This window comes from Lactuca saligna, chromosome 3 (genome assembly GCF_052625555.1).
Source record: "Lactuca saligna cultivar CGN05327 chromosome 3, ASM5262555v1, whole genome shotgun sequence".
In the NCBI taxonomy this organism is placed as follows: domain Eukaryota; kingdom Viridiplantae; phylum Streptophyta; class Magnoliopsida; order Asterales; family Asteraceae; genus Lactuca; species Lactuca saligna.
The window spans coordinates 32,511,233-32,583,321 of NC_136419.1; the positions used below are offsets into that span (position 1 = coordinate 32,511,233).

The 72,089-nt window shown below is 35.1% G+C and overlaps 5 protein-coding genes across 7 annotated transcripts; 3 read left to right on the forward strand and 2 right to left on the reverse strand.

Moving 5' to 3' along the window:
• The first annotated feature begins 9,261 nt into the window (after positions 1-9,261).
• Positions 9,262-11,342, forward strand: LOC145035045 (DHHC-type zinc finger family protein). Its single transcript, XM_078983617.1, has 4 exons — positions 9,262-9,547; positions 10,056-10,281; positions 10,353-10,651; positions 10,752-11,342. Exons 1-4 carry the CDS (start codon positions 9,476-9,478, stop codon positions 11,229-11,231), a joined length of 1,077 nt encoding a protein of 358 aa, XP_078839743.1. The 5' UTR covers positions 9,262-9,475; the 3' UTR covers positions 11,232-11,342.
• A 7,112-nt stretch (positions 11,343-18,454) lies between these two features.
• LOC145035047 (E3 ubiquitin-protein ligase, putative (DUF177)) lies at positions 18,455-20,237 on the forward strand. The gene is made up of 8 exons (XM_078983621.1): positions 18,455-18,603; positions 18,717-18,890; positions 18,986-19,075; positions 19,161-19,250; positions 19,411-19,491; positions 19,609-19,654; positions 19,788-19,876; positions 20,022-20,237. Exons 1-7 carry the CDS (start codon positions 18,484-18,486, stop codon positions 19,862-19,864), a joined length of 678 nt encoding a protein of 225 aa, XP_078839747.1. The 5' UTR covers positions 18,455-18,483; the 3' UTR covers positions 19,865-19,876; positions 20,022-20,237.
• An 83-nt stretch (positions 20,238-20,320) lies between these two features.
• Positions 20,321-26,802, reverse strand: LOC145035046 (uncharacterized). 2 transcript variants are annotated; one of them, XM_078983619.1, is made up of 8 exons: positions 26,522-26,802; positions 24,566-24,964; positions 23,611-23,681; positions 23,125-23,514; positions 22,002-23,043; positions 21,800-21,894; positions 21,384-21,525; positions 20,321-21,176 (listed from the first exon to the last, which is right to left on the reverse strand). In XM_078983619.1, the coding sequence occupies exons 1-8, from the start codon at positions 26,757-26,759 to the stop codon at positions 20,491-20,493; spliced, it is 3,063 nt and encodes a 1,020-aa protein (XP_078839745.1). In that variant the 5' UTR covers positions 26,760-26,802; the 3' UTR covers positions 20,321-20,490. The 2 variants fall into 2 exon arrangements, with proteins under 2 accessions (XP_078839745.1, XP_078839746.1); XM_078983620.1 differs by lacking the exon at positions 26,522-26,802 and having other exon boundaries at positions 23,604-23,681; positions 24,566-24,709.
• Positions 26,803-37,538: 10,736 nt separating this feature from the next.
• LOC145035048 (MAP3K epsilon protein kinase 1-like) lies at positions 37,539-44,816 on the forward strand. 2 transcript variants are annotated; one of them, XM_078983622.1, is made up of 20 exons: positions 37,539-37,849; positions 38,559-38,693; positions 38,866-38,886; positions 38,982-39,055; positions 39,150-39,240; positions 39,318-39,401; positions 39,489-39,590; positions 39,673-39,804; positions 39,874-39,945; positions 40,043-40,149; positions 40,232-40,322; positions 40,428-41,351; positions 41,450-41,539; positions 41,704-41,795; positions 41,891-41,974; positions 42,078-42,844; positions 43,083-43,618; positions 43,708-44,114; positions 44,204-44,318; positions 44,399-44,816. In XM_078983622.1, the coding sequence occupies exons 1-20, from the start codon at positions 37,790-37,792 to the stop codon at positions 44,573-44,575; spliced, it is 4,161 nt and encodes a 1,386-aa protein (XP_078839748.1). In that variant the 5' UTR covers positions 37,539-37,789; the 3' UTR covers positions 44,576-44,816. The 2 variants fall into 2 exon arrangements, with proteins under 2 accessions (XP_078839748.1, XP_078839749.1); XM_078983623.1 differs by having other exon boundaries at positions 41,456-41,539.
• Positions 44,817-55,830: 11,014 nt separating this feature from the next.
• EIF4A-III (eukaryotic initiation factor 4A-III) lies at positions 55,831-58,449 on the reverse strand. Its single transcript, XM_078983624.1, has 7 exons — positions 58,031-58,449; positions 57,193-57,433; positions 56,884-57,072; positions 56,676-56,795; positions 56,421-56,588; positions 56,251-56,337; positions 55,831-56,170 (listed from the first exon to the last, which is right to left on the reverse strand). The coding sequence occupies exons 1-7, from the start codon at positions 58,336-58,338 to the stop codon at positions 56,057-56,059; spliced, it is 1,227 nt and encodes a 408-aa protein (XP_078839750.1). The 5' UTR covers positions 58,339-58,449; the 3' UTR covers positions 55,831-56,056.
• Between the last annotated feature and the right edge of the window lie 13,640 nt (positions 58,450-72,089).

Genomic DNA, 72,089 nt, shown 5'->3' on the forward strand with positions numbered 1-72,089 from the left:
AGTGTATAGTGGTAAAGGGATCGAATCCACGGAGACTGGTTCAATTTGATAACTCTATGAAAAATCTCTTTGTAAAATACTTGGAATATGACAATAAATTAAAAATGGGGGTTTTGATGTTTTGAAATACTTGAAACAAACTAGAATTAACTATGATTTAAATAGACAATTGCAACAAAAATAAGAATTTGATGTAAAATCAATAAGGGAAAGATGGTTGACTTAAAGTTTTCTCACTTTGACTTTTGATGAACATATCATTAGAATTCAATGGTGCAATACTTGTTTTAAATCCTCAATTTGGCTATAGTAATCCAAGGAGCTTGAGATTACCTAGACTTTTCTTAATTGTTGAAATGGCTAGAGAAGCTCATAACAATTTCCTTAGTCAAAGTCACTAATTCCAAATAGCATGTAATTAGTGAAAGTCAACTAGCATTAAGAACCAAAAAGTCACCAAATCCAAGAGGGGTCAAATGCATAACACATATAACAACAAATCCAAGCATAACACATATAACAACAAATCAGGCCACTCTAGTCCTAAGATATGAAATACCTAGCCTATCTCTAGCATGCAATAATATCTCATAACGTGCATCATAAATATCTCATAACACTAAAGTAAGGGTATTTTAGGAAATCACCATTCGGGCTCTGGCTGATTGTACACACTGCTCTTTCTCGCTTTCTCCTTGAACTCTTATTTGCTTTTAAAAAATTATTTCTTTGAAAACTTTTCTTACTTCCTCAGTTTGAGTCCAGATTTACCCGAAGGCACATCTGAATCCCTCAAACCAAGGCTCTGATACCAACTTGTAACACCGTAATTTTCAAAACAATTTTTCATTTAAAATAATCGTTTAATTCTTAGAAACACTTGTTTAAAATCTCATTCATAATCGAATTACAAAACATAACTCCATTTTCACTTGCATGTTAAACCAGGATTCTCAAAACATGACTCTTTCTCTGGTGTGTACAATCAAGCCGGTGCCGTCCCGTGATCCTGAAAGAAACCTGAAACATAACACAAAACACTGTAAGCACGAAGCTTAGTGAGTTCCCCAATATACCACACATAACACATATTAGCCACTCGAGGCTATAACTCTATGGGTCCGTGCACCCAAACTCTGTGAACCCTCAGGTTCTAACTCTGGGAACCTTCCGGTTCCAACTCTATAAACATGCACTGCATAAATCACATAGAAATAATGCAGTACAACACATCACGTACATATAGCATACAAATACTCTGATCACATAACTCTGGTTACCTACTCAAGGTAAAGTATAGTGAGAAGACTCAACTGGCAAACAGAAAGCAGATATCCCCACGCTTGAATCTCGAACTCGCCACCGCCTAACACGTAAGGCAAATACTCTCATGAATATAACTCTCGAGACTAGAATCAACCCTCTCATGGCACCCTCTTAAGGGTAAAAGACTATTTTACCCCTTTCTTGGCCCAAAGGCCACATCGCTGACCAAGCCCTAGAAGTCAACGGTCAACTCTGGTCCAAGTCAAAGTCCTCCGTCAAAGTCAACCCTCCTGGTTGACCCTGCTCGCCGAGTCAACCCGTCGACTCGTCGAGTCCCCATGCTCAGAACTTCCCCAATTCGTGACTCAACTCGCCGAGACTCGCCGAGTCCCACAACTCTGAGTCCACTCGCACACAACTCACCGAGTCATCCCTTGACTCGCTGATTCTCGACTCAACCAGAAAATATGTGGGACTCTTCGACAAGACTCGTCGAGTCCAAGAACAAAATCACCGAGTCTACGGCTATCTTCAACCTACTCGCCGAGTTGTTCATACAACTCGCCGAGTTCCAGGCCATCTTCATCCAACTCGTCGAGTCCACCCATGTGACTCGTCGAGTACCACCGGTCTGAATCCATTCAGAAGCACTCCAGGCCATGAAATTGATCCAAAACATAGATCTAGCCTCCTACAACCCATCCATTACGTAAAGTGGCAAACTTTATGTGAATCCAAAGAGATCTATGCGTTTTCACTCTAGGGTTTGGGTTTGGGTTTGGGACAAGATGGCTCCATCAACCACTCACAAACAGGGACTTTCATGCACTCTAGACCTTCTCCCTTCCAGATTAGAGGTAGCAACCTCAGATCTAACCTCTAAACTCCAATACATCCAAAGATATGATCTCTAACACCCCCAAAATGATGCATCTAAGAAATAGCAGCTCAAAAACGAGATATTACCTCAAAGGAATGCCCCAACTGAAATGAAACTCGAATCCAAGTAAAGCCCATTGCTCCAATCCTCTTACCCTTCAAGATTTCCTCAACAATTGCTTCTCCAAGCTTCCAAATGCACTTGATCCACTCACACACAAGGGTTAGGGTTTCTGGTCTTGAAGATGAGTAAGGAGACTGAGGAAATGGATGTTATGTTCTTTATATAGGGCTCAACCCCGAGAATTAGGGTTTTCTCCACTCAGCGCCTACTCCACGAGTCCATTACACTGACTCGCCGAGTCGGCCACTTAATACGCGACCAAGTCACGACTCTACTCGTCGAGTCCGCACATGGACTCGCCGAGTCACTCTTTCCTAATTTACTCTTTTAGCCCTTCAACTCTACTCTTGATATTTCGGGATGTTACATGCTTGCCCCCAAATCCTAACCCTAAGTCGCATCCCAGCTGCCACCCTTATCCCTCCAACCTCCATTCGTCGCTGTCATCCCTCTTGTCGTTCCCTTGCACCACCGAGCTCCACCGTTGATGTGTCGCTGCCATTGGAGACGAAGGATGCCATTGGACATCGTGGCAGTGGACGATCGAAAGAAGCACATACGTGGTTGTCGTTGCTGTTATTTCTGGTAAGGTTCATCCACTTTCTCTCTTCTATATCTCTTTCTATTATCACGATGATGTCATTACCACCGCTCCAAGCGGCTATCGTGCGTTGCTGCCAATTACTCTGTCCGCCACCCGCCACCGTGAAAGAGTGGTTATGTGCATGTTTCAGTACATGAGTGGGTGTCCTGTTGGTCGTGATACTTGAAGAACCACCATGGCAGCCAACCATGGTGGTTGCTGCCCATGCTACTCTTTTCTGTTGCGACCAACCACCGTGTGTGGTGGTTGTGTGTGTACATTGTGTGTATGTGTGTGTTTTAATGTTGTAAGGTTGTAAGAATGAATCGTGACCAGAGAATTGAAGAAAAACCACCACCACCGTGAAGTGGTGGTTGCCACCTCATGTCGTCGTTCTTCCGCCACCTTGGGTGGTTGTGTGCATATGTGTGTGTGTGCTTGGGCTGATGTTTGGAATGATTTTGTCATTATTTTGGCCTAAAATCATAACCACCATGAACCACCGTTAACACCACCGCCTGGGGCGGTGGTGGGTGGTGCCCAGCTTATTAAACAAATTAACCTAAAACCCTAACATGGAACCTAGTTGGCACTTATTTGGGTTGGAAACCCTAATTAGGTATTAGAAAACCCTAATGTTAAGAAACCCTAGTTCTGGAGTTGGTCGGGACCCGCGTTAAAGCTGTTAATTAAACTTGAAATAATACTTAATAATTCTCTACAATTAACCTAATGCAATATTAGACTTAATGGATTAAGTACTTAAGGGGTTAAGTGTGGAACACGAACCCTATTTATCATTTTATGTGAAAAGCCCTAGAACCGGGGAGCCTTATTTGGACAATGATTGGGCGCGTATTCGAGTTGTTGATTGGATTGTTATTCGCCTGAGAAATGACTAAGTCAAACCTTAATCATTCATACCCTTATGTAATTAAGTCCTTAATGGGTTAAGTGTTCTTACCTAACCCTAATCGTCATTTAATGTGAAACCCTTATCGTCATTTCATGTGATGTGGCCACTGTTGCAAGTGACTATGATTTGTGATTGGGTATTGACTCAAGTATCTTCATGTAGGTGATTAGAAGTGAGTTAAAGCTGGTAGATTACTTTGTTGCTACAGTGGTTATCTACGTGCATATCGAGGTGAGTTTCGTCTCACTGTACCCGTGGGTCGAAGGCACAATGTCGGCCCGCTAGTTTTAGTTATCTAGTTAGTAGAGGGATGGCCTAGGGACTGTGTATAGTCATGTAGGATAGACTGAGGACTCTTGATCTAAGCTCTCTTACATGTTCCTTGTTTTGTTGTGGTTTTAGAGTAGGATGACATGTCCGGGTGACTATCTCACCTCTGAGTATATATGGTCATGCATCCTTGGATTGTGGATATTTAGTATGTTGTTATGTTGTAGTGGTCTATTAGATCGGTGTTCTAGTATTAAGTTTGTTGCTATGTTGTATTGATCTGTTAGATCTGTGTTCTGGTATTGAGTATATCGCTATGTTGTAATGATCAGTTAGATATGTCTCCTGGTATTGAGTATGTTGCTTTACAGTAATAACCTGTAGAATTGTATGTTATATGTGCTTAATGGTTATCATCTATGGATTCCCCTTAGGGACTGTCGGTGGTCATGTAGGATAGCCTGAAAACTCTTGGTCTAGGCTTTCTTGCTTGTTCCTTGTTTGGTTGTGGCTCTAAAGTGGGACCATCTGTTCGGGTGGCTATCTCACCTCCGGTTACTTATGCTTACGCATTCTATGGGGACTAGCCGATAGTGGGACTGTATGTTGTGAGAGGATTAGTAGGCAGTAGTAAGATGTATGATTGTTGTTTGCCTGTATTTTGTGCCTACTTGATCCTAATTTTTTATATGTCAACATATTGTGTTTGGTTTGGGTTGAGGCGGTCCCGCTTTGTGCGGTAGGTCAAGATACCCGGTGCGAGTCGGTTGTAAGTTGTAGGCACAGAGGCTCGGGAAGAACAGTGGGGTTGAGGCAATAGGCCAACAAACCCTGGGTATTCTAGCCCAATAGCTGATTGGACCTGTTGTAAATTGGCATTCCAACCTAGGGTATTCCATCCTGAGGATGACTGGACCTAGAGGTTGACTAGGCCTAGGGTATTCCAACTCGATGGTTGACTGGACCCAACATGTTTGATTGTATTTGTGATCTGTTTCTATGGGGGTATTTTGGGGGAAACTCACTAAGTTTTATGCTTACCCAATTGTTTATGGTTTCAGGTATTATCGATTATTGTTGGAAGGTGAAGGCGGGACTTTACACACTCATCAGCAACATTAAAGATTCCTTGTTTTTACAATACTCTGATTTTTAATAAATATAACACGGAATAAATGGTTTTATTAATTAATGGACTAATAAATTAGGAAGTTTTATCTTAATAAAAATGAAATTTTTTTGTAGTGAAAACGGGATGTTACAGGTGGACCAACTATATGCGGAAGGCCAAGGTGCAAACCATCTATAAGTTGAAGGCCATAATGTGTATGCATTGTATATATGTTGTGGTATTAGGTATTTTGAGGGAATTCACTAAGCCTCGGCTTACAGTTGTTGAATAACTGCTTTTCAGGTTGTTCTTCAGATCGAGGAAAGGCTCTCGCATGACTATACTTGCATCGAAGGCAATAAATAATAATTTAAGAATTTTGCTAATACTCTCTTTTATAATTGTATTTGTAATATGACGTGTGTAAGACTTATTTTCAAATAAATAAAAGAATAAAATTTTGTCTTGAAAATCGGGACGTTACTAGTTGGTATCAGAGCCCTAGTTTTAAAGAATTTGATGAACACTCATGGGGTTCCAGACTCAAACTAAGGATTTGACTATCTTAATAAATTAAGAAATGATACGAAAGGAATATATGTAATGTGTACAGTCGGGTAGAGCTCAAAAAGGAAAGTGATTCCTAAAATATTCATAATATTATTATATGTTGATATATTATCTAATTTATGACTTTTTAAATTAATTTAACTAATTTATCCACATCTATTTAAATGTTCTATAAAACTCCCTCATTTAACAATCATTTTTTAAAACATTGAATTTTAATACAAAACATTTTAATAAATATTATTGCTAAACGTTTGATATTTTCATAATACTATCCTTTAACATTAATATTTAAATAATGATTATAATACAGTATTGCTTTAATAAATACTAACACTAAATGATGGAGATAAAATGAAACATTATTAAAGATAAAAGAGTTAAATGTTCATCCTATCAAACTATATTAACCGCTCAATATATATTGATAACGCATCAGACCATTTATCTAAATAGGGAAAAAGGATAATGACTTAAAAGGGTAATATATTTTGTGATTTGTACATATTTGGTCATTGAGTTTCTTTTTTCGTCCACAATTACCCATTTAACTTGTTAAACTGTACACATTCAGTCTTATGACCAGCTACTCCAGGTTAATCGGTAAAAATAACTTAATAGGGTAATATATTTCTCACTTTGAACACATTTAGTCCTTAATATTTTTGTATATATTTAGTCCTTAATATATATATATATATATATATATATATATATATATATATATATATATATATATATATATATATATATATATATTATTGCAAAATAAGTTGTTTTTGTTTTTTGTACATATTTAGTACTTATGAATGATTTATTTAGGTTTTTCTCACGACATCTTATGTAGAACAATCATTAATGAGGTGTTTGAGGCTTTTGATGCTTATGTCCATCAGAATCTTAACTACTTGGTTGCTTAGGTCACGTGTTATAAACGTCATAACTTCTTCATACGATCTCATATTTTAATGATCTTTATATACATGTGTTCGTATTTTAGTCTGCTACAACTTTCGTTTAGATTACTCCCATAAAAAATAATATATTTTTACTTAAGATCTTTATATTCATAAGTTTGTTATGAATGCATGTATGAATGCTTTTCTTTATAAAATCGTAAGTAAAAATATAGTACATTTTTAACGGGAATAATTTTAACGAAAATTATAGTTGTAGTAGACTCAAAAACCGAACATATGGACATAAAGACCGTTAAAATCTGATACCGTATGAAAAAGTTATGATGTTTAGAACAAAAGATATAAGCCAAATCACAAGACCTACACAACCAAATAGACGAGATTACGATGGACATAAGCATCAACAACCTCAAACACCTCAATTTGTCCTGCTTAAAATATGGCGAGAAAGAATAAATTGTGGCTGTCAATATAATAAATGAGATTAACGTATTTAATCCTTTTTTTATTTATTTTCTATTAACAAAATTTCATAATTGGTCCTTGTGGTTTACATAATATCGCACTTTGAGGATTTCCTAGCAAAAAGTCACGCGATTGCTCCCTGTGGTTTGTAAAATTACATGAAAGGTCCTCCTGCCGTTAAATCTAACTTTTCAGCCGTTAGATTTTAAGGAAAAAGACTATTTTGCCCTTGTACCAATATTGCAACACACTACAAACCTCAAACCTCAATGACCATTTCTGTAATTTTATAAATTTGAAATTTTGTATATATATTCAACAACTTGATAACTTTTTTTATCTTTTTAACATTTTGTTTTCTATTTTTATTTTATAATTTTAGTTGTTTATGGTTTTTTAATGTTTTTATTTATTTTGATTCAAATAAATAAACTTAAATTCGATAAACCATATTGAAACCTTTTTTTCTATGAATAAAACGTTAATGTTTTTTTTTTAATTTTATGTTGTTACAGTTTATTTTTTTTTATTTTGATGCTCCATAGTTAATATCATTAGCAACTTTATGTTTGCATTTATCATTATCATTATTTTACCTTTTGTTGTTTTTTTATATTTATTTGGTTATTTATTATTATTCTATTGTTTTTATTTATTTTGATTAAAGTAATGAAAAATAGAAAAACAAAAACTCAAACACCAAACTTGTAAAATAGTATAATATATTAATATATTTTAAACCTTTCATATTTTTTGGTATTTTTCTCATTTTTCTTATTAATTTTGTTTATTTATGGTTTTCGTAACTTTTTTTTATTTTGATTTGTGTAAATAAAAAAGTTATGTTTATTTTCTTTATTTATATTTGTAAATATAACTCAAAAGGAAGGCTTCATGCTTGCTAAAGTTGTAAGCTTTATGGACCTAAAGACCAAGGAGAGTTCAGATCTCAAGGTGCAACTCCAGATCTTAGCTCATACCCAAGAATAGCTTCATAACATGTTGAAAACCCCTAATCTTCAACCCAAAAGAGATCTAGAAGGAAAGAAGGTCAAGGTAACGACTTGATACCTTCAAATGGTACTAACTGAGGTAGATTTCAGGTCCACACAAGCTCCTTGTTGCTAGCTACTTGATCTACAAGTTCCTCTCTCTAAGAATCTTATTCCAAGGCTTGAAACACACAAATGGAGCACACACACACGTATTAGGGTTTTGTTGAACTCTCTAGAGGTTGCAGAGTGACTAAAGGAGGCTAATGATCCCTTAAATAGGGTGTCAAACCTCGAAAATTAGGATTTCACCCTCCAGCTCCAACTTGTCAAGTCACTCTTCCGACTCGGCGAGTTAGTCACTTAACACGTGGTCCAAACCCGCTGCTACTCGACGATTCAGGCAACCAACTCGTCGAGTAGACCTTGAATTCATGAGAATTCATAACCATAAGTTGGTATTCGAGAATCGGGGCGTTACATAAAGTTGCTAACGATATTAACTATTGAGTATCAAAAAAAACATGAACAGTAACGATATAAAATTTAAAAAAAAAAAAAAAAAAAAACATTAACGCTTCAATTCACAAATAAGAAAAATTAAAGAAAAAATAATTTCGACATGGTTTATCGAATTTAAATTTATTTACTTTATTCAAAATAAATAAAAATATAACAAAAAACCATAAATAACTAAAACTATAAAATAAAAATAGATAACAAAATGTCAAAAAGATAAAATAAAATTATCAAATTGTTGAAATTATATATATATATATATATATATATATATATATATATATATATATATATATATATATATATATATATACAAAATACGAATAGTCTTTTTCCTTAAAATCTAACGGTTAAAAAGTGTTTTTATAATTTATATATATTTATAATTTATATAAAATGCCAATAGTCTTTTCCTTAAAATTATATTTATAATTTATATATAATTTAGAAAATTACACGAATGGTTCTTAAAGTTTGTAGTGTATTGTAATATTAATACAAGGGTAAAATAGTTTTTTTTCTTTAAAATCTAATTTAACGATAGGAAAAACCACAGGACCGGTCACGTGACTTTTTGAATGGAACGCTCAAAATGCGATGAGGGGCCAATTGTGAAATTTTGTCTTTTTTATTTTTTTTGGATAAACCTCTAGCAGTAATCCCCTTTAAATTTCGATGCAAACTAGGATTCAGGTGATTAGTTCGCCTGATTGTCAACGATTCTAAAAGATTTTAACTAAGCCATCGATTTTTCAGCACAGATTCTTCCTATAAAACCAGATTACAGAGAGTTTTGTTCTTGATGTGATGGTCATAATCCGTTGGAGGAGGGTTGAAGTCTGAAACTTTAAGCGGTTCTCATGGATTTTACGGATTCAGCTCCACTTTCCTCTGTCTCAACCCCTCTTCACTCTGGCTCCTCTCCAAAAGAGGTACTCTCCCTCACGAAAATACTCTTCACTTTAATCCGTATCGGGAAATTAGATCAATTTTGCTTTTTTCTACTTTTTATTTGTGTTTCTTGTATTTACGTTTTCATCGCTTTGCATTTGATTGACATAGGTCAACGACAAGAATTTTAGAACACTTTTGAAACTTGTGTTTGGGCAATCAAATACGATTTTGGTGATCCACAAGCAATTTTGAGCCATCGATAACCTTAAATAACTGCAACTAATTGCATCGTAATGTTGTTCTCCATTGACCTTTGTCTTCCTGCCTGCCTAATCTACCATTTTACTCACTGATTTCCTTTGGTTGCTACTTCCTTCTTGTTTGATCTTCATGATTTAAAGTAGGGTTTATGATTTAGATGTATTCTGCCCGCAGTTACGAGTTTTCTTAACCATATAACCCACAACAATAGGAACATTCTGATGCCAAAATCTTGTTATTCGTATTCATGAATTCATCACTCTGTTTATTGTTCTTTTTGTTTAGGAGGATCATTATGTAGCATCCATAACTGATGAACATGAAATAACCTGCTGGGGATGTGGATTGCGCCTCATTCTTTCACCTTATACACCTGTTTTCAAGTGTGGTTGGTGTGGAGCCATAACTAATCACAATGCACATAAACAAAATGATAAGCACTTTTGGTGGAGACGATTGAGAGACCGGTGTTTTGTCATTATTCTTCTGCTATTTATGCTCTTCATTATAGGTAACCTCCATATCCATAACTCATAACTCATTTCCTTTGAGTGAAACTAAACTTTAAAGTTACATACACAGGTAGTGGTGTTTGGGCTATTTATCCTGTCATATTTTCAGTGAGTTATTTCTGTGGTGTATCCCATTTGACAATTACGGGTGTCTTGTCTTTAACCACACTTTCAACTTATGTACTGGCGGCATTCCGGTCACCTGGTGCACCACCACCTATAGCCTGGGGCAGCTACCCTGTAGTGGGAAGAGGTGGACTTGATCGTTACAACTTTTGTCACTTTTGTTCAAAGCCAAAGTCACCTAATGTTCATCACTGTCGTTCGTGTAGAATGTGTGTATTAGACATGGATCATCATTGCCCATTTGTAAGTCTTCATACTCCATCTACTTTGTAAATCGACATCATTACCCTTTGAGTCCTAACTTTTTTATTTTTTACAAATTTGCCCTCGTTTACTTATGCAGATTGGGAATTGTGTTGGTGCGGGAAATCATCGAAGCTTCATCCTGTTTCTAATCTCAGCAGTCGTGAGTACTTTCTATGTTTCCATGGTATCTGCATACGTGGCATTTAAAATCTGGCCACCATTAAGACACATTCCTACAACTGTTTTGACCAAGTCAACGGTTGTCACGATCCTCACAGAATACACCTTTTCTTTTCTCATATCAGTAGAGTATCTACCAATCAGAGGCTTTGTACTCATTTACCTGTTTTTTGCAAGTGTGTCTGTGGAAATTGGTTTGGGTGTGCTTTTATGGCAGCAACTCTGTTACATATATGAAGGGAAGACGTATTTAAGTCAGTTGAATTCAAATACAAATGGAAATGATGAAGTTGAGGAAAAAGATTGTCAAAATCTTGTTAGGTTTTTCGGGTGTCCTTACCCTGCAACAAGGTGTATGCTTAGTTTTTGGAATTCAAAGAAGATCCACAAGAAGTGAAATATATATACCACATACAAAGGTTGACTTGTTTTATGTTGAATACTAGATATTGGTATCATTTCTAGTGTTTTATATATATGCATCATTCATGTTTTATAAGGTTTTATTGATTTAATCCCCACCAATTTATAGTTAGCTGGGTTTCTCATCCACAATTTAATCCACAACTCAAATGGGTTTTAGAAGATAACCCGGTTAATAAAAGATGAAAGTTGCATATCATACTTAAAAGGAACAAGCTTTCAGACGATATCTATTGTGGAAACCTGTTTTCTAAATCAACGATTAAAAAGCCTATCTTATATTAAGCTTATAATAAAATAGAGATCCGATTAGCTAAAAAGTGCAATTGACATGGTACTCTCTTAATTTGAAATACCTAAGTCCATGTACAAAAACAAAATAATGAGAAGAAAGAAGGTTGGAGATGATTCTAATTCCTAGTATGTGCTAGTGTTTACGGCCCAAAGTTTATGGCCTGATTCAATAAGATCAACCCCACCAAACACTTAGAATTATCTGGATATATGACTTAGTTTCAATATGATCAACCCCACCAAACATTTAGAATTATTTGGATATATGACTTAGTTTCGAATGTTAGAATGTGTCCCTTAATTTCTTCTCTAGAAGGCCAAGTATAAATAAGACCAGCGTTCTTCATTTTCAGCCATTTCGCTTTGAGATGAATAATGATACTATTGCATTCTTTAAGTGTTTGTAGTCCTTTCTTGTATACTTAGCCTCGATTCTCCCTTAAAAAGGCTTACTAAGCTTTTAAAATGGGGTTTAAATTAAACTTAGTGGTAGTATGGGTGTGTTTGATTTGACTTCTAACTGGTCCAAAGTTCAATCAACATGTTTGTTATACCATCTAAAACCTTGGACTCTGTCAAAATTTGGGGCTTGGTCCATTATTTTCATCTGATTCAGTCAACCAGAGAAATGTGAAGGATTGGGAACAAACTGAGGAAATTGAAGAACAACGCACGTACGCCACCTACATGGCTTTGTCCTCCTTCCTCCGTCGTCTTTCTCATGTGTGATTTTCTTTCAATTGTTTTTTATATATTTGTTTGTTTATTCTAGCTTTCAGTCATTTTTTTCTACCAAAACTTACATAACGAAATTTGTTTGTGGAAGTACGTAGTAGACTGCACAATTTGTAATTGATGTTGAGAATTTATACAATCAAGGTAAACGTAAATATACCACATGGGTCAACATTACTGAAAGCTATAAGAAATTTCTTTCTTGGGAAATCTAGAAGTGGGTTCAAAGTCTTTCTTTGGAAATCAACGACTCAAACAACCAATGTCTATGCAAACTTGATTCTTCACCTAAGCCAATCGAAGGTTTCTATTTTGCTATTTCCATGAACGAATAACTCAAACTTGTTTTAGGAGATATGGAAAAGGAAGTGCATAAAAAGATAGATACAACAAGTTTGGTTCCAAATGTTATTTTTGTTTCAAAAAGAGCACATATTTTTGGAAAGAAGGCGTATTCAATTAGAGCACAGTTTTGTGGAAAATGTCGTATCCTTGATATAAAAATTAAATGGAAGACGATGGGTAACCACTCTCTGATTGCATTTTTGGTATTGTTGATTTTTCCTTGCTACCCTCAAAAGAATTCACCCTCTCTCATGCATTGGGGATATGTAGCTAAAAAGTAGTGTAAAAAGTAAGAAAGTGCACAAGCCTTGTCCTTATAAAGGGTTCGAGTGTGATCTAATTGCAATATTAGCAAACTGTTGTTATAAGAAAAAATATATACAAATTTTACTGAGAAAGAAACACGGCTTGACTTGAAGCAATGTCACAATGATAAAGAAAATCCTTGTTTAAAGGAGTGGTGCACATGGGATGCCATAAACATGTTGACAGACAATACAGAAAATTAGGAAATCGTGAGAGAGTCGTTGCTTCATCAGCCTAAGTAATCATCTATGGTAAAAACATGTTGTAGAATTTTTTATGGGAATTATAAGAGTCTATGCCTCTATGGTTTGTTAAACTTATGAACTAAAATGCCGCTTATCATTGTATTGTATAAATCTTATTACATTATCTTGATGGGTTGATGTTAACTTATGTTTTTCTTTTCTTTTCTTTTTTTGTTTTTGAAGATGATGTGATAATTAGAGGAACATGTAATGTAATGTAATATTATGAGTGTGTCATGGTTTCAAGGCATGTTGGAACAAAAAAGTTTATCTAGAGTATAACTTAAGGTCCCTAAAGATGAGTTATCACTTCAATGTTGTATTTAAGAGCCATACTTTTGCCTTGTGTGTGTTGGTTAGTTTTAGTAACTAATTTTTGAACTCTTTATGGTAATTTGATTGGTTTTTTGTTGTTATTTTAAAAATGTCATATCCATGATTGTAGAATGTGTATTATTTGTTATGCAAAAAATCTTGAAAGATAGTATGTGTATATGTTTGTTTCTTGAGACAACATAAGGGTAATATGATCATTTTTAAATCATTCAAAACAGTCAATCGGAGATAAATTTAAACAGCATGGTTTCAATTAGATGTAGACTCGGTCAAAAATTCTAACTCAATCAACACTAACTCAGTCAACAACTATCAGACGATCCCTATGTTGTTCCAATACTATTATCTTGTGTCGGCCTAGCATAGTATTATGCCACACTTAGTTGGTGTACACTCATTAGTCTTTTCTAAGCCAGCAGTTAAGTTTACATATTCTAGATGTGGTAAAATTAGGATAAATAAATACAAAAGAATATACATTGTTAGTGGAATGGTAGTTTATTGAATTGTCTTTGAGATTTTGTTACAACAAGAGTATTCAAAATAGTGTAGGAATAAGGGAGATTTATTCTTAAGTTGTTATATGATATTTTACTACGCCAAGACTAGTTTCTCGAACTGCCAGGGTTTTACATTAATCTTTGCATTGAGTGTTGTTTTTTATTTAATCCAAGATGTCTTTTATCGTCAATTTTCTATTGTTCAACTAGTTCTTAGCAAATTGGTATCAGAAATCACTTTAAGCCAATTTATGAAAAGAGATCATGTCAATTGTAATTGTTGTCCAAAAATGGGAATTACATGTTGGGAAGGCACTTTATCACACAAATTGATTGGAAATGTTTGAAGTTCTTTTTGGAGCAACAGGAACCGGGTAGCAAATACCAAAAAAATGTTATGCAACTGCATTTGTGGTTATCTACTGAGTGTGAAAGTTATAAACTCGAATTATACTTGTATAAAAGCCTAAAATTGTAAAACATTCGAAAAAAATACACTAGAAAGAAAAGTGAGAAAAAAACATATCATACAGGTAATAAATATGTTTTATACTTCATTTATTTAATAATCAGTTGTGATTCATCTATTTTATGATAAAATCATGTGTGTTGTCATATGTTAAAAACTTAGAGTATATAAATCATACAGTTGATAATATTATGTTTTAAATCACATATGATTAACATTTGTTATAATCACAAATGTTTTAGACATGTATGATTAAAATCATATGTGATTAGTAGCACAACTTTTTAATCATAAAATTGTCTTTGTTGTTACTTTTGTTTTAATGACATATTTTATGCATCAATCACATATGATTATACACATAAACATCTCACACTCTGGCTTAATCACATGTGATTATTACTAACTATTATATACATAAAGAGATTCAATGGCATGTGATTAGAATCTATTATGCACGCTTACATTTGATAATATTGTGTTTTAAATCATATATGATTAACATCTGTTATAATCGTAAATGTCTTAGTCGTATATGATTAAAATCATATATAATTAGTAGTTACTTATGATTATACATCAATCACATATGATTATACAAATAAACAACCCACACACTACTTTAATCACATATGATTACCATCTTTAATATAACACGGATATTCAATCACATGTGATTAGCATTGTTATGAACATTGTATGGTTATTTATCATGACTTGGTTTAATCATATGTGATTACCACCTACCACCTACCCATAACCCACCACCACCCACCAACCATTATCTATTATCCAATATTCATTTTCACGCTCTCGATTTAATAATTTTTCTCATGTATTTAATCATATGTGATTTTATATATTTAATCACATATGATTTATGCGGATAAGATTCATTTTTTCATTTTTTATTCAATAATTTTTCTTGTATATTTAATCACATGTAATTATATGTACTTAATGACATATGATTTATGTGGAGAATATTCATTTTAGCACTTTTTTTTTATTCAATAGTTGTTTCCGTGTATTTAATCACATATGATTATATGTATTTAAGAACATATGATCTATGTGGACAAGCTTCGTTTTCGGTTCTAGATTCAATAATTTTTCTCGTGTATTAATCACATGCAATTATATGTATTTAATCACATATTATTTATATGTACAATATTCGTTTTATGTTGTTAATTTAATAATTGTTCTCGTGTATTTAAGCACATGTGAGTATATGAATTTCATCGCATATGATTTATTTGGACAAAATTTATTTTTGCATTTTCGATTCAATAGTTTTTCTCGTGTATTTAATCACAGGTGATTATATGTATTTAATCGTGATTCTTATGTATTTAATCACAAGTTGTTATATGTATTTAATCACATATAATTTATGTGGATGAAATTTATTTTTGCATTTTCAATTCAACAGTCAATCTCTTAAATTATCATGTTCTTCAGTGGAAAATCTTAAAACACAATAAGTAAAACCTTTACAGACATTTTATCAAACAAATGGAGTGCCACCAATAACACATATGTTTTTATGTATTTAATCACATATGATTTAAGTGTACAAGGTTTATTTTCACTCGTTTCCAATTTCAATTATTGGTCTCGTGTGTTTAATCACGTGTAATTATATGCATTTAATCACATGTGATTAAACGCTGTTATTATGTTCTTCACCTAGAAACCATAAAACACAATATGTAAAACCTTTACATATATTTCATCAAACAGTTGGAGTACAACCAATAACACAAAGTAGAATCTAATTATTAGAAGTATTTAGAAAAAAAAAATAGATCTCTATAAGAAACCTTTCAGAATCATTTAACCAGTTCGGTGACTTTTTGATTCAGATCTGATACTTTTTGTTTCATATCAGGTGACTTTTGTTTCGGAACTATCGGAGAGATGCGGTTCAGGAAGAGCAGAGGCTAATAAAGGTCGCTTAGGAAGAGGAGAGGTGGAGGGTGGAGGTTTCCGACGAGAGAACGAGTGAAGACAAATCAAATAGGTGCAAATAGATTTGTAGAAAGTGAAGAGACAACATTCCAACGGTGTCTGGTCATTCCTTTGGTTCGACTTCCGACGACGCTCTGGTGGCCTTGGGTAGGGTTGTGCATGGGTCGGCTTTGGACCCAAACCGAACCCAACCCATAAATGGTCGGTTTCTGGTTTTCAGAACCTAATAGGGTCGATTTCTGGTCGATTTGGTTTCTTGGGTTCTAGAGTCAGTTTTCCAATTTCTTGGGTTTCAACCCATATACTCACGGGTTCTAGGTTTACCCATGGGTTTGGGGTTTTAACCTATTTTCTAGAAATGAAGCAAGAAGTTAAATACTTCAAAAAAACACATCAAAAAAATGCAATCAGGACCATAGAAAAAAAATGATTACAGTTTGTCAACTTTGACTTTGTGTTCCTGATCAATAAAAGGACCTAAATCTATAATAGATTGTATCGCATTCTTAGTATTAACTAAACCATAAATCTAAAACTCAATGAAAAATGCAATCAAACCTCATAAAAATGTTTGCAACCTCTTAGGCTCTTAGCCTCTTATTGATTAATAGAAGGAAAGATTCCTAAATCTAACTGAGAAAGTGAGAAGTGACTCAAGCGAGAATGACTCTTTTCTTTTAGGGTTGTGTTTTTTAATGTATGTGTGTCTATATATATATATATATATATATATATATATATATATATATATATATATATATATATATATATATATAATGGGTGGTTCCTTGAGTCGGTTTGTCAGTTTCTTGTGTGGGTAGATTCTCAGTTTGGATGTGTCGGTTTCAGAGTAAAAAACGAAACCGAAACTGACTTTCAGTTTTTAAAAAATTCAAACCCTAACCGTCGGTTTTGCTTCGGCTTCGGTTTTTTGGGTTTCATCAGGTCTGGTCGGTTTTTCGGTTTCTTGGTTCGGGTTTGCTCACCCCTAGTCTTGGGGGCAAATGATATGTGTGTGTGTGTGTGAGAGAGAGAGAGAGAGAGAGAGAGAGAGAGAGAGAGAAGAGATAGGTAGATGGGGTGTGGGGTGAGTTTGGGGAATAAATGGGATGGGTTTTTTAATTATTTTTTATTTATATTAACATTGTTTATTCTTAAGTTATATATAATTTTTTGTACTATAACAATGTCATATGACCAAACATTATATCCACACATCTACTCTATGATTTTTTGTAATGTAACAATGTCATATGACCAAACATTATATCCACACATCTACTCTAGATGATTTTTTGTAATGTAACAATGCCATATGACCAAACATTATATCCATACATTTACCCAACTTTATTCTTGTTTGGTTTATCTCGAAGGTTCAATTTGGCTTGGAAGATTACTTTTCCATAGTTTTTAAAAAAGTATGTGAATTCAAAAGTATGATAAAAAATTCCAAAATATTATTTTCTTAATGTGTAACTTTTCCTTTGTAATTATATTTTGTTTTGTAATGATCCAAATATCCTGTATAAACAATTAAAGACACTTAATGGAGGTATATTTTTAATGGTTTTTTTTCTTTCATATGCGTTCCAAATATAAAGCTCATAAATTGTGTAAAATTTACTACCTTTAAATCCCTTGTGTACAAAAAAGACATACGTGATTAGATTAACTTATGTAATAGATAAGTTATTAAATTGTGTAAAAAAGCTGATTAACTTATGTAACAGATAAGTTATTAAAGAAATTTCCGTATTCCATTTTTTATCCAAAATTTCAGAAATCCGAACTAATATCTGAATCACTATCCAAAATTTTGAATATGGATCCAGTATTATATCATATGGCTAATATCCGCATATCTAGTTTTGAATTCCCCCTAACTATTGGGAAAAAGAGGTATCTTTTTGCAAATTTGGCCAAACTTGAAGGGCTTCTAGTAATTTTGACGAAAGAGATGCACCACAGGTTGCTCAGCTACATAAAGCCGGTAGATAAGGTCGCCCAGTGCACCAAAAGATGGGACACTGCATTTCAGGAACCTTAGCATCTCCTCTCTCAACACACACCAAATCACTCAAATTCTCCAGATACACGCTTTCTGCTTCCATTCAAAGAAACCATACCCCACCCCCACCGGTAATTATAAATTATTCTAATTATTTGTTTGCATGCCTCTTGAACGCAAAGTTTCTAAAATTACAAAAATCTATGGAATGAGTAATAATCTAGAGTGTTGTTGTGTTGTTCAGATAGGGAAAAAGGTAGGAAGAAGGCTGATACGAATATCAACAGCAGAAGGGAAGTGGCAAGGAAACTGGAATGCTGACTATAGCTTCTCACTTCGAGACCTACGTTTGCAAGATCTAGTTGAAGTTGATGATCCTAATGATGCACGAGTCTTCGTGTCGCTATCTATTCATAGGGTCTCTCTTCTCTCTCTAGGCTCTACTACACTTATAACGTGACAGTTTTACTGTGTTTTGGGAGGTCATCGATTGAATACGATATGTTTGATCAGCATGCAGGGTTTGGACTTTCAGTTGATGGGACAATTGACACGTCATTTACCAGAAAGTGTAGCAACTGCTCTTCTCCTTATTGCAGAAAGGTACTTTTGTGTGTCATGGTGGAAAAGGCATATAAAATGTGCTTCTGTTATTATTGTTCTAAGGTGATGTAAAATTTATTGTCAGATTACTTCCAGCTTCAATGTGTGGATTCTATCATCCAACAAAGATGGTGACTCGAATCAACTACCTGAAATTGGCGGCGATGATCCATCAGTATCTCCCTCCCTCTCTCTGTCTATATATATAATTGATAAATAAATGTATCTATATGTTTGTGTTTTTGTATACATAAGATATATGTGTATGCATTTATAGATATCTCTCTCTTAACATAGACACAGAAAGGAGGACTGAAGACATTGATGTCTTGCAGGTGATCTATGTGAAGCCTGGATGTGAAGCAGATCTTGACACGTTAATACAAGACAATATTAGGCTCACTACTTCTGTGAATGTACTATACTACTCTACTTGTCCTCCAAAACAATCTACACTTTACCTTTTTGTGTCAAATATCTTACTTCTTAATTTCAAACTCAACAATTATACAATTTGTGCCATGTGTTTGCAGGAAACATGTTCAGATTTTTGTGAGAAATCAGAACTCGGATTAAATAGTAAGTACTAAGCAGTGAAATTTTGAACAAGTGATCGCCACAACCATACACCAAAAAAAGATAGAAACAGTGTAATGTACATTATGTTGGTAGATCAAAGCTCTTATTTCCAGATCTTTACTTCTATTTGCAGATCTTAACAAGGCAAAGACTACAACTGTTGATAAGAGGTGGTCCAAATTATTAGAGCTAAAAAAATTGTATCAATAAAAACATGATATGGTTAGTTATGTTATGTTCATTTATTCATCATAGTCAAATATGTTATGTTCATTTATTCATCATAGTCAAATATGTTATGTTCATTAAACAGATAGTCAGATACACAAATGAACACGGTTTATCTAACCATCCAGTTTTGTATCAGATCTATATGAAGCCCAGAAAATCTTTTCGAGCACTCCTGCAAACAGAAGAAGAAGAAGAAGAAAATTGTAGCTCCAAATTTTAGGCTGCAATGTTGTCATTTGTAATTTTGTATATATCTTCTGGGGTTAGCCCCTTTCATCTTGTTTTCTATATCTGTATGATGTATACACAAAAACATTCTATACATAATAAATACTTATATATCTGCTAATCATCTACCTTTCTTTATCTCCAAAGAATCAACTATACAACACATAAGTTTCCAACTACCATTAGAAAATGAACAGCAGGAAGAAGTGTGACAAGTAATATCCAGCATTTCAAATTGCTATCTAATTGTAATTATGAAAATCATTGTTCATGAAGACAAAACAACATTTTTGTGACCCTCTTAGAAGCAAAAAAAGATTAATGGAGATAACTTAATCCTATGTACAGCTCATCTAATGTTAACCACGAAAAGGATATCATGTCATTGGCCAAACAAACTTGTGGTCTGTACCACTAATTATATTCCATGATCCATCAGCAATCTCATCAAAAAGTTGGGTCCACCCCCAAGATGAATACCCCACAAAAAACCAGTAGTCAGTCATGGAGCGATTGTGTAACTTGAGGTTTTGTATTAAATTGATTGTGGCCCATTGGTCAAGGAAGTAGATGTCTGGTAGAACTTCAGGGTGTTCATCGTTTCCGGAAGATTCTCGAGTTAAGGAAACAAGTGGGAGTTCACGTGCTATGACAGGACCACCGTAAGATAGTGGTGCCTCTTTCAGGGAATCCAACCCTTCCTCGAGTTGTGTGATGGTGTCCCAACTGATATGTTTGTTGATGATCAGACCTTGAAATCCGGTAGTTGTGTTGACTTTTACAATGAGGATTTTGGATTTGGCAAATGGATAAATACTCTGAAGCTTTTGGGTTGCAACAAGTATGGAACCAGGTAGTATTTCTTGTACAGATTTAGTGGGGTCGTATGGTGTGTGAGGCACCATGTTGTTTTTGGTGTCTGACTTGTGTGTATAGGAGTAGGACCTGTCTTTTAGTAGAATCTCATTGCTTTCCTTTGAGAGTGAAATGTCCTCATGTGTTGTTACAGGTTCTGATGGTTTCTCATTCCATTCTCCCTGTTCAGCTTCAGTCCATAAAATACCTAGATCATAGAAAATACAATGAATTATCAAATTGAAAAACTTTAACTAATTTCATCAGCTTGAATGGAAGATTGAATATCAAAATAGTGAAGTATTGAAAATGTTTTGCATCTAACATGACCTTACTATGGCCCCAATGATAGAATTTCAGGTGAGAATAAGAGCTACAGAACATAAGAACATAAAAAAGTTTGACCAATAATTACCTCGCTCCTTGTAAATCCAATGAGAATCACCACCTTGATCAGCAATAAACTTGATGACATTAAATACTGAGGTTTCCCCATCATAAGAGATTGCTTCCTTCCTTTCTGCTGGATATAATAGCAGAGATGGGTAAAGATCCCTCTGCATATCAAGACCACATCAATATGCATAAAATTTTGAAATAAATAAAGTTACTGATGAATTCTTAATAAGACTCCATTGTTAAAAAAAGGTTCTACTAAGAACTGATACAGATACAAGACATGAAATCTAAGTACAACATAGAAATGAACATTACATAGATGTAAACATGAGATCCCATGCTTCTAACATGGAACATGATATACACAGACCTAAATTTTGAATTGAATTTACAAATATGTACAATAACCAAAAGCAAGGAATAAACAAGTACCTTAGTTGATGACTGGAGTAGCGAACTACAGTCATTTTCTGTGCAATCCATCATATAGATGACTGGAAGCTTCAATACAGTATTATTTATGTCATCTGCAACACATTTAACCTTCCTTAGCAAAATGATTGTATTGTTCATGTAGCCAAACATTTAGCACTTAAAAACAGAAAGTTATACAAATGAAAATAAAATGACTTACCATTTCTTGATGAGGATTGCTCATTCTTGAATTGACTTTTTACAATATTGCCATAACCCTTGAATGCCTGATATACCTCACGAACCACAAGTTCTGCCCTTAGACAAAACCCACACCAACTACTAGTAAAAAGCACCAATACATCCTTCTTCCAAGCATTGTCATGAGAACCAGAGTGGTTGCCATTGCCAACAACCAACTCCATAAATGTATGAGCACTGACACGTGGTATAGAATCAACCTCATGAAAATCTTGATTAACAAATGGAGGACGTGGGGCCTCCTTAGAGTCAGGAACAACAGACTTAGACCGTTGATATGGTACAAGACTTCCATTGAGAAACTTGTGGAGAAAGGTAGATAGAGAAGAATAGCTAAAATCAGCCTCTTCAGGATACACATAATGTTGATGTGAAAGAGGATCAATAATCACCAATGATGGAATCTTCAAAACGCCTGATAACCCTTCGAGTAACCGAAATTGTCCATCGATAAAGAAAAAAGAAGAGTTAAAACCTGGTAGGTCCACATCTTTAATAGACAGTTCTTCCAGCTTATCATCATCAGATTGAACATCTGTTTCTGACATTGTGATATCAATATCATCAGAGAGTAGCTGGAAGCCTACATCTTTAGCAAGTGAACTTAATTTTGTTTCTTTTTTCTTCTGAAGAACTTGTGCCAAGACTTCTTGCAAGGAACTACCTTGCAAATTTGAAGCAACATCATCAAAAGTAATATGTTTACCTTCCTTCATGGCCATGATATAGATTTTGTCTTTTAGTGCACTTACCTTAGATGATGTTGACATCTTTAGCTTAGGATGCTGGGAAACAAATAAAGGTTTATGAGGATTGACAATGTTTTGAGCATTCATTTTAGATGGAGTATGATTGTCCAAAGCGAGTTCTCTGAAGATAGTAAGAGATTCTGTGCTTTTTCTTCTTATCTTCAAGGAATCGGATGATCTGTCAATGAAAAGGAGTACTGATGGCCTATCTGAAGGTAAACCAGGATCAAAATCATACTCATCACCTTTGAGCTGCATATTCAGTATCAGTCAAGAAATCAGTACAAGAACGATAACAAACTAAGGATCTGTTTCTTTTTCTTTTTTACTTACCTCCATAACAGGTGATTCATTATTCTGTATAATTCTTTTAAAATCACTCCCTTCTTTGAAAACCTTTGCACAGTTAGGACATCCAGCAGAGTAAAGCATCATCAACCATGAACTAGTATCTCCAACAACACCTAAAGATGAAATTAGTGATCTCTCAGAGACTAGACCAAACTTTAGTCTTTCAGGTGGCAGAAAGAAGTCTCTAACAGAAGTAGTGAAATTGTATAGGGAAGACTCAAACAGCTGGAACTCCTCGAAACTACAGGAACCTTCATCACTGGATCTCATTTTCTCAGCCTCCAAGAAATCACTCTCATTCAGAGGAGTAAATTCATCAAGTCCAGGAAGTCCACTAAACTCATCACACGGGATCTTTTCATTTCCCTCCCCCTGTTTCAAAAATATGCATTGTTATTACCAGAACCTTCTATTTTCTTTATGGCTCATAATTATGTGAAATTTTATAAAGTAGAAACTACCATCCACCTGATTCTTGATCCCATCAGCTGAACTTGATGCACTTTTTTCTCCATATAAGCCTGCCCCAAGAAGAACACCTGCATGATGAAGTTTCCATTAGTTCAATATAATATTGCCCCTAACCCGGAAAAGTCATATGCAACTGTTCTTTCTGGATTTCTGGATTATGTCCAGAATAAGTCAACTTAATCTTAGGCCTTGTTTTAGGGAGATCTACTGCTGTAAAATCAGCACTGGTATGATATCTGGTGATGGCCTTTATAAATACGAATCACCTAAATCTATTATTACTTCATTGAGATTTTAGAGATCAATTAAACTGTTAATTATGTGTATGTATGTATCTATGGTATAACATTATACTGACTAGCGTAATCTAACTTATTATGAAATTGTACTTTGAAAATCTAGACTTGTTTAATTTTGTTCCTATTCAGGCATTGTACTTTGTATTAGGACATTATATTTTATATGGGACATTGTAGTTTATATTAGGACAATAGGACCTTCAACTTTTTATTAAGACATTGTACTTTAAAAATCTAACCTATTAAGACAACTATTGAAAGGCATTATTATACATCACAAATCTAAACTTCTATGATTTTGGTTACCAATTATAGCATTATAGCTCTGGTTTTGGTCTTATTAAGGCATTGTATGTGATAGCAGAATATTGTTCTTTGTATTAAGACATTGTACTTTGAAAATCTAACGTATTAAAACCTTGTACTATGACATACGTGTCTTTTACTATATATACATGGAAGATACCATATTAATTAAACATTCAAATAACACACAGATATCAACAGATCAGCAACAAAAATCATTGTTTTGCTCCATAAAACAATTAAAGAGCTACAAAAGAGTACACCAGGGGATAACCTCCACCACAGCATTTTCCGATCATAAAGTTTATTTTCTTTTAGAAAAGAAGTGAAAAGGTAGGAAGTAATACCAAAAGCATTTTCAGATCTGTTATTCATAACCTTGGCCATCAGTTTGGGTGTCCATCCACAGAACTCCAAAACAAGTAAAGCCTTGTCTGTTGACTTGAGAAAAGACGTTAGGTCCTCTGTAGTTGATAAAGACTTGAGGGGGATTTCTTCAGGCAAAAGTGACATAAGATAACGAGCAGATGATAATATGCTTTGAACCCGATGTGTTCCTCGATATTTGTATGGCAAAGAATGGCGATAAAATATGATATTTATTTCCATTGTAGCACCGAGAGCATCTGCTAGCATCTTATCATGATTTCTATGAACGAGCATTAACTTCAGAGTTGTAAATTCTTCTTTCTTTTTACTGACAATGTGGGCTAATTCCTTCATAAGAGATCGAGACTCGCCAGACCCTGGACATGAAAAGACCTTATCAGTTATCAGATTTGTGATAGCATATAAATTAGGGTAAAGGTTGAAGAACACCAACTATAAGGATAATGGAGTAACAAATTTCATTGGTTTATGTAGGTTATTATCTTATATTATCGATAAGAAGAGGGGTACAAGTCTAAACACAATGACTTATGTAGAACTATTAGATATCGATTGGTAAAAGGAAACAACCTATGGATTCATTTATTAACATTATTTTCTCCAAGTATTTGCCTATCCATATGGGATTTTTGGTTTGTTGTTGTGTAGTCCTGAATATTTAAAGAAAATAGTTCATGCTATCATATGAGTGGGATTGTTGGCTAAGAAGAATAGATCATCCCTTGCAAGGGTAAGAAGTTGCGCATCCTCTTCCTCTTTGTTACCTTTCTCCTGTATTCTTCTCCTCTACTTCATTACACGTCGTCATTGAAGTGTTGAACATCATATATGATGTACAATAAACATGAAGCACATTCAAGAGTTTATTTGTGCATAATATGATCCAATAAATTGTTTTACATTCTTGAAATACACATGGGTATAGGATTTAGCACTGCATGTCATATTTGAATGCACCTACTCATGTTAAGCTAAGCACTTCCTCTAGTGCTAACTCGCGTATCAACTTAAAGATCTCTTCCACATATGGCAGCATTCTTGGTTGCGCTCCAAACTTCCCACGAAACTTGTGGTCATATATTCTAAATAATGGCAGTAAAAATTGATATATGAAAGATGATCTAAGTTGAAACGTGCATTAGGAGGTGATTTTATATTTCTTGAGACATAAGCTACAAATATAAGGAGGGGAATTAGGTAGACATGAAATGGATAAGGTAACCAACAATACAGCACTGACACAGTGGCATAGTCATAATGTGTTGTTCCAGTCTCATTTAGTGTTCCTCCTTCTATTTCCTTCTACAATCTCATTCCCTCAACCTCAGCGCTAAAATAGGCCAAAATTATTCATACTCTGCAAATCTTAGACAGCTAGACTTCCAAGTTAAGCCATCCCAATCTTCGACGATTTTAAATCCTAATTGTATGCTTAAGTTGCCAGCATATCTTTTGCCAACAACAATACGCAGCTGTCCTGCAACTCCTATATTGTAACTCACTTTACCTATTCATACTATAGGTCATCATATCAAAATGTTCTACCAGGAAGAGACTTAACTTCCGCATAGCAACGTTATGAATCACTGATATCTCCTTTCACAAGATGAATCAGATTGTGCTTGTTTTCAACTTCAAAATCAATGCGGATTCTAACTCTTCCTTAACAATCTGATAACTGGTGTAACTCATAACTCAATTTCGTTTCGATAATCACTACGTTTAACGTCAAAAAAGTAGATGTATTCTTGTTTTTCCTTTGGATCCGACTATCAAACGCATATTTCCCACACAGAAATAGATGTTTCACACGATCGGAGTATAGATATTTATGATGCCAATTTGTGTATGAAATGCAGGTTTTAAATCCAATAATAAACAATTTCAATGGAGATTTAAAGAGAGAGAATTACATGGCACAGTGACGATGAGGAGGATATGAGGATTTAGACGGATTTGAGATGAAAAGTTGTTTTTCGTAAGAATTTGCCATTGAACTGGTTCCTCTCTGTTGCTGGTGTCGGATTTCGAACGAACCGAGTGGGTTGAAAATGATAAGGAGAGTACGACGCAGAAAAGAAGCAGTGGAAGTAGCTCCGTTGATGAACAACTGCGGAGACGCAAATTCAGAGCCGCCGCAGGATTTTTCATTACAAGGCAGAAAGAAAAAAATATGACCGGCGTACTGCCCGACGAAGACCATCAGAGCGTGAATGCCCGTAAATTCGGTTGAATACGGAATCGGATCCCGTCCGACCAACCCGAACCGAAACAAACTTTACCATTTTGTTTTCAACGTATTTTTTAAAAATGCCTTTATTACACATTAAACTATTAATATTTGTCTAATATAACGTTTAAATATCATATTATTCTTTCTTTATAAACCTTTAAAATATCACATTTGTTAAAATCATTAATTTATAATATTTGTAAACATTATATTCTCAGATATATAAAGTTTTAGCATCCAAAGTTCATGATAAACTAAATAACATAAATAATAAAAATTATATAATTAATTCTCATTATTATATAAATATTATGAATTGCTATGTTACTAGTAATTACACAGTAAACTTTGTATTAATAATATGACATATAATACTAATATATAATTTTAAGATCATATATATTAATAATAAAATTATAAGTATTATAATAAAAACGATTAGGGTAGGGTAAATATCATAGAATCATTGGATTGGTATAATCCTAATATCGTAATCATATCAAATTTGTAATTTTTTATAGAAAAAATCACATAGTCGGGTCCAATAATTTTGATCTCATGGTGTTGTTTGAAACCTAGTATCCAATAATTTTGATTTCATGGTATTGTTTGAAACCTAGTATAACAACAAACATTTAAATTAGATAAAATGAATAAAATAAAAAATGACAAAAGATCGAACATTCTTTCGGAAATAGACAAAAAAAACTAACCATAAAACTATAACTACTAAAATTTAATTATATATTAGTTATTTATACATTGTCAATGTATGTAGGTTGATTCAAATGTTACAAGTAGGTTCTTGTTTGGAACTGATAATCGTACTAAAAGGCCTGATTTAAATATTTTAAATTGGATAACCATTTAAAACATTTTTAAATAGTCAATATTGTCAAAACTCTAAGTTTAAGTGTTCTTAAAGATGTGTATACAAGTTTTTGTTAGTACAAAAATGCGAAATATATGAAATAATAATTTACTTTTATTCCATTTTAGTTATAGTATTTTAGTACTGAAAATTTATTATTAAGAACGTTCAATATAGGAGCTTACCCTTTTGTATAAAGCAACATACATTTTTCATATTTATATATAACTAATTTTTGTTGCTTCGCCTATATTTCTATCATTCTCAACTGTATGGCAACATCAAACAATTTTTTGTAGATGTTTAAGATCGAGGATATTAAGGGATAACATGATAACCTATCATGGCGAGCCTATAACAACCAAAAATTATGATCCAAAAAAAATCATTTTGTTATTATAGTAAGACAAATCTCCAAAACATTGTTTAATCGTCTCAAATAAACAAACATAATAAGTGTCAAACAAAATCAGAGTATGTCCCATAAACAGAGTACATAAGGTGTGTGCGATGTAGACATCCCAAGCTTTTCCCCTTGGAACCAGAAGTACCTGAAACATAAACTGAAAAATGTAAGCACAAAGGTTAGTGAGTTCCCCCAAAATATCACATGTCAAACATATAGTGGACCCTGCCCGACATCGAGTTGAGCTCGGTAAAACGGATCCTACCCAAAATACAATAACATATATCAAAGTAAACATATACTCATGTAATAATCACAAAGATACATAGTATACATATATCCATTGGGCCCTGCCCCGCATCAGGCCTTAGCCTGGAAGACATATAACATAAGCACATGCAAAAGTCACAAAGGCAATTAGCATACTAACAACATAATATAAACATGGTTCGACCCTGGTGCCTTCGACCTGCTAAACCCGGTAAGGAAACTATGTTGGATTAGTGTCTAAGTCCATAACTATTTTGGTATGTACTTGACCCGATGGTGCATGGTCCTTTTGGGTTGCCTTCACCAAAGCAACTTGATTGGAGAAATAAATAGAGAGAGAGGTTATTATGATTTATTAATATGTTATAAGAATAATATATTAAAGGAGAAATCATATTTGTTTAATTAATATTGGTCAATAATTAATTAGGAATTAATTTTGTGATCAAGTGTAATTAATTAAACTAGAGGGGCTAAATTGTAATTATGTGATAGTTACAAAATAAGGTAAGGATTATCTTATTAATGGTTTGGACGAATCTAAGGTGATAAGGCCTTAGAATTCGACTAGGATTAGGGTTTCTAAGACTTATCTTATGGTTACTTGGTGGGCAAGCAACTAGATAAGGATAAGGACTAAAACCCTAATCTTTACACCTAGATAAACCCCCTAAGGCTCATGAATTCGTGTATCCCTTCCCAAGAGGTCCTAGAGACGAATTCCTATACCTCTCCTCTCTCCTTATAACTTTTCCATTTGCTCTTGGTGTTTGTAAGCCATTAGAGGAGTGACACTTGTGACTCTAAGCCTTCCAAAGTCAATTCAAAAAGGAATTAGGATTGTTATTGCTACATAACAATCAAGGTAATATCTTAAACCTAATTATATGTTAACATCGATTTCCATATGTTAGAATTAGGGTTTATAGTCTTGGATTCAAAGCATGTACAATAGAGAAACCTAGATCCAAGCATTAGGGTTTGTATGATCACATAGGATGTCTTATGACAAAAACCCATCAGTGGTATCAGAGCCTAGCTTGGTTTCAATTGTATTGATGCATTGTATAACTGAAAAATTCGATTTTTGGTGTTTTGGAGACTGGACTCGCCGAGTCTATAGCTGAACTCGACGAGTCAACTCGTCAGAAGGAGGGAAAACCAGGATTTCTTGCTGTTTTTGCTTTGGGATAATTACCTTATCATATTAGATCAATATAAATCCGATTTTATGATATATTTGACTATATTTCTGATCTAATTGAAGATATTTATCAATTAATAAGATAATTGTTTCCTTATGTGATAATTGATTGATTATTTTGATTAAATTGATAAATTGTTTTGTAAGAAATCATTAAATAAATCAAATATGGATAATTATGTGATTAAATGTTAATTTAGATTATTTGTTATTTGATCCTTATTGTTATGAAAAGTTTCATATTTTCCCCTTTAGGTTTTATAGTTTAAATTTGAACCCAAAAGTTTTGTTGTTTTGAAATTTAAATAGTTGAAACTCTAATGTTTTGAAAAAGGTTTTAAAACTTGCCCTCAAGTTTTGGAATTTAAATTTTGATTAATAGTTTAATTGTGATGTATATTTAAATTCTAAACCGTAATGTTTTGAAATGTTTCAAAACTTGTCCTCAAGTTTTGGAATTTAAAAGTTGATTAAAAGTTTAATTAGGAATGTTAAATTCTAAAACCCTAGTAATGTTTTGAAAAGTTCAATTCACACCCTTATGGTTTTATTAATTAATTAAGGTGTGTAATTAAAAGAAGTTTAATAAATCCATAAAAGTTTAGGTTTACAATTTAATTGAATTAAAAGTATAATTGTTAAATTTGATCACCTAATATTTTAAAAGTGTAAAATGCACCCTATACTATATATAACATTAAAAGTCTAACATTATACATATGTATGAGTAAAAGTCAGTCTTACCGTTAGTAGGCCTCATTCATGAAGCTGGTCTATAAGGGGTGTTTAAGGAAATTGCCTATAAAATGGCGATTGAATGGGTATCCACTCTTACCCACCGCATTCTTAACTAGTGGAGGGTCGTTAGCCGAACGGGTAGGATAGGACGAAACCTTCCATTATAAGTATAATGAAATACAAAAGTAACTAAATGTTTTTACAAATTCCCAATCTTAGTTACTTAGGCAAAGTGAATTGATGCAATTTCATGAAATTACACTTTGTGCCCTTGCGAAGACGTTAGTGGAGCGTGTGTGGTTTACCGGCATACTAAATGGTTCTAAGCAAAGGTAGCAAAGGGTGCACATTAGCATGTAATTTATATATAATACTTCATATTTATGTGTAAGATGAAAGTAACTATGCACACACCTGTCAAGGTGGTGATTTCGAACTTAGACAGCGGTTCGTTACTCTTGAAACAATTTCTTTCGTCAAAACCTAGTATCATTACCACTAAGGGTTTAGTCTATCATTCACCGAGACTAATTAATAGTCTAGCTATCATTACTATTATATAAGCGTTAAGCAATACTTATATAACCCATAATAATAGCCAAAATACTTATTATAAGTTCCTAATAACGTTCCTATAATTAATTAGAAGCTATATTAAAAATAGCATAGGCACAACTCACTTACAACGAGTTTTTATAGAAAACCGAACTTCGCTTGGAGCAACATTTTTTAAACCGAAATACCATTTTTCTCGGGACTTTGGGAGTCTTGGGGCTTCCTTCGGGTGCTAGGGGGTTTACCTAGGCTTTAGGGGGGCTAGGATAGTCTAGAGAGAGAAAGAAGTTAGAGAGAGAAGTGAAAATGTGCAAGAAATCCGGCTGCATTCGCAGGGTATTTATAGTCGCGAGCCCTCTCGGAACGCTGGGCGTTCGAAACTGCTACGCGGGGCATAGCTTCGAATCATACAACACGTGTCGCGGAGCTGCTGGGGTGACGTGGACCTCCTCGGACCATATAAGATACAAAGTACGCGTAACGTTCTCTTCGAACGCGAGGCATTCCTCAGACGCGCTGCATTCTTCTTGTATGCGTTGCGCTTGTGAACCAGGTGTCCGAATCCAAAGCGAAGCCTTGGGCAACAAGCAATGACTCAGATGCAGCCACGTCATCACCCTTCTCGCAGATTCGCAAATTCACACTCCGACTTCAAAAATTCGTAACTTTCGCATACGAGATCCATTTTCGACATTCTTTATATCCACGCGTAGGCGGGGACGTACTCTACAACTTTCGTTTAGACTCTATCGAATAATTTTGACTTTATTTTAAATTTTATATTTGTAACAGGTCGGGAGAAGATTGGTCCATTAAAAATCCATAACTTCTTCATTCAACGTCCATTTTCGTCTGTCTTTTTACTATTATGCTACTATTAACAAGATCTTCGATTCTCGTTTAGGTTGTGTCGGCTAGATACCGCTCGGTCTAATATCCAAACTCCGGGCTATGCATTGTTAAGCCGAAACTTCGAAAAATCATAACTTCCTCATACGAAGTCAGATTTGGGCGTTCTTTTTATGGACACTCTCGGTTTAACATGTTCTACTACTTTTGTTTAGATCACTAAGGCTAAAAGTCATTCTATCGTAAATTCACAATTTATGCTTCATGGTGTCGTGCCGGTTTCGCCGTGAAATTTCGACGGGTCATAACTTCTTCGTTATAACTCGAATTTTGGAGTTCTTTATATCGGGTTTATCTCACACTTTAATTTTGACACTTATTTTTATCCTTTATTTATTATACATTTATAAATAAGTAATAAGCACATAAATGCACATAATTCACATAATACTCAAATAATTCATCATTATTACTTGAAAAAGAGTGACAATAGTTGACCTAGACTATTACATCATCTACCACTGCTTAGCCCTGAAACACGGGCGTTACAGGCGAGGTCGGTCATCGGATTATGAGGAGTACCGAGGTGGTACTTAAGATCACTGAGTTAATCCAGCAGGTTCGAAGTAGGCTTCATACATCTCAAAGTTGGCATAAAAGTTATACCGACAGACGCCGATCAGATCTAGAGTCAGGTGGGGTATATGGTTCTCCTGAAGGTGTCAGCTTGGAAAGGTGTCATCCGGTTTAGAAGGAGGAGCAAGTTGGGCCCTATGTATATCGGTCCTTTCAGGGTTTTAGCTCAGGTGGGCCAGGTTGCATATCGTCTGGATCTTCGAGATGAGCTTGGTCAGATTCACAGCACGTTCCATGTCTCTGAGCTGCGGAAGTGCTAAGTGGATGATTACGCAGTGATACCGCTGGAGGATATTCAGGTGGATGACCCCCTGAATTATATTGAGAGACCGTGGCTATTCTTTACCGGAAGATGAAAACCTTGAGGAACCAGGTTGTTGAGTTGGTAAATGTGCAATTACAACACCTCAAGGGTTCGAAGTGGACTTGGGAGCTGAAAGATGATATGAGGGATCACCACCCAAAGTTATTTGAGGCATCAGACTTCGAGGATGAAGTATGACTTAAGTGGGGGAGAGTTGTAACACTCGATTCCAGGTACAAAAATCATTTCGTTTACATATGATTTTTCCTTTTGAAGGCCACGACATGGTGAATCCTCACCACGACGTGACGATGAGTTTTGGGCCGTGGGGTTTAATGAGCCACCATAACGTGGTGAGTGTGCCACGATGTGGTGGTGATTGTTGGGAAAAAACCTATAGCTTAAGGGTTGATCCCTATTTAAAAATCCTCAACCCTTCTTAGCTTCCATCCCATCAGCCTCCATCCATCCTAAATCGTCCCTTGCAACCTTAGAGCCCTTGTGTGAGTTTTTGGCCTTAAAGTGTGTGATTTTGGTGCTTGTGGAGGAAGAAGGTGGTGGAAGATCACATTGGGAGTCTAAAGCACATAATATCCATGAGTTTACCTTCTTTTAGCATCTCAATGAGGTATAAAGTCTTTATCTTGATAAGTTAATGAAAGACCCTAACTTTCGTATATTTGAAAGACCCAAACTTTCATACTTCACAATATCATTACTCCAAAACATGCTACTTGCATATTCATAAAAACAATATTTTACATTGATAAAGGGATTACAAACTATTGGATACAAACCGTCTATTACAAAGTGTTATATATTACATAACTACCCAGGATATTGTAATTTATACAAACATAAACTGAAGTACAAGAGTACTATTACAAAATATTCTAAATCTTTCAACAATATGTGAACATACTAGTTACTTATCACCTGCAATTGTTAAACATTGATAGGGTAAGCGATGACGCTTAGTGAGTTCAATAATAGATACAATATAACGTTATGCCATATATATACTTCAATGTGGCAAAAGCAACAACAAGATGTATGTGAGATCATGTGACAAGCGTTCATATCAATCAAAGATTTTATTCAAAGATATATTTTTCAATTCTTGATATACATCAATAAGACTTTGGCCCAAATGGCATAAAAGACATGCAATTTCTGATTAGCATCTTGTTAGATTTCAGGCTTATAGTCATGTCTAACCATTTGCCAATGCCATAAAATAGAAGTTATTCTCTTACGGAGACATCCTCTACATGGTCAGAGACTACGTACCAGTACCAATGTAAATCTAAGTCATTTCACTGATCACATGGTCAAAGGTATTACATTTGCTATAAACATAGCGAATAAAATAACACGGGAAAATAACTCAGAATAATAACACTGAAAAGCACATAGCACATATAACACATAACATACAATTGTTCCTATATATTGAACTCACCTTAAGTTAACCGGGGGTTAAAATAGTAATTTGGGCAACACTTCGGCTTTAAATATGACTTTCTATGTTGAAAAGCGGGAGCTTAATTGAAAACCGGGCTCTGCGAAGGTAGGGCTTCAAAACCGAAAAGATAAATTTTCCGGGCTTCTCGTGGGTCTCGGTACGTGTTTCAGGTGCTAAAATTGATATCGGGGATTTGGGGAAAGTCAAAATAGTGAATATATGAAATTAGGGTGAAAAAATGTCAATTTTTCAAAGTTACCCGGGAAGGCTCGCAACCTCCCTTTATATAGGGTGAAAGGGTTCGGAATTAGTGGCTGGGAGGTGTCCACATCGCGCCTGCGAGGCTCGGTCCGGAGGGGGTGACGAAACTGCTCGGTGGCATCAGCAGCGAAGGGCAGGTGGCGCGAGAAGTGAAGGCCACTAGGCCTGCTGCGCGGCTCGGACATAGAAGCGATGCGAAGGGCGCGTTAGGGGCTCGTGGCTGCTTCGGATTGGGACATGCGTCACTTCTCAGGCTGGGCCACGTCTCCGGTGACGCACCTGCTTCGTGCGAGGTGATGTGGTCGGTACTATTCATCCGAGATTTCTCGGTTTTCGGGCCCCGAACTTCTAAAATCCATAACTTTCGCATACAAGCTCTGTTTTTGACGTTCTTTATTTTTAATATGCTTTGGGTCAAAATTGCATGTTTAGACTTCGTTGGCTAATTTTGACTTTATTTTTAATATTATTATTTTTAACAGACCGGGATAGGAAAATCCGTTAAAAATTCATAACTTCTTCACCCGACATCCGTTTTCGTCAGACTTTTTACCGTTGTACTATAAATGACGAGACATTCGATTCTTATTTAGGATGTATCGGTTAAATATCGCTCGATCTAAAATTCGAGTTTTTAGTTGTCTACTGCTAAGTTGAAACTTCGAAAAATCATAACTTCTTCATACGAAGTCAGATTTTGGCGTTCTTTTTATCAAATTTTTCGGTTTAACGAATACTACGACTTTCATTTAGATTACTAAGGCTAAAAAGTAGTTTATCAAAAACTTGCTTTTTACGTCATTCGGCGTCGTGCCGATTTTGTCGCGGATCTTCGGTTGGTCATAACTTCTTCGTTATAACTCGGATTTCGACGAGGTTTTCGCCTACAAGTTTCTAACAAGATTCTCTTCAATATCAAATAATAAAATTTTACTTATTTAAAATTTTATATTTTCGCTAAATTTCACTATTTGGCTTTTAATTGGAATCTCATAAGACTTCCAATATTTTATGAGTGATTCTAAACATAGTTTTACTTCATTTCCAGTAAAAACCATATGTTAGAACTCAACACTCAATTTCACATAGTATTTCACAATTTTTATTCATTACAAAACACGATTTCAAAACGTGTATGTTATAGTTAATGGATAAATCTTTGGATTTTCCCCCTTTTTCTCTATATCTTGTTGCCTTGGGTGGTTGAACTTCATAAAGTTTGCAACTTTATGAGTCTCCAGACCATTTGGAGCATTTAGCTCTTTGGATCTAGTATAGAATTGAGTTTTGAGAGCATGCATGGAATCTTGGCCTTTTGCCCTATTTTGACCTAATAAGAGTTTAAGACATGCATTGGACATGTATGTCTGCAAAATACCGATTTTTATGGTATGTTTGGTGTTAGAGACTATCTTGAAGCTTTTAGTCAAATAACCTTATGGATTGGATGATTATTGCTTAAGCTATGAAGTGTTTTGTATCTTACAGTTGAGATTTATACATTTTGGAGGGTTCTATTGGATAAAGTTGGAAACTTTATCCATCTAGACACTATTTTGGACCAGATTTGAGTTGGAGATTCTTTGGAATTGAAGAAAGCGGCTGAATGCATTAAGCTGCTGAAAACCCTATTACTACAGTGTGGCGAGGCCACCACGACGTGGTGGCGGGGCGGTTCACGATTGTTTTTTTGTATTCGACACAACAATGTGGTACAAGGGTACCACGACGTGTCGGTTGGCTGAGTTGACTTTTCATGACCTTTTTGGCCATTTGGCTTAGTTGTACCCAAATGGGTATTTTGGGTATTCTAGTTTATATTGAGAATTGGTCTTTTACCCTAGTTTGGACCCTAAGTGTGAGTCAGGATCCAATTATTAATTGGATATTATTTTGTGAGTATAGCGCAGGGGATTTTAGAGGGCCATCAACAAGAGATTTATGTGCTAGGTTCAACGGTCTGATGTGAGTTTCCTCACCATGTTTAGCAGGTTGAAGGCACCAATGACGGCCCATGATTATTATTATAGGATGCTAGATGTTTACGTGACTCTTACATGTGTTATGTGTTGGTATGTATACTGAGCGAGACTCGATGCCAGGCAAGGCCCGATGACTGTATTGTATGCTATTATATTTTGTGATTATCGCATGTGTTATCATGATTATATGTTATATGTTTTTAGAGTAAATTACTGAAATCGTCCCTATGGTTTGGTCAAAACTACACGTTTAGTCCATAACTTTTTTTTTTTGCACTCGGATCGTCCATGTGGTTTGATTTTGTTGCGTTTTCCGTTCCTATAGTTTGGTCAAAATTGCATGTTTGGTCCCTAATTTTATGTATGTAAGGGACGAAAAACGTAACAAAATCAAACCACAGAGACGATCTGAGTGCAAAAAAAGTTAGAGACTAAACATATAATTTTGACCAAACTATATGGACGATTTTAGGAATTTACTCATGTTTTTACGTGTACCAGGCGGGGTCTGGTGTCAGGCGGGGTCTAATGAATGACAAATTTGTAATCTGAGCGGGGCTCGATGTCAGGCGGGGCTCGAGGCCGAATGGGATTCGATGTGGGGCGGGGTCCCAGTATGTGTTAAATTATGTATGATATGTGATAGTTTGGAGAACTCACTAAGATTTAGACTTATAGTTTTCAGTTTATATTTTATGTATTTTAGCATTGAAAGGGAAAAGCCTGAGATAATTGCAAAACACACACCACATTTTTCCGTATTTTGAGATTTACTCTGATATGATATGATGTAGTGACATACTTTAGTCTTTTTGGGTTGTATGATAATGTTTGGATTATTGTTTTATAAAATTAAAAATGAAAATTTTAGGTATTGTTTTTAGGATGTTACAAAACCGCATTCCACTCCATTTGGTCTACGTTTCCCTCTCTTTCTTGATAAATCATTCCCTTTGGGCATAAAAATGAGTCCAAAATCGGATGAGATTAAAGAAAAGAGAGACAAAGGTAAAGTTAAGTTGTTTACCGCAGGTAAACAAGTAATTTTGTCTCCGATGGATGAAAAGTGTCACTTGCAAATAGATAAGGGACGATTTATGTAATCCACTGAAAAACAATAATATTAGGCTTTGCAACAGACATCTTGACAGAAAGGACGACCAATTGGAGCAACCTAACAACAGTATTTTGCCCCTCTTCGATTTTTGACAATTCGTCTGAGATTTTGCAGCCGATCACTTTCCGGCGGGCCATTGTGTTGTCCCACATCTTCTTTTTCATCTTCTTCAAAATCGAAGGATTAGCGCTTTATTCCACTTGAATATACAATAATGGCAGTATTCTTCTTCTAGGGTTACTGAAAACCCTCCCCCTTACTGAATTCAAAGAGACAGGGAGGGGAGAGAGATGTCTCGCCAAGCGACGACGACCGCCTTTCATAAGTCGAAGACCCTGGACAACAAATATGTAAGAAATGTTCATGATTTCGCCCAATTTCTATAGGGTATTTCGTAGTCTTATCCCCTTCGTTCCAAAAATTGGTGCTATCTTTTTGACTTTGGATGTGAAATCTCGCACTCTATGAATATGAATTGATGTGGTTTTGAAGTTTTTGGAAATTTTTGGTTAATTACTCTAAATTTCGGAAGTAATTTGATGCAATAATGGTGATGTTATATTTGCATCACACTCCATAACTATTGCATTAAAAGAGTACCGACGTTTGACATCAGTACTCAAAAGACGGCTCTTCCATGGGAATCCAGTTGAGCTCATGTTCTAGACATGTAACGTTGTTTTAGATTACAAAGAAGATATGAGGTTGCTTATTGTTGTTGTTTCTCTTTCCTATAGCTAGAAGTTTTTTGAATTTTAGTCCATCTTTTGGCAAACAACAGCACTTCTCTAGACCTGTTTCATGATCGTAGCAATGTAGCTTTGTGAAATAATTTGTGTAGTTGGAAGTCAACCAGATGTAGCTTGAGATCTCATAGCTAGGTTTGTTGGTACTATCATTTCTATTCTTGTAATGATGTTGGAAACTATTAGTGAAATACCAAATCCGTTGTGGGATTTATCCCCTTAGTGGAATGCTATTTTTGTTATGATCTACTTTCGGCATATGCTATATCTTCATACTGGATTTGAGTGTGCTATTTCTTTTATGTTTTCGAAGATGCTCGGAGATGAGATTGGGAAAGGAGCATATGGTCGAGTTTACAAGGGTTTAGACTTGGAGAATGGAGATTTTGTTGCAATAAAACAAGTTTCTCTGGAGAATATTGCTCAGGAGGACCTCAACATTATCATGGTACAATTTATCTCCTTCTTTTCCTTTTAATATTTCAAACATGCTGTCATGTGCTGTATTTGATATATGGTTAATTAGCATATGATACTCAACCACTTACATTCTGTATTAACACATTTGTTGCTTTCTATATGGATAAATTGTGAACCAATTGGACGTGGTAACTTCTCAGCAAGAAATTGACTTACTTAAGGTACTACTTTTGTTCTAACTTTATAGTTATTTTTGTAACATTGCAGGAATATTCTAATGTTTTGTAAACCATATGATGCATTTCTTTTGATACAGAATTTGAACCACAAAAATATAGTAAAGTATCTTGGATCCTTAAAGACAAAGACCCATCTTCATATAATTCTTGAGTAAGTGTGTTAAAATTTATCAACCTTAAATACATTTATCACTTGTATTAGTTTTGAAAGTGTGTTTAATTGGTGATAATCTTTTTAATCTAAGGTATGTGGAGAATGGTTCACTTGCAAACATTATCAAGCCAAACAAATTTGGGCCATTTCCTGAATCACTGGTGGCTGTTTATATAGCTCAGGTTTGTTTCTAACATTGAACTTATGTACCTGGTTCAAATTTTTGATATAAATATTTCTGACTTTAATGCATGAGCAGGTTTTGGAAGGCTTGGTTTATTTGCATGAACAGGGGGTTATTCATCGAGATATTAAGGGTGCCAATATTTTGACTACTAAAGAGGTAAGTATAAGAGTATTTTTTTTGTCTTTGCCCTTTTAGCTCTGAAATTTATCTTACCTTTTTACCTCTTTTGGCTTTTCTTTCCAGGGTCTTGTTAAGTTAGCAGATTTTGGGGTTGCAACAAAGCTAACAGAGGCAGATGTTAATACACATTCAGTTGTTGGCACACCTTACTGGATGGCTCCTGAGGTATATATATTTATATTTATATATTCTTATTTTTTTTTTTTATAAAAACTCGATCTTTCCTGTATAATTTTTTCTTCTTTAGGTGATTGAAATGTCAGGAGTTTGTGCTGCATCTGATATATGGAGTGTTGGTTGTACTGTAATTGAGCTACTTACTTGTGTGCCTCCTTACTATGATCTTCAACCCATGCCAGCTCTCTTTAGGATTGTTCAGGTATTCTATCATTGTTGATTTACCATGTCCTGAAATCATTGTTACTGAATTTCCTAAATTGCCCTTCAGGATGAAAATCCTCCAATTCCAGATAGCTTGTCACCTGGTATCACAGATTTTTTACGCCAGTGCTTTAAAAAGGTAAAGTGTAAAACAACTGTCTGGTTTTATGCTTCCTTTTTTACTTTTCTTGTAGTTATCTATTTTCTCTGTTTTAACATTAATTTTCATATTTCAGGATGCTAGGCTGAGACCTGATGCAAAAACACTTCTTTCTCACCCTTGGATACAAAATTCAAGGCGTGTTGTATTGCAGTCTTCACTTCGCCATAGTGGTACACTCAGGTAATTGCTGTAAGGATAAGGATTATATATATTTTTATATAAAAATCATGTTTTTATATTCGAAGAGCATCTATTTTTACAGGAACATAGAAGATGATGGCTCAGTGGGTGCAAAAACTTCAAATGCAGATGATCTAACCACTGTTGAGAATCTCTCTGTGGAGAAAGTCAAAGTATTTATTTCCTTGTAATTAAAACTAATAAGTACAAAGTTTCAAACACTCTTGTATTACAGTATATAATTTTTTTTTTAAACTTATTGATGTTCCGAATTTCAGGAAGCTAAAACAGAGTTGCTATTGGCTGAAGCTACTCTTGCTGGCAAGTCATATGAGGAAAATGATTCAAGTAATGAAAAAGCAGATGTATCAGAAGACGATGTTGCAGTTGCCACTTTAGCTATTCATGAGAAATTACCATTAGAACCTTCATCTGTAAACAATGAAACTAATCAAGAACATGCCCATGAGAAGCTACTATCAGAATTAGGTGCCACTGAGATAACGATAACAAATGGTGACTCAGAGTCAAAATCAAAAACTACAAAAGTCAAAGAAAACGGAAGTTCAGTTACTACTGAAACCAGTTCAACTACTTCTAGCCACAAAGGCCATGACAACACTTCTCAAAAGTCTATGAAAGCATCAAGAACAGTTGGAGGAAACAACGAACTGAGTAAATTCAGTGATACACCTGGTGATGCTTCGTTGGATGATTTATTTCAACCAATGGATAAAACCTTTGAAGATCGGTCAGCTGAAGCTTCAACATCTGCTTCTTCATCACACATGAATAGTAATAATAATAATAATCAAGGGAACACAGATACAGGAAGAGCTGACTTGGCAACACATTTAAGGGCTACAATTGCTCAAAAACAGTTGGAGAATGAACCAGGTGGACAGTCTAATGGAGGAGATATACTTCATCTTATGATGGGTGTTTTAAAAGAAGATGTGATTGGTATTGATGGTCTAGGGTTTGATGATAAACTACCTGCAGACAATCTTTTTCACCTGCAAGCTGTTGAATTTGGGAAATTAGTTTCTTCATTGAGACCAGAGGAATCAGAAGATGTGATTGTGTCATCGTGTCATAAGTTAACTGTTTTCTTTCAACATCGCCCTGAACAGAAACTTGTTTTTATGACTCAACATGGATTACTCCCTCTTCTGGAATTGCTTGAGGTTCCTAGGACACGGGTATGTTCAATTCAAAGTGGCTTACTACTTACTAATCTTGTTCTTCTATTATTATTATATTAAATATTTTAGTAATATATTTTAATGCTATTCTTTAGGTGCAGGTTATATGCTCCGTGCTTCATGTCTTGAATCAAATCATCAAGGATAACACTGACTTTCAGGAGAATGCTTGTCTTGTTGGACTTGTAAGTATTTAGGGGTTATTTCTTTTTACTTAATCTATGGACAGAATGACTTAATCGGAATTATCCAAAAGAATCTGACTTAATGGATTATGACACCAACCCTTTACCTATAAGGGTAAAATGGTCATTTAGTCTCATTTTATTTACGAAAAAAACCTCCCCAGGTACCTGTTGTTATGGGGTTTGCAGTGCCTGATAGAACAAGAGAGGTTCGTATGGAAGCAGCTTACTTTTTGCAGCAACTTTGTCAGTCAAGGTATAAAATTTTCTCATTTTCCCTAAATTTTCTAATTTCTTTGTGTTTATACTATAAAAAGCTGATTGTATTGAGGTGGAATATTTTTGTTACAGCTCATTGACGTTACAAATGTTTATAGCATGCCGTGGGATACCTGTTCTTGTGGGATTTCTGGAGGCTGATTATGCAAAATACAGGTTTTTAGTTCTTTTTAATTTGTATAATTTCATACAGAACTGAAGCAATTATGATTACATTCTAGAATGTGGATGCTCTAATGAACCTTTTTCCAAATTCCAGGGAAATGGTCCATCTAGCTATTGATGGAATGTGGCAGGTATTTAAGCTTCAAAGATCAACACTTAGGAATGATTTTTGTCGAATAGCTGCAAAAAACGGAATATTACTGAGGCTCATAAATACCCTTTATAGCTTAAATGAAGCAACCAGGCTGGCTTCCATATCTGGTGGAGGTGGCTTTTCAATGGATGGTTTAGGTTTAGGTATAGCCACCCGATCAAGATCCGGTCCATTAGATTCAAGTAGTAACACTTTCATGCAAACTGAAAGTGCAGCCAATGGGATGGATTATGTTGACCATGTCAAAGTCAAACACGGTGTAACAACAGATCAATCATCTTCTCATTCACCTGATTCAAGATTCTTCACTTTAGACATTGATAAACATCATCATCATCATCATCAATCAAGCAACACTAGTGCTGAAGCTCCATTTAATTCAAGATCACCAGATTCCAATACAGTGAAGGAGGAGAGAGGAGATGGTTCACACGATGTTGAACATAAACAGAGACTTTCTAATTTTGGAAGGTTGTCCACTGATAGGCCTAGGAAATCTATGGATGTTGTATCAAATGGGCAAGAAAATGTCCGCCCTCTATTAAGTCTTTTGGAAAAAGAACCCCCTTCACGACACTTTTCTGGTCAACTTGAATATGTTCGCCATTTGACCGGATTAGAAAAACATGAAAGTATACTCCCACTTTTGCATACTTCTATTGAAAAGAAGAACAATGGGCTCGATTTCTTAATGGCTGAATTTGCTGGTACTTTATGACTTCCTTTCTTTTGAGTAAATTACATTTTTGGTCCCATTTTTCAGTTTTGTTCCTTATTTGAGCTTCTTAAATCTTTTTGGTCCTTGACTTTAGCTATTTTTTGCAATTTTGGTCCCAAAAATAGTCTCATTTTTATCTGGAATAAGGAGAAAAAATGTTACAATACCAGCTATACTTACTTAGGGACCAAAAATGTAATTTTCATTTTGTTTGTTGAATTCAACAGAGGCTTCTAGTCGTGGAAGGGAAAGTGCTAATAACAATGAGTCGATGCCTAAGACTCCACATAAATTAGTTAATAACAAAAAGACGGGGGTGGTGGGGTCCAATGAGGGTGGGGGTGGGGCATCCACATCAGGAATTGCATCTCAAACAGCATCAGGCGTACTCTCGGGTTCCGGTGTTCTTAATGCTAGACCAGGGAGTGCCACGTCATCTGGACTTTTGTCCCACATGGTGTCCCCATGGAATGCTGACGTGGCGAGGGAATATCTTGAAAAAGTGGCTGATCTTTTACTTGAATTCGCGGGTGCTGACTCAACAGTAAAGTCGTACATGTGTAGCCAAAGTTTACTCAGCCGGTTATTCCAAATGTTCAACAAAATCGAACCCCCTATTCTATTAAAGCTTTTAAAATGCATCAATCTTTTGTCCACGGATCCACACTGTTTGGAACATCTACAAAGAGCCGATGCCATTAAACATCTTATCCCAAATCTTGACCTCAAAGATGGCCCTCTCGTTTCCCAAATTCATCACGAGGTAAGTGAAATTATATCTCATTAATTATGATTATTGACTTTCTTTGAATAATAATGATGTTTATTATTATTTTTGTATGTTGTTTGAAGGTCTTGAACGCACTATTCAACCTATGCAAAATTAATAAACGGAGACAGGAACAGGCAGCAGAAAACGGAATAATTCCACATTTAATGCGTTTCATAATGTCGGATTCTCCATTAAGACAATACGCATTGCCTTTGTTATGTGATATGGCCCACGCGTCACGTAATTCGAGGGAACAGTTGAGAGCGCATGGTGGAATGGATGTCTACTTAAGCTTACTTGAAGACCAGCTTTGGTCTGTAACAGCTTTGGATTCAATTGCTGTGTGTTTGGCACATGACAATGACAACAAGAAAGTGGAACAAGCTTTGTTGAGAAAGGAATCTGTTCAGAAGTTGGTCAGATTCTTTCAGTGCTGTCCTGAACAGTTTTTCCTTCACATATTAGAGCCATTTTTGAAAATCATCACGTACGTTTTTATTTTTTAATCCATTAACCTTTTTTTTTTAATCATAACAATATGTGTATAATCAATCCTTTCCTTATGTTGCCCTGCAGGAAATCAATTGAGATAAATAAAACACTGGCTGTTAACGGGTTGACACCGTTACTCATATCCAGACTTAATCACCAGGATGCTATAGCACGTCTCACTCTGCTAAAATTAATAAAGGTTGGAATTTGGAAAAGTGTTGCTTCTTTTTTTTTCATTCTACGTTAAGTCATTTTTATTTATTTATTTTGTTGTGACAGGCTGTATATGAACATCATCCACGTCCAAAGCAGCTGATTGTAGAGAATGATTTGCCTCAAAAATTACAAAACTTAATTGAAGAACGAAGAGATGGGCAAAGCTCTGGTGGTCAAGTTCTGGTGAAGCAAATGGCCACCTCACTGCTTAAAGCACTTCATATCAATACTGTTTTATGATTCATTTGATTCGGTCTTGAGTCTGTTTGACTTTTCACGTGTAAATATATAATTTTTGGTGTGTCATGGGATGTAATTATTTATTTTGATTTTTTGTTTGTTGGAATCACGTTCTCGTGTTTTGGTTTGGTTTGTGTTTGATTTCATCTTGTGTAATCTGTACCCTAGCATGCTGCCTATGTATAACAAAGGTGTATAGATTATTATATTCTAATCGATTGCTGTGCTTTGCTGTTTTAAACGTGTGCAAACCCAAGCCAACACACGCCAAGCAGCAAATTAACAAAACTAAATTGTATTTGTGTTGTCATTTTATAGTTTATAATTTTTTAATAAAGTAATCTTTTAATATATTCAACGACAAACTCAAAGAATCCTTTTTGCAGATTACTAAAGAATTATGAGAATAAGTAAGGTAAAAACATCTTAAACGCGAATTTGAGATGAAGTTGTGGACTTATGGTCATTATTTCTTTTGGTATTACTTTTGCTTTTAGTGTAATATAATTGGTTTGGTATTTTACTCATCAAGTGCTCAAAAGATAATAAAGTATAAAAAAAATTGCCAATCACTCAATTATGTTAGTAGTTCCAAGAATGTTAGTTGTTACTCTAATTAAAACATGAAAATACTACAAATTGATATTTATATTTCTTCATATATATATATATATATATATATATATATATATATATATATATATATATATATATATATATCATCACTAACCCAATAGAACAAATATTATCTAGAAAAATTTAGCTTGTTCTAGAATGCTTTAGAAGATTCTAGAACATTGTGGAAGACCATGGAAGACTTCAGAATATACCGGAAGAGTCTAGAATACTTTAGAACGACATGGAAGACCCTGAAAGGTTATGGATCATTCTAGAAGACACTGGAGCAACTTAGATCTCTCCAGAACATTGTAGAACATTCTAGAAACATATGGAAGCTTATAGAATATGTTAGATAGTTCTAGAGTTATCTAGTAAGTAGTTAGTATATACTAGTATCTAGAACCTTCCTAAGAGGTCTATAAATAGGTGTGAAACTCATTTGCTCTAAACCATCCAAGAAAGCCTCAAAGAAAGCAAAGTGTATAGTAGTCTCACATAGTAAGTTCTTCTTAAGTGTCTTAATAAAAATCTTGTTGTTTCCAATATAAAGAGTCGTGTTCAACATATATATATATATATATAGGTTCGTAAGGTAGAACCGTAGTATCCAAAATTTCATATTGTTACCATACAAAGACTTACTTAATTGGTATGATATTACCGCCCAAATATATTGGTTACCAAAAAAGTTGGCTATCAATTTTATTGGTTCGGTTGGTAACATATTGAAGAGGTCAAGTCTTCATACGTAGAAGAGGGATGTGTCACTTTGATGAGTTCCATAATATTTTAAATATATTTATCAAAATATTTTAAAAATGATCTATATATTAATAAAAAAATAATATAATTAAGTGAAAACTTCAGTAAAATTCTTATTTTTGTCTTAAACTAAAATTTGTTTACGAAAAAGCATGAATTACCGGTAAAAATGACGATTTGATCAATTTTTCCCGGTTTACCGGTTTTATTACTTACATGTTTAATTAAAGTCTCAACACTTTACCCGAATTTACGAATAACTACCAAACTAAAATTTAGTGATGATTTAACCATTTTCTCCATGTAACATACATTTTACCGGTTTCACTGCTGACCTGAACGCTTAGTTATTAAATGAGCTGGTGAGATGGATATATTGAGTTATATAATACTATGTTTACCATAAAATATAATATCTTGATATAATGTATATTTTGTGGAATATAAAATGCATCCAACGAAGACTGCAATAATTACAAAAACTAGTAACAACTGCGATATTTTTTACGTTTATAAGAAATTTCAAATTGTATATCTAACCTTATGTAACCCAATATATCCATCTCATCAGACATCAGTTTATTTCCAGCCCTTTTTTTCCTGGAAATACACATTTTATTGGTTTTATTGCTGACTTAGATACATAGTCATAAATGAGTCGATGTTATAGATATTAAATTTTACAGTAAATGTAGTATTTTATAACCCATCTTATCTATCTTATTAGCAAATTTAATGACTAGGTGTCTAAATCAGCAATGAAACCGATAAAATGTATGTTACATGGAGAAAATGGCTAAATCATCACTAAATTTTAGTTTGAGACTTATTCGTAAATTAGGATAAAATAACAAAACTTTAATGAAACAAGTAAATAATGAAACCGGTAAACCGGGAAAAAGGGGTCAAATCGTCATTTTTACTGGTAATTCATGTTTTTTCGTAAACATATTTTAGTTTGAGACTTTTTTTTTTGTAAATAAAGGTATTTTAGGAATTTTCTAAAGATTTTCCAAAACAAAATAGAACTTGTGAAAATAAAAAATGATTATGGATTTGAAATTAGATAATATTGAAAGTAAAAAAAGCTTTATCTCTTTAACACTAGTTTCTCGAGTTTTTCGTAGGACAGAGGGGGCAGGAAAGGAGAGGATTTAGAAGGAGAGAGTAAGTTTTTTAAGGAGAAAAATACAAAGGAAAAAAGAGGATTGTTTCCGCTCATATTTGGACAAGATTAGGAAGGAAAAAATAAAAAGTTTGATTTTGCAAGAGTGTTTGGGATTGCTTTTAAGGCTAAAATGTCATTTTTGACAAAATGAATTTTTACAAAAAAAAAAAAGATTTTAAAATGTGTTTTGAGTTATCTTTTGAAGAGCCAAAAGCTAAAAACCCAAAAATCACAAAAAGTCACTAATTCATAACTTTTGAAAGCTTATTTTTATTCTTACCAAAAATTGATCTAAAACGACTTCTTAAAACATCTTTTTTGACTTTTAACTTTTGAAAAAACCAAAAGTTCATAAATTCATTCTAAAGGAATCCAAACACCATACTTTGATTAATCTATCTCACCGTGACTTCAATCTCACAGAACATGTTCTTCATGCCATTCAACTACTGTTTATTGTCTTCTCTCCTTCCTCTTCTCCCTCTTCTTCCTTTAATGAAGCATCGAAGTTGATGAACCCTAAACATAGGTAAAAGCGTCATTTGACATTGAACTTTCTTTCCTTCCCCTTCAACTCGAAAATGCATCTATCTCCTCGTTCTCATTCCATCTTCTTCTTTTTCTTTCCCCTCCCCACCATTTCCTCCCCCCTTTTTAAAATTTAAACTCTAGAACACAATGCTTCAGAGTTCATTATTTTAAACCCCAAACGGTACAAAAAAAAGCCCTAGCAAACAAGCAAAACTAAAAAAAACATACCTTCCTATCACCCTTCACTTTCTTCTTTCAATGTAAATAGGAAGTTTGTGCTTGACGATTTCAGGTAGAAATATAGGGGTTTTTCAACTCTTGATAGGGTTTATTTTCACCAGGAAGTCATTGTCATCTGATTTTTTTTTTTCTTTTTTATTATTGGAATGTTGTAATCCATTTGTGCTTGATCGATGGTTTATGTGATACTTCATGGAACTTGTTTCTTGAGTTTGTTTTGATAGCAATTATGTAATTGATAAAAACAACAGATTCATGTAAATGTACAACTTTTATTGTGTGATGTACTATGTTTTGGAGAGGGTAAATGGTCATCCAAGAAAAGTGACAGTTTGACTATTAGAATCGTGTCGTGAGGAAACGATGAAATTTTCAAATGTTTAGCATTGGATCAAGATTGTACAACTTACATTGTAGTTCTCTACAACCGAAGGCATGTTGGTAAGTTTTTATCAATGTTTTAAAAACCGGTTTGAATCGGTCGGTCAAACTGGTTGGACCGGGAACCGGGGGAGGAAACGATTCAATTATCACCAGTTTTATATCATTTTTTTAATCGGATTGAACCGACAGGATTCAGAAAAAAACCGGTTGAACCGGTCAAAATAAACCGGTTAAATCAAATAAAAACATATGGATAAAAACTATTTGCATAATAAACTTTGATGATTTTTTTCAAATCTATTTAATTTTCTCAAAATAAATATATATGGTAATGTTATAAATTTTTTTGATGTGTTTGTATTCATCTAAAATTATATTTTGTTTATATATTAAACTTTATTTTTTCTTTTTGATGTATATGAATTGATGTAAAACACTAAAACTTATAGTTGTGTGTTATTTTAATGTATTTTGATTCATCTATAACTCATTTTTATATATATTTGTAATGTTTTAACATGTAAACATCAAATTCAAGATTTATATATGTATGCATGTGTAGAAAATAGGAAAAAAATTGAAAATTATAGAAACCGTTTGGCCCGCCGATCGAACCGGTTAAACAGGTTGAACCGTGAATCGGTCACCATACCGATCAACTAAAAAACCCATTTTTAAAACATTGTTTTTTATTGTTGATTGAAAATAGGGATCGGCAGCGGAAGCAGATACCTACTTTAAGAACCAGAGCTGTCGGTTTTGAAAATAGAACTACCTTAAGCAGTTTCGGTTTCGGAAGTTTCAGAACCGTTTTAAGCGGTTCCGGTTCCAATTCTCATTTTTACAAAACCGTTACCGGCTGAATACCCGCCGGTTTCGGTTCCAATACCAGGTACCCGTAACCGACGGTTAACCGGAACCGATACCGACGGGTATCTGCCCTTTTAAATAAAAATATATTTAACTTTTATATTTTGATGATTTTATTTTAAAAAAAAATAGAAAAAAAGAACTTATACCTCGTTGCTGACCTTAGTGGTTTTTAGGGTTAGTGATTCACTAGGTGTGAGCACCGTGTATTACACGGGTTTATTAAAAAAAGTTGAATATAAAATAATAAGGATCAAGTTTTTCAATATAGCTACCCTAATAAATGAAAACTAATTTCTTTGTTTATAATTGGATTTCATAACATTTTTTGTTTTGAAAAAGTTATTGTATAAGTGAAAATTATGATGTGTAAACATTTAATTATGGAAAAATTGATTATTGCCTAATTTGTAGTTGTACGTTTTTTTTTGGTATGGTTATTGAAATTTAATTTAATGATTCTACATAACATAAATAAACTCGCATAAAATATGGAATTTACTTTTAAATTTAAGAAAATTGAAAGCATAAGAAAATACCAAGTGGAAAAAGAAAAAATCAAAAAATCCTACAAAATGACATGTGTCAAACTAAATGAGAACATGACATTTGGCAAAAAAAACATTTTCATTTATTAGGGTAGATTCTTACATTTAAAAAAAAAAAAAAAAAAACCGCCGCCACTCTACACTACTCTCTTTTGTTCTCGTTGTCACTCTCGTCAAAGTCGAAGCTTCAATCTGTTCAATCGAAGCTTCAATCGTCATGCGGTAACAATACCGATTAACCTAGTCCTGTTATATTATACATAGTATGTAGTTCTCGCTTTTTTACTTGGTAAGATTCAATAACCTGTTCTGTTCTCAATTTTTTTTGCATCTATTACTTCCCTCTTCATTTACAGTAATAGAAAGAAAGGAATTCTCCATTTGAATCCGTACATTTCTCTTTTTCATTCATATTACAAATCCCATTGTTATTCATTTGGAAGTGGATCTATTGCGACCCTGTCGATCTATTTCAAGCACCCATCAACAAACATGGTCCCGAGGTCAGTAGATATTGTTCTTAGGTTCATCATCTGATCTCCTCTTTGTTAAAAAACTAGACCTACATTTTGACCTTGAAACTTCAATTGGTTTATTTTACTTTCAACTTGTTTTGTTTGCTGTTATCTCCTTATTTGATGTAGAATTTGTCGTTATATAGTGTCCTATTCAATTTACATTCATTTGGCTAGTCAAGAACATTGCTGTAATTCTTATTAAAATCTGATAGAGGCCGGCTTGTAAGAGTCCCTTATGTGTGAATTGTGCTTACTTGTTTGAACTTTCACTTACATTTCTTTCTAAATTTTGTACATGAAACCTTTTACCCTTTAAAATTCTTGTGCATGTAAGTACAAAAATCGTTTCTAACATTCATCCATTCAGTTATTCGCTTCGCTACATTATTAATATATGCCAGACATGCTACTATCTTGTATGCATTTTACAGGTTCTTAACTTGAAGTGTTCAGAGTTAAACGTCTTCGTTCTGTTCGCCGTCTCACAATATTCCATTCTTCTACAATGGCTGAAGTTGGTGTTGTGCTTCCAACACTAGACAAAGTGGATACATATGAATGATGTAATAATACACAAATTAATTAAAGTACATTGCTTTTAACCCCTATTTCTTATGAATTTTTCAATATCTGTTAAGCATCACGTATCCGGACAATACAACTTAATAAAATAAAAAACACGGTCTAACCTCATTAGTTTCAAGAAAACTGATGAAGGCTAGTTACGTGTCGATTTTAAATCCACACCCTTAAAACTCTTCTTTAGCTGTAGTCACGTAAATTATCGGTCGGACTTACAAAATACTGTAAACTACAGTTGCATCTCTAAAAAAAACAAAAAAAAATATAAGTGAAATCTTGATTACACATTATAGCAAAATTCGTAACAATGTTAGAGTGTTGATCAGACACAATATGATTGATAATCTCTTTATGTGTCAGATTATGCTGCATATCACTGGCATCATGCTCCGTATCACTATTCACTACCCTTTTCACGACAACATTCATCGACTCATACATCCTCTTGTATACGATGGTGCCATTACTACCCTCCTCGAGTATTGTATCAGAAACTCATAAGTTCCTAGCTTTGAGGTTTTTATTAACAACAAAACCAGAACCATTGCTGGTATGAGTTCCAATTAGATCACACAATGAATATATTACTCCATCTACTTCCATTTTTTTGGTTTATTAACAACAAAACCAGAACCATTGTGGATACGATCCCTTTACTACTATACACTATTTTAGTGTGTAATATTTAGGGTATTTATTTTGTTGGCCTCAACAACCACCGGCATACCACTTTGTTCGCTTAGAGTGCTGAGTTATTGGCGATTCAGGACCCAGGTCATGTACGCTAGGCGTACATATGCGTACGTTGGGTCTACATGGACTATAATGAAAACCAAACTGAGGGTCTTGTATCCTATATAAACCACCTTATTCTCTAGGGATGGCCTCTTTACCAGCATCCAAAGCCTCCAAAACCCTAAATTGAGTTGTAGCCTTCATTGTTAAGCATTTGAGCCTTTGAAAAGAGTTTGGTGTTTATTTTGTGCATTGTGAAGGAGTTAGAAGATCTTGAAGTTGCTAAGCTTGGATCCAAAATCACTACCCATTTTGCAAGGAGTTTGAGGTATCAAGTTCTTATCTTGATTACTAGTTGCTTATATCTCTTCTTGGGTTAAATTGTTATGTTGTAGCCATGGTTTGCATGAATGATGGAATTAGGATGTCCCAAAGACTTATTCTTTCAGATCTATGGTTATCTTGGGCTCCTTAGGCATAAAGGTGCCAACTTTATGAAGTTTAGGACCTCACACATCCATTAAGTCTCTTAGTAGGTCATTTTTGAGCTTTAGATCTTCATATAGCCATGCATGGACGTAAAGTTGGCAACTTTACGTGATAACCCAGTTCAAGGAGGTCATATCTACATTCTGGGGCGATGTCTTAATGGGTTGAGAGCTAAATCTAGAAGATGGCTGATCTAGATGAGTACGCTGGGCGTACAAGCCTGTACGCATAATGTACAGGTCTTCGAGCAAGTACACTTAGCGTACATGTTGAGTATGCCCCGCATACTCAATCAGGTGGCATTTTAAAGTTAGGCCTCAGGTTTGGGGCATGTTTTGGTCTTAGAAGGTTAAGGTTTAGTTGGGCCATTTGATTTTGGGAGTTTTGGGCTAGAAATATTAGTGGACCTTGGGCTAAGGCCCATAAGAAGGAATTGGGCCCAATTTGGAAAATTAGGCTATAAGTGGGCCTTAAAGTTAGATTTGGGCCTTAGTCTTGGATCAAGCTATGCCATGGGTAAAATGGTCATTTTACCCCAAGTATGGATCATTAGTTATAGTCTGGAACCCAAGTGTTAATTGGGTGTTATTTTATACTGATAGCTCGAGAAGTCATTGAGACAGCAGCTAGGGATCTTCAATGAGATTTAGCATTCGAGGTGAGTTTCCTCACCCTGTATAGCGGGTCGAAGGCACCGTTTTCGACCCATGATTTGTTCTATTAGGAGACCCATGTCTGTGTGACACTGTGCTTGTATGTTTTCTAGGCGGGGATCGGTGACTATCCAGTATGTTATTAGTGGCTATATGATTTGTATGTGGGCGGGGCCTGTTATACAAGTTAGGGTGGGACCTGTACTCATTGGATGGGGTTCGTTATGCGAGTTATGGTGGGGGTGTTATACTCATTGGGCGGGGCCTGTTATGCGAGTTAGGGCGGGGCCCGTTATGCAAGTTAGGGCGGGGCCCGTTATGCGAGTTAGGGCAGGGACCGTTATACTCATTAGGCGGGGTCCGTTATATGCTATGTATGTTGGTATGTGGTACTTTGGGGAACTTATTAAGCTTTGTGCTTATGGTTTTTAGTTTATGTTTCAGGTACTTCCGTTTCCAAGGGGAAGAGCTCGAGTTGACTGCATCGCATATACCATATGGATTCTGTTTATGGGACACACTCTGATTTTTATGATGTTTGACATGCTTATTTTATTGGGTTGTATGACCAATGTTTTGGAATATTGTTTTTACTTGAATGAAAAATGAAATTTTTGGGTCATTTTGGGATGTTACATTTATACGAAATATTTTATAGTTTTGACTATTGGTGGCAAGTTGGGCAATAGTGTCATGTTTTTGTCTAACATGGCATAGCATGACAAGTCGTTATGTAACACGAGCACTACACGACACGATGTCGAGTTTTTTTAAAATAACAATAAAACAAACTAATTAAAAATGGTAAATACGATACGATAAAAATAACATAAAATAACAATTAGTTTATTACTTAATATTTAATCTTACATAACACAAAAAAACACACAAACAACTGTTAAATCGTGTTGAGTTCGTGTCGAATTTTAAACACAACACGACGTCATGTTTTTATATTTGACATGAACACGAATTCGAATTTCAGTTTCATCTTACTTTCGTTTTGTGTGTATTTTTGTGGTATGGTATCATCCATTCTCACCCCTAGTTTTGATACTAAAGTGATAAATTTATATAAATGTGAAGCGTATATATGGATGTAGTTTATGAGACAACCTTTATTGTGTTGCATGTTTTTAGTCTTTGACGCAGGACCAATCATCCTTTAACAGATGAAGTTCAAGTTCAAATCTTTTTTGAGAATTTGACTTATACTTAATAAATTATACTACATACCAAAGAAACTAGTTCACTGTGATAGGACTTTTAGTCACAAATTCACAATCTATCAAGTAAAAAACGACCAACGATAAAATCTCCGACATTGACAACCTTAATTTATATATTCATGATTTCATACAAAAAAAAAAAAAGTCTAAAAACTTTGCTGATTACAAAATCTATCTGCTAAAATTATCTCTGATCTGTAATCTGTAATTAATAATATACTTAAGTATGAGTGAAAAATGTGATGATGTAATAATATCAGATACCTAATCGCAACTCCTTGGCAGCCAAAAGTAACTCAGTTTTCACCCTATCATGTTCATCTTCCTCCACCTTCTGCTGCCCTAGTTGTTTAGCATTCTCCACCACCAAATTGCTTTTAAGTTTCTCCTCCGCCACCAATTGCCGCCATGGCAGCTCATCCCTGCCCATCAAAATCAAATCTTTTTCAAGTTTATGCTGCCTCATGTGTCCACCCAACGCCTGCCCAGTATCAAACTTCTTGGTGCACATCTTGCATTGATGTAACCTTAACATAGGAGAAGGAGCTATTTGCAGGCTTAACATGCATACGTCATCATCAATGGGTTTAAGTTTTCTGTGGGTTCCCTGGTGTCCACCAAGAGCTTGAAAAGTATCGAATTTCTTTCCACATGTCTTGCATTCATACCAACGATGCCCAGCAACATTATTAGGAAAAGTAGTAATTGAGGTTTCTGCCGGATTATTGTCCACCATCATCCTACGGTTGGCCACACCTTCGTTTTTGCGCAGTCTCTTCATATAGTGGTAGTGGGTGTTTTTACTGTGTGTTTACATGTATGTGTGTTAAGGATGGTATTAGTATATATATAATAAGCTTAAGACTTTAGACTTAAGATACGTGGTGTTTATATATGGAAACTGGAGAATACTACTACTTCAAAAAGGAAACTAAATCTTTTTAAAATATCTAGTATATATTTATTGTTTCTTGCGTGGTAAGGAATATATATCTAATGTTTTTCTTTATTTTTGGAAACAAAGTTCACGTATAAATCCCATGCGCAAGATTTCCCTCTATTATAAGTCTATAACGTTGGACGGTTGGTTTTATCCTGAAAAAAATAATTTTTTTTATATATTCCAACCGTACTTCGATCTATGTAATGTTTGCAGGTCATATATCCAGAAGCAGTCTTTATATCTTTGGGTGTTGGTCCACCCATTTTTTTTAAGTCCGGGCAAGAGAAAAAAGAAAAAAGAAAAGATATGAATTGAAATATTAAATAACAAGAAAAATACAAGTTTATTGTCAAAAATTGATAACAAGAAAGTCGTTGCAGAGACACCAATGTTGATGCCTCTGTTACTGTACATATTAAGATTTGGAACAAGTGAAACCAAGAACGAAGCAATGCAACTTCTACCCTTTTTACTTTATCATTTCGTGACTCCAACAAGTCCTTAATTGGAAAAGTCGATGCTTTGAAACCACTTATTTATCTTTGGGAAGAAGGGCATCCATTAGAAATGAAAGATGTTGCTTCTGCTATCTTTGATGTATGTATCACCCATGAAAATAAATTATGTAAAAGATGGTAGAGTGAGGGCACTTTTGAATAAATTCAAGAACATGTTCCATGTGGATGCTTTTTGATTATGTTAATTGGCATGGTTTGTTACAAAAAATAAATGGTAAATGTTATGAAGCTTTTTGATTATGTTTGGTAAATTTAACGACCCTTTTTTGGTACTGAAGTTGATTAAATTATTTTTGGTACTGAAATTAAATACAACAGTTTTAGAGTCCGCAATCATCAGTCTTGCTCAACTAAATAATCAGGTTTTAAAACATTGCTTGCAACATCATTGTATATCATCTCACTTGAGAGAAGCAAAGATACATACATATTCTAGCACAACACAAACAAACGTGGAATTATGATGAAATAAAAGACCAACAGCAGATACACTTACTTATATTCACAATACAAATTCAGCATGACAAACCAAACTTTCCAGTTTCACCACCCTACAAGAAAGAATTCAAGATCTGTCCACAATTACAATCAAAACAATTCAAAAGTTTTACAGCAAGATCCACTCATTACTCAAAAAAAAAAACCACCAGTAAAAACTACAACTCATTTCATTTCAGTTTACAACCATTATTATATCAAATCCGCCACATTCATTGGCATTTCATCAATTTGGGTACTGTAGTACTGCTCTATATCTCTTAAAATCTTGATATCATCCGTCTTCACAAAATTAATAGCAACACCCTGCAAAACATTCAAACTAATATATTACATACAACAGATAACAAACAACAGATAACAGAAGACATAAAGTCTTAGTTTACCTTTCGTCCAAATCGACCAGATCGACCAATCCGATGAATATAAAGCTCTCTGTTATTTGGGAGGTCATAGTTAATCACCAAAGAAACCTAAAAAGAAAAAAACAAATCAGTTATAACATGAGAAATGAAACAATAAGATAAAGATCTTCTTGAGTTTCACATTCACTTGCCTGTTGAACATCCAACCCCCTGGCCCACACATCTGTTGTAATCAAGACACGAGTAACACCAGATCGAAACTCTTCCATAATTGCATCTCGCTCCTTCTGAGGCATATCTCCATGCATGGCTGATACAGTAAAGTTGTTTTCACGCATCTTTTCAGTCAGCCAATCCACCTACATCAGTATAATGAAAGTGAGAAAAAGCTCAAGTTTGAAACCCTATATTTACTACTAAAACACAAGATTATTCCACTGCTTTACCTTTCGCTTTGTGTTACAGAAAATTACAGCCTGTGTGATTGTGAGAGTATCATACAGATCACACAGTGTATCAAACTTCCAGTTTTCTCTTTCTACAGCAACAAAGAATTGTTTTATTCCCTGTCATGATCAAATAAAACAATTAATTATATTATATCTTGATAAAACAGCTAGGATATTTAATCTTTATGAAAGCAGAATGTCTTACTTCAAGAGTCAACTCATCACGTTTGACCAGGATTCGAACAGGATCAGTCATGAATTTACTGGTCATCTCCAATATTTCATTGGGAAGGGTAGCAGACACTAAACACACCTGAAGCTCTGGTGGAAGATAACGGTAGACATCATAAATTTGATCCTTAAACCCTCTGCTCAACATTTCATCAGATTCATCCTGTTGAAAATTAAGACATTCAAATACATCAATTTATGGGTTTACTTCAAGTTCAAGTCTTCTTAAAGATGGAAGTATTGATACTGGTTACAAAGGGAAGTTAGAAGATAGAAAACTCACGAGAATTAGTAGTTTAATGGCTCTTGTTCGCAATGTTCTTCTCTTGATCATGTCACAGACTCTCCCAGGTGTTCCAGAAACAACGTGGACTCCATTTTCTAACTTTCTAATGTCCTCACCAACACTTTTTCCTCCAATGCATGCATGGGCTTGTATACTGATGAAATCGCCTATAGCCAATATCTGTTTCTCTGTCTGAGCTGCAAGCTCTCTTGTTGGTGACAAGATCAAAGCTTGGACCCTATAGATGAAGATGTAAAATCGATGTAAGGAACCATAAGAGAAAAAGTTTTACAAGCATAAAGTTGTAACATCATCATTATCATCCAGTGATTAACAGATCCATCCTAAGATTCAATTTCAGATGCTACAGTATCTATAAATCAAAGAAAGTGGTGTTGGCCTACTGGTGGATATGAGTATACATCATTTTAATTTTTACATAATTTCAGAAGTTGGTTTCTTGTATACATATAGCAAAGTAGATGCCCTCACATAAGCCATTGATAGATCTTCCTAATAAAAGCTGCTAAAGTTTTTAAGTTTTAAAACAAAGCTATTGGCCAAAAGAAACAGCAACCCTGTGTCTCAAATCCCCAGTTTTGACTACACCTTTGCTCACAGACACGAACGGGAATATGTCTTGGGTGCTACCAGATAAGAAAATTATTCGTTGAAAAGGGAAAAAATAAAACATTACACCGTGTATAAAGAGAAATTGCCAGCAAAAAAGGAGAGACTTGAAAACTAACCCTATAGCACAAATCTATGGTTTATTTTCGAATTAATTAGAAAAAGTTGCAATTGAATAAACAAATAGATGAATAACAGAACATACTCTCTTGAAGCTGTGTCGACAATCTGGCAAACAGTAAGCGCAATCATGGAGGTTTTTCCGGTACCAGATTGAGCCTGGGCAATGACATCTCGACCTTCAATGATAGGTCTAACAGCTCTCTGTTGAATTGCCGAGGGCTTCTCGAATCCGTGTTGGTAAATCCCACGGAGTAGATCGTCTTTGATTCCCATTTGGTCAAAGCTCATAATCGGCTCCACTCCGCGCGAGGTCTCAAAGACCAGCTTCTCGTCGTCCACCATCGTGTTCCGCCGTCCTCTGTTCGCCGGTACCACTGACGTTCCCGCCATGAGAGATTTTTCGTAGTTCTTGTGGCTCGTATTTCCCTGTTGTTGGTTTTAGGGTTCTTGTGTGAACCAAGTGAAACCCTCGATAGAATTTCGAAAACCAAAACGTGGCCACTACGTTGATGTATATGTAGGCGAAATTAGGTTAGATCCGCTTATTGTCCCTCTTACGTTTTTTTTTTTTTTTCAAAGGAATTATTTCTATTTTAACTTTAAAATCATAATCAATAATAATAATCAATAATAATTCTACATATTAATGGATAGTTACGAATATGTTTTATGAACAATTTGTATAAACTAATACCATGGTATTATGTTTAGTGGTGTCAAAAGAAAAAAATGCAAAACCAAATCTGTTTTGTTTGGCTTTAGAAAATTCAGATTAGTTATCCAAATAAAAATAATTTTATTTGATTTGATTTTGGTTAAGGTTGCTATATGGGTGAATATTTGGACCTCTGCATTGCACCGGACTTGGACGGTCTCATCCGGTTTAAGTTCTACCAATTTTTGCAAAATCGGTTCGGTCCAAAAGTCAATTTAATCCGGTTCAGGTTCGATTATGAATCTGATCCAATTTAAGAGTTGTAATACATAAACAAATGTTTGGTAAAACTTTAACGAGTTGTATTATATGCATCTAAAGTTGCACCGGTCCAACATGTATAAGAATTGAAAATCTTGGACCTGGACTCGAAGCTAGATCGGCAACGAGTCCAGTCTAAGGCCCACCAATTTCTCCCGAATTGGTATGGTTCGATTCGATCCAAATGTTCACCCCTAGTTATAACGGTACAATTATCAATGTATTATTTTTATCTCTTCATTAATAATTGTACCGTTATAACATTAGTCAAATCAATTAGGTTTTTATCAAATTAATTTTTTTATTTATTTATATGAAATTTATTTATTATATCCACACTCATTAAATTTTGTGTTATGTTCTTTTTGTCATTTATTGTCTTTATTATTATTATTACTATTATTATTATTATTATTATTAAATTTTAGGGTTTAAACGATTAATATTACAAAACACAAAATCAACGATGCAATATAATAATAGTCGAGGGGTCATTGTATAAGTTGGATTCATATTTGACTACAAATTTTAGGGTTTGTAATTTGATTTTTTTTATGTAACGTCTCAAAAAATTAAGACTATAAATTTCAATTTTTAAAATAATAAATTATCATTTTGAACATGTTCATAAAACCATGATAAAAGTCAATGGCAGATGAATACGCTCGGCGTACTTAGACTTACGCTCGGCGTACTCAGACTTATGGCCAACGTACACTATACGAGTTGGGTATGCCTAGTGTACTCCGCAACCAACCCCAAATTATAATTAAGTGCTTAATCGGTTAAGCCACTATGTCTAATTATCAAATCTGGTCCTAAATGATGTCTTAACACGTAAAGTTGGCAACTCTACTCCTTTGGTTTTACTAAACACTTTTGAGTGATGTTTTAATTAATATGAAAACAAAAATTTTTGTTTTGAATTTTGGGACGTTACAAACGATGACGCACGAAAATTACGATTTTAGGCAGTTTTTGACACTTATAAATACCCAATGCCTCTTAAACCTAAAGGGAAACTTTTTCCACTTCTCCCATACGGTTTAGAGCATTTTGGGGGCGTTCCAACTCTCTCCAAACACGTTTTTTATCATTCCAATCTGGATTCAAGGCGAGAAATCATAAAGTTCACAAGCAATCAATATTAGAAGACCGTTCAACCGATCATCTCCATTACAACTCCAAAATTCCTTATTTGTTCCCCAAGGTTTTATTGTTTCAAACTTTGATAATCATTATGTTACATTTTATGTATGATTGCAAGTTTTTTTGTGGATTATAATATACAATTCATTGTTTTTCTTCAAGTTATTGTTTTTATGATTTAAATGGAAGGCTAAACCATTAGGTTACTCTCGGGGATATTTAGGACTTTTGGATGAACACACTTGATTATTACTTAGTTCTAGTTAATTTCAATTGTTATTTTATGTTTCATATGATGATCTTTTGGTGATAATGATTGAAATTGGGTTATATGAGTTTGTTTGATTGCATAACTAAAATAATGCATTATAAACTCACTGATTGTTCCAGGTTCAAGTAGTTTAGTAACAAAGACAATTGGTTGAACCCACATGTGTTATTCCAACTTGTGATATTGAATGCTTAATATTGTAATAGGTACTTGCAAGACATTCTAATGTCAGTTTAATAATTGTTCCCAATCCAATTAGACCCAAGGAGTAAGACAACTAGTTGAATGAACATACGATTTACCCAAAACTATGTTTTACAAGATAATGAACCTCAATTGAATTTAAGAAATTGATCTAGGATTTTAGGGAAGAAAGTGTGTGAATTTGAACTGTCCAACAACTGAAGTGGGAGTACCTTACTTTTCTCATTAAGAGCTTCATTTTAATTAATAAATTTCCAAGTTTATTGGTTTATTATTTGTTTAATTTTTGTTTGTGATGATTGTGAGTATTTGTTCTTTGTCATTGATTACTATAACATAAAGTTTGACCACAAACTCCTCGTGGATTCGACTCGACTTACCCTATCTATGTAGGTTAGTTGGTTTATTTTTATTGAGACAACGGCCTCGATCAGTTATTCATCCTTTAGCTAACACCAACCTATAATCGTTAAATAGTAAGTGAAAGAGAATCCTTATTGTGGCAGGCGCAGGCGCCACCACCGCTCCTCCTCCTCCTCCCTGCAACCTCGGAAAATCGGCCTTTTTATGGCCAGTCCGGTTGCATTGGAAACAAATCGTGCCCTTCTTGGGGCAATCCCTGCTCACGTGGCCCGACCTTTTTAATTAACCAAATCATTTTCACAATATATGAAATATCAATGACAATTGTTTTCAAAATCCATAACATCAATATTTTACTTCAAATATCAGAGTGTCCCATCAAAACAAATGTTAAAGATTGCATGTCGTGCCATAAAGTCTTGCCCTTGTCCTTGGGCTCAGATGTACCTGAAACAAATCAACAAACTGTAAGTTAATGCTTAGTGAGTTCCCCAGAGCATACCCCACACAATCCACATAATCATATAATCCATATTAGCTATAAAATCTACATAAACCATATAAGCCATGCATATCAACATATAAGGATGTCGTGAAAACCCTCCAAGGTCTTACTTTGGGTGCCACTAGAACCCCCATGATGCTTAACCCACTGTCATGGGAACCCCCACATGGTCTTAACTGCCTGCCATGGGAACCCCCACATGATCTTCCCTAACACATAAAATATCATATAACTAACCATTCAAACATACTAGGATGCCATTGAAACCCTCCAAGGTCTTACATCGAATGTCATGGAAACCTCCGCATGGTCTTAGTCTACTGCCACGGGAACCCCCTGAGTCTTCCATATTAGTATCATAAAGATAACTATCATATCACATGTCACACAATCAACTAGTATTACACATAGCATATAATATGGGTCGGTCTTGGTGCCTTCGACCCATTGTTATTGTAAGGAGACTCACCTCTCAAAAATGTTGAACTGATAAGATAAGATTCAATAAGTCCCAACACGTAGCTCCTACTCAACTGCCTAGAATCATCATGTGACTAGCCTGTCAAAATCCTGAAATACAAGAATTACCTTTATGGTCAAAATTGGTCGAACATGGTCAAAGTCAAGGTCAACGGTCCATGTTGACCCAACTCATAGAGTGCATCTAGTAACTCATCGAGTTCCTCTAGTGTCCAGAAAACCGGGACAAACCTGAGTAACTCGTCGAGTTCCTTAATGTACAGAAGACCGAAAACTCTAATCTCTCACGAAAATCACTCAGAATCTAAAAAACGGGTAAACCCTACCTGACTCGTCGAGTTGGCTAAGCCTCGTCGAGTCCCTTCAGTCCTTTTTGTGTTCAATCCTTTCCAGTAGAATCCAAGGCTCCAAATTAAAGATCCAACCCGTTATGGTGTAGTTACCACGTAAAGTTGCAAACTTTTCATGAATGCAAGGCCTCACAAGGTTAAAACACTAAAACTAAGGTTCCTACAAGGTTTTAGTGCATGGAAAGGGCCTAAGCTGGATAAAGTGGGCAACTTTATGTCATTGAAGACCTAGAGTTGTCTAGATTTGGAACCATATCCTTATGATAAGTCCAAATATGAGTATGACACCCTTTTTCCACCAAAAGTGACCATATTCTTCTATAAGATGAGATCTAAGCAAATAGAGATCAAGGTAGCAACTTGTGACATCCCCATTTTCAAGGCCAGAAAAGATCGATTTTGTTTATGCTTTATAAAAAGCAGAGTACCTCTTTTAATAAAAATGTCGTGAAATTTGTTCCCAGTAAAACATGATAAATATGTTATCAAAGCATTTCCGAAGAAAAGTATTTTTATTCATTTTAAAACATTTAGGATGTCATCGTCAATACAGAAACATAAGCATAAACAGAACTTACATTCATTATCACTAGTGATTTATATCTCCTTAATCTCTTAGTGTAATGTGACTTCATATCAACACCTGTGATATAAATAAAGTGAGTGGGTTAGGTTGGGAAACTTGGTGAGTACATAGGGTTTTCAACCCACAATAAATAAGTTTATTAACTTTATCAAACCAAACAAACTTGATTACCCGTTCCCGTTATCCTCACTTTACGTCCCTAAAACATCTAACACAAGGGACCCAGTCTAAGGGACTTTCATCGGGGTGACAACACATGATTCGGGGGTTCCTCAGCAATTCATATCAAATAAGGAAACCATGTGGGGGATGGAGTACTGCTGGTGAGCACACATTTCAAATAAACATCTACAGGTTGTGAGTCTGCTAGCGTTCCACTGGACTGTCTAGAATAGTCTGTGGTCGTCATCTATACTCCGCTAGATGACTGGATCATTAATAACATCTATATCGAGGCCTCTCATTATTTTATTTGGTCACACATCAACTATTACATCTACCCATGTTTTACCCAACACGTTTTGTAGATATAAAATACATATACAATTTAAATCATTTAAAACGTGTATAAAAATATTTCACCCAGCATAGACAACAAGTATTCAGACAATATGCACACATAGCACGTAATTTATATTAAATACTTCATATATATGTGTAAGATGAAAGGGACCATGCACTCACTTGATAAGGTGGTGACTCGGTACTCGGACAACGCTTCGTTTACTTTAAAATAATTTCCTTCGACGAAGCCTAGTATTATTACCACTAGAGTTTAGTATATTATTTGCCGAGACTAATTAATAGTCTAACTATTATTACTATTATATAGGCGTTAAACAATAGTTATATAACCCATAATAATAGCCTAAATACTTATTATAAGTTTCTAATAACGTTACTATAATTAAATAAAAGCTATATTAAAAATAGCGTAGGTGTAGCTCACTTACAGTGAGTTTTATAAAAAACTGGGCTTTGCTTGGAGCAGCGTTCCCGAGCCGAAAAGCTCTTCTTCTCGGAGCCGTCGAGCACTCTGGGGCTTCTACCTCGTGCTAGGGAGGTTCCCTAGGCTTTTCAGGGGGGGGGGGGGGAGGTTTCGGGGCTAAAGAAAGGCTCTAGAGAAAGTAAAGAGAAGAAAGAATGGGAAATGTGTGAAGAAAATGAGGGTGAGAGAGGTTCTATTTATAGGGTGAAAATGGTTGAACTTGGTGTCACATGTCACCATCTAGTGGCAAGACTTGGGGAGAAAGCAATAGCCAAGATTGTGCCACATCACCCATTTTCGCACAACACACTTCCGACTTCTAAAATCCGTAACTTTCACATACGACCTCCGTTTTTTACGTTCTTTATATCCACGCGTAGGTAAAAATAAGATCTACAACTTTCATTTTCATGGACGCTCTCAGTTTAACTTATTCTACGACTTTTTTTTAGATTACCGAGGCTAAAAATTCCTCTATCGTAAATTCACTATTTACGTCTCCCGGTCTCGTGTCGGTTTTGCGAAAACTTTGACGGACCATAACTTCTTCGTTATAACTCGGATTTCAACATTCTTTATATGTACGGAAGCCTTGAGACGTATTCTACAACTTATTTAAGATTATTTATTCAAAATAATCTTTTGTCAAAAAGTCGTTTTCAGCCCCCTATTAATTGACTAGCCCGGATCTGCGGACGTTACACAACTTTTTACCTCTAAATGTGTAACACCGTAATTTTTCAAACAAAATTTTCATTTTTAAAATCACATAATTTTCATAAACACGCTTCAAAAATCTCCAAAATGAGAATTTATCAAAAACACATGTTTATAAATTGTTTAAAACTCAATCCAGGATCCTCAAACATATCTCCATCTCGTGTGTACAATCAAGTCGACAACTTCCCGTGATCCTGAGAAGTACCTGAAACACATAACACATAGCATGGTGAGCATGAAGCTTAGTGAGTTCCCCAAAACACCACACATATCTCATTAGCCTCTCATGGATATGCTCGAATAAGACCCTCCGGTCAATGTGTCTCAGTGGGACCCTCCAGTCCCACAACTCGGGTGGACCCTCCGGTCCTAACTCAGTAAGCTCAAATAATACACAACATAAGTCACAAAGACATAATGCAGGATATCAAAATACTCATTATAAGCACATAAGACTTTTTGGTCACACAAAGATTACCACTCTAGGTAAGTATAATGAGAAGACTCACCTCGAAAGCAAGCAAACTAATAAACCTCGTACACGAATCACCGATCTAGCCTCCGCCTAACACATATAATAATTATCTCTAATTAATACTCTAATCACAACTCTAAATAAAACAAGTGTTTTCTTCTCTCTCTAACTCTTGGGATGGGTAAAAGACCATTTTACTCCTCCATGGTCCCCACAATCCTTGTCTTGACCCAACCCTAAAGTCAACACTAAGTCAATAGTCCATGTTGACACGACTCGCCGAGTTCATCTATGTAACTCGTCGAGTCCCCTCGTTTCCTCAGAAAGGTCGCAAAAATCCAACTTAACTCGTCGAGTTATCTCACCAAGTCGTCGAGTTACTCATGTCCAGACTCGTCAGGGAAAACCCTAACTGAATCGTCGAGTCAGCTCGTTGACTTGTCTAGTCCTTTCAGACTCTTTTCTCATTCAAACGTTTTAAGTCAGATTTACAACCCCAAACTCTATATCTAGCCTCCCAAGGTTGAAATACCACGTAAATTTGTAAGCTTTATGTCCATGTATGGCACTTAGGGCTTGAAATGCCAAAACAAGTTCTATTTATGGTCCAAGTAATAAAACTCTCCACTAGTTGGACAAAACTTGGACCTTTGAGCTTAAGGAACCTCACAAGGTTCATATCTGATGTCTTAAACGATTAGCAAGCTTAAGTCGCTCAAAGTATCAAGGAAATATGGAAAAAGCCCTAAAAGGTTCCTATGAATAAGATCTAATCAATATGATGAGCAAGGTGGTGACTTTTACCTTCCAATAGAAGCTCAAGGTGGATGAACACTGGATCCCACAGTCCTTCCTTATACCTTTCTTTGATTCTCTTCTCTTTTGTCACACCCCAAAACCGGAACGACGGAAACGTTTGGGGGTGGAGGACGTCATGTCAAGTATCACAAGATATGTATATGGTAAGCAAGTAATGAACAACCATTTCATTTAGAAAGAAAGTGTTTGTGTTCACATTGTATGTGTTCACAAAACATATAAGTCATAAACAAATAACAACACAAGACTTGAAGCTATAATGCTCCATCTTCTGAAGTCCCAGCACGAGCACCTGTCTAATAGTCCCCTGAGAATACAAGTTAACTGAAAGAGTTGATCAGCAATTAAGCTGGTGAGTTCATAAGATTTTAGTGATGTGAATAAGCTGTAAAATCGCGGTTGAAAATGTATATGTAAAGTACTGTAAGTTGTAAGGTGTTGTTTTGTAAAGTTTGCCTGTTCCTCTAGAAAATCATATATTTCCTATTTAAAATGGGAGTTGAGTAAAATGACACTACAAGCCTTTCTATGCGTAATAAGTGGGTACAAGTTATATATATACCTGGAGTAAACAAACAATCGATTGTGTGCATCTGCCCTCAACCCACAACCCAACGGGGTACAGTAAGTAAGGCGGATAACACACATTCTATTGGTTGTTAGATCGTTGTCATATATAACCTTGGTGTATTCACTTGTTACTCATGGAGTTATTTGTAATGGTTCCTTTATATCTAATGGATAGTTCCTTTTAAGAAAACCTATATTTCTTATAATAAAATATTGACTATGGTGATTACTTTTATAATAGCTTTGTTTATACTGCTATATGTAATTTGGTATTCGGTAGATAGTAGATTGGGTGACCTCGGTGTAAACCCACATCCAACGGGAACAGGACGTACATCGAAGAACACACATCCTATTAGCTGTCGGATATTAGTTTTATATATAAACATGGTGTATAAACTAAGGTGTTATAGAGTTAACTCACTTAAAGTCTTTAAAATTGTAATGGCTTAATAAAATGGATTAAGCCCTTAATTGGGAAATCGCTAGTTTTGTATACCAAAAGTACTGACTTTGAAACGAAAGTTTTGTACTAGAAAAAATGTGCATTGACTCTAGTGTCCTATGACCTGATCCATACCTGGTACCCTTATGATGACTTAATGTATACTAAGCATAAATATATACAGATTCGGGTAGATAATAGATCGGGTGACCTTGGTGTAAACCCACATCCAACGGGAACAGGACGCATAGCGCAGAACATACATCCTATTAGTTGTCGGAATCTACTTAACATATATGTATCCTATAGTGTATACATTACGAAATCATAAAGTTAGCATCATGGTCCAAACTTTTAAAAGTAGCCTTTTACCAAGACTCGACTGTTTTGAAAGCAGCCTTCTACCAAGACCCTACTGTTTTGAAAGCAATCTTCTACCAAGATTCTATTGTTCCTTTGTCAACTGTAACGTACATTCTCCCTAGTTTATAACCTATCTCGAATAGAAAATAGATTAAACTTCAAGTGTTACCGACACTTTATGAAAGTAATGGGAGAAATGAGTACCTTGATGTCGTTTATAATGACATACGGAGGTACTATCAACCTAAAAACATATTTGTGTTTTATTACGGTCATAATGTGAAAGCTGGAACCCCTACAAACCAATCTCATGCATGGAGATTGAGGGAACCATACGCGACCCGAGAAAATCCATGAAAGCCGTGTATTTCATATTAAAGTTAGATCTTGTCTGCGTGTTATCATGCTATAGCAAATTTACTTGTTTGTTATGTTCTGTTCTGGTATTGTTTGATTCTCTTCACTGTTTGTTTTGTTCTGTTCTGTGTGTGCTTCATTGTACTAGAAGTGATGAATATCATTCTCTTAAACTATACCTATAATAGTTTACTAATTCTCTAATTGGACTGTTACTGAAAAGACTCATTTATCTACAAAGTTATGCTTATACTTTAAAAATGGAGTTTTGTATAACTATAAAGTAACATAACCTTTAAAAGAGTGCTGAAATGTTTTAACAACTTATTAATAACATAAGTAACATTTTGAAAGATGTTTATAACAAACATTTACACAATTATCATTGTGTTCAACTTGTATTCCCCCCCCCCCCTTAAAACAATTAAAATAGTTAAAAGATTCATTACGGGGTATGAACTCACCTAATGTGGGTGATTCAAACGAGTATGTGTGTACGGATGAGAAGTTCCACGAATGAAGTTCCGAGACACAGTAAGTCCTAAATGATATTTAAGGACACATAATGACATGAATATAGTGTTTATAAACAACTATATGAAAGATTACACCTTCCGGGACTAGGAAACACCTTGGCTAGGTGTTGGAATCACATGTGATTCAACATAGGAAGGTATAAGGCACACACATGAGTTTACTACCATGATTTCACGGCCCAAGGGAGTTTACGGCTGTAAACTCATGGTTACTCATGGGTTAGTTCTGGTTTGAAGGCTAGGGGTGATTTAGGGACATTAGCTCTACCCTAGGATGAGAAAGACCACTACTTTTGGCACTTTTGGGGTGTTCACGGACCAAATGAGTTTACTACGATAAAATCATGGCCAAATATACTTGTGGGGGTCCTAAAGGTCATAAAGAAGCATTCTAAATTCATTCCTAAGCCCTTGGAAGTGTTTGTGGCATCAAAACACCTCTATCTTGAGTTTACGGCCCATGGAACATTTGGTCATGTGTTTGCGGCCATAAACACTTATGGGTGATGATATTTTGATTGTTTTGGGTCCTAGACACATAATGGTAAAGGGATATGCTTGTCTCTTGGCTTATGGAAGGCATTTAGGGCATTTTGGCACCCTAAAATGGAGTTCACGCCCCAAGAACTTCCTTGGCCGTGAACTCACTTTTGGTCCTTGATTTTTAATGATTTGATGCCTAAACATATCAAGGTTTGTCCCATGTTTGGTTTCCAATGTTTAGGGGGGACATTGGGCACACTTTGGCCCTTATAAGAGAGTTTACTCTCCAAGATGTTCTTGGGCGGTAAACTCCCAAATCTTGGGGTTTTGACATGATTTCTGTGTTTTTAGGCACTTAATAGACTATGTAATACAACTAGAGAAAGATTCTCACGATTTGGGATGAAAACCCGAAGATCCATTGAGAGAGAATTTGACTTTTCTCTAGTTGGAATTGTAACTAATGAATAGATTTGGTTTAGAATCCTATATATAGTCCTGGGATTTTTGGCATAAAATATTTTATTCCCGGAATGAACTCTAATATCATAGAGTTTTGGAATAACAGAGTTGCACAAAACCCAAGTGCAACCTCTCTCCTGATATCTCCTTAAGTGTAGATCCTGAATTGCTCAAACTTGTCCAAAAAGTTTGAAAGTTAGCATAAACAGACTTGGCTTCTATTGACGTGGTTGGTTTCACTGAATGTAAATTTTTGGGTTGTCACATCTTCTCTTCCAAAAACTCACAAAAAACACTCAGATATACACTAATTGTTGATAGCTTCATTTTAATTACTTCTTTTTATAGTTTATTTTAGCATATTTCATTCATAATTTAGATAATTTCCATGCATATTTTCCTTTTTGTTATTTTATGACTATTTCGGGTACTCTCGAATCTTGTGAGCATAATTGCAGGTTTTCGGGTCTAGCGGAGCGGGAGTGTTCGGGACATATAGGAGGCGATGAGATTTGGTAGACAAAAATGATGTTGGGCTTGATGGGTAGTGGCGATGATGCATGGAGTGATCTTGATGATTATTTGAAGACTTGGAGAGAAATAAACTTTAAATTTGCAAGATGCGGGGGAATATTCAAGCGTACGTAAATTATTAATCGGGCGAATTCACGAGCTTTGGAGGATTTGGAGAGGTCAAATTGGGCTTAAAATGAAGAAAAACTTGAAGAAAATGGGCTAGGAGGTGATTGGATTCGATCTGGGCCAAGTGAGCTAAGCTACGGAGGCCCAAAACCTCAAAGATGCTACATCCAGGGACCACCCGCGCAAGAGCACGCGGGTCGCGCAACCTCCTGCAGGGGCAATTTCGAAAATTCTTCTTTTGAGCTATTTGAGGAAGGTTGGTGCCCATCTTTTGCATACTCTTGGACACCCGATTTTTGAACATTCTCTCTGGAGTTTTGGAGACTTTTGAAGGCCAAGAACCCTTGAAGAACATCATATTTTTACCTCTTGATTCTTGCTTAATGTTTGGTACAAATTTCTCTAACTTTGTTTCTTTGGGTTTAGTCATGCTTGGCTAAGCTAATCTTGGTTGACTTTTGGTTAATCCTTTGAACTTTTGTTGAATGTTGAAGAATCCATGAACATGTTCTTGAATCTTTATGGAAATGTTTTGTGTTTTAACATCTTATCATTACTTGTATGTTTTAGTTCATGAGTTTAAATGTGTTTGTGGTGATTAGTTGGCTAATTTCTTGATTAAGTAAAGGATCCTCAAATTAGCAAGCAACAAATGATTTTTGTGTTGTTTTTGCTTCACACAATAATAAAAACATTTCCTCTAACATGGTGGTGAAAGCATTTGACCCCTCTTGGATTTGGTGACTTTTTGGTTCTTAATGCTAGTTGACTTTCACTAATTACATGCTATTTGGAATTAGTGACTTTGACTAAGGAAATTGTTATGAGCTTCTCTAGCCATTTCAACAATTAAGAAAAGTCTAGGTAATCTCAAGCTCCTTGGATTACTATAGCCAAATTGAGGATTTAAAACAAGTATTGCACCATTGAATTCTAATGATATGTTCATCAAAAGTCAAAGTGAGAAAACTTTAAGTCAACCATCTTTCCCTTATTGATTTTACATCAAATTCTTATTTTTGTTGCAATTATCTATTTAAATCATAGTTAATTTTAGTTTGTTTCAAGTATTTCAAAACATCAAAACCCCCATTTTTAATTTATTGTCATATTCCAAGTATTTTACAAAGAGATTTTTCATAGAGTTATCAAATTGAACCAGTCTCCGTGGATTCGATCCCTTCACCACTATACACTATTTTAGTGTGTAATAATTAGGGTTATTATTTGTGTTGGCCTCGACAACCACCAAATTTTTGGCGCCGTTGTCGGGGATTGGTTTATTTTTAATCAATTTGTTTCTCTATGCCCAGATCTCAGCATACAGGTGACTTGATTTACAATCCAGAAATCGAAAAAGAAGCAAGGCGTTTGGCGAAGGAAAAGCGAATTGAACGTGGTCAAACTTCTAATCCTCACGGGGATCCGGAGGTCGAAACCGCTTCATTAAGCGACATAGAGCATGATTCTAGTCCCGACCTTCGCCAAGAAATTCCCGAAACACCACCCTTACAACAAAATCCACCCATTATTGAACCAATTGAAATGGCGGACGGAGGAGAAGTTCCCGAAAGAACTTTGAGGCAAATGATGGAGACCGATGTTACACAAACTCCAACCGGTATCAATTACCCGGTTTTGGAAGGAGGCTCGGAGTTGAAGTCAAGTTTAGTCCATCACCTACCGACTTTCCATGGATTGGAGAATGAAGACCCTCATAAGCATTTGAAGATGTTCCACATTATTTGCACTAGCATGAAGCCACAAGGGTCAACCGATGACCAAATCAAGCTAAGGGCATTCCCCTTTTCATTGGCCGATAGAGCAAAAGATTGGTTATTCTATCTTCCACCGGGGTCGATCAACTCATGGACCGACATGGCAAGAGCTTTCCTTGACAAGTTTTATCCCGCCTCAAGAGTCTCAAGTCTTCGAAATGAGATTTGTGGAATCCGCCAAGGTCAAAATGAGACTTTCCATGATTATTGGGAGAGGTTCAACAACTTGTGCTATAGTTGCCCACAACACCAAATTCCGGAACAACTCCTCATTCAACACTTCTATGAGGGATTGTTGTCAATGGAGAGAAGACTAGTTGATGCCTCAAGTGGTGGAGATGTCTTTAGTAAAACCCCACAACAAACAAGACAACTTTTCAACACCATAGCCGCAAATTCACAACATTTTGGCCCTCGCCAAGACATGAAGAGAGACACACAACACAAAGTTAATGAAGTGGGAACATCGAATCTTGAGTCTCAAATAAAAGATCTAACATCCGTCGTCCAAAAGCTAGCCATGGGACAAACTCCACAAGTGATGGTTTGTGGAATATGTGCAACCATGGGACATCCTACGGATATGTGTCCCATCCTTCAAGAAGATGCGGAGCATGTG

Excerpts from the sequence above, each read along its gene's own strand:
- LOC145035045 (XM_078983617.1), top strand. The coding sequence starts at position 9,476 with ATGGATTTTACGGATTCAGCTCCACTTTCCTCTGTCTCAACCCCTCTT. Across the intron at positions 9,548-10,055 it reads CTGGCTCCTCTCCAAAAGAG|GAGGATCATTATGTAGCATC; the intron begins GTACTCTCCCTC and ends CTTTTTGTTTAG. Across the intron at positions 10,282-10,352 it reads ATTTATGCTCTTCATTATAG|GTAGTGGTGTTTGGGCTATT; the intron begins GTAACCTCCATA and ends TTACATACACAG.
- LOC145035047 (XM_078983621.1), top strand. The coding sequence starts at position 18,484 with ATGGGACACTGCATTTCAGGAACCTTAGCATCTCCTCTCTCAACACAC. Across the intron at positions 19,492-19,608 it reads GGCTCACTACTTCTGTGAAT|GAAACATGTTCAGATTTTTG; the intron begins GTACTATACTAC and ends ATGTGTTTGCAG. Across the intron at positions 19,655-19,787 it reads ATCAGAACTCGGATTAAATA|ATCTTAACAAGGCAAAGACT; the intron begins GTAAGTACTAAG and ends TTCTATTTGCAG.
- LOC145035046 (XM_078983619.1), bottom strand. The coding sequence starts at position 26,759 with ATGAAAAATCCTGCGGCGGCTCTGAATTTGCGTCTCCGCAGTTGTTCA. Across the intron at positions 23,682-24,565 it reads CAGATCTGAAAATGCTTTTG|GTGTTCTTCTTGGGGCAGGC; the intron begins GTATTACTTCCT and ends TTCATCATGCAG. Across the intron at positions 23,515-23,610 it reads CTGATGGGATCAAGAATCAG|GGGGAGGGAAATGAAAAGAT; the intron begins GTGGATGGTAGT and ends TTTTTGAAACAG.
- LOC145035048 (XM_078983622.1), top strand. The coding sequence starts at position 37,790 with ATGTCTCGCCAAGCGACGACGACCGCCTTTCATAAGTCGAAGACCCTG. Across the intron at positions 39,591-39,672 it reads CTTACTGGATGGCTCCTGAG|GTGATTGAAATGTCAGGAGT; the intron begins GTATATATATTT and ends TTTCTTCTTTAG. Across the intron at positions 41,352-41,449 it reads TTGAGGTTCCTAGGACACGG|GTGCAGGTTATATGCTCCGT; the intron begins GTATGTTCAATT and ends GCTATTCTTTAG.
- EIF4A-III (XM_078983624.1), bottom strand. The coding sequence starts at position 58,338 with ATGGCGGGAACGTCAGTGGTACCGGCGAACAGAGGACGGCGGAACACG. Across the intron at positions 57,434-58,030 it reads GTCGACACAGCTTCAAGAGA|GGTCCAAGCTTTGATCTTGT; the intron begins GTATGTTCTGTT and ends CTTCATCTATAG. Across the intron at positions 56,338-56,420 it reads GGGGGTTGGATGTTCAACAG|GTTTCTTTGGTGATTAACTA; the intron begins GCAAGTGAATGT and ends TTTTCTTTTTAG.